This window comes from Vigna angularis, chromosome 1 (genome assembly GCF_016808095.1).
Source record: "Vigna angularis cultivar LongXiaoDou No.4 chromosome 1, ASM1680809v1, whole genome shotgun sequence".
Lineage (NCBI taxonomy): Eukaryota > Viridiplantae > Streptophyta > Magnoliopsida > Fabales > Fabaceae > Vigna > Vigna angularis.
Window position 1 is genome coordinate 45,569,674 of NC_068970.1, and position 72,089 is coordinate 45,641,762.

Here is a 72,089-nt window from a genome sequence, read left to right on the forward strand (position 1 = left end):
CCAGCTTATCCTAAAACCTTCTTCAAGAATTAACCTCTTCGACTCTGAACCTCAGAAAAACAAACCCTACCTCTGAACCTCTGAATATCATCAACTCAAAACACTAGCTCTTTGGCCTGATCTGAACCCACAAACTCACCATCTTCTATAACCCAACATCCAACTACTACTTTTCTCTTGATCAAATTCAGTCGGTCACTCAAAACCAACATAAAACCATACCTGATGAAAACCAACTTCAAATCAACCTGAAACTTCACAACTCTGAACATCTCAATTAATTACAGCTCTCTTATAATCTAAATAATCAATTTAAAAACATATATTGTAGACATTCCCTTGTTATATATTTCAAAACCTTTCCTCTCCTTTCTTCATACACTGTGCTCTTAATTCTTGATCGAGGTCGTACCCGAATCAAATTAATATGAAATTAAGTGCAGCATAGACTAGAAAGTGACTCTTAGGTCATCTCTCAAGGACCAACAATTGGTTCAGTCATTAGATCAAACACTTTGTGGTCTGAAATTGTGAATAAATTGTGTGAACTGAAATAAACTAATTAAAGCACGAATTTAAACACTAGTACAAAAACAGTGTATAATGTCACGCGTTCAACATCCAACCACTGAATAACCAACGTTAAAAATGAGCGGTGACACTTTTGTAAATAAATGCAATTATTAAACGTCGTTTAGAATTGTAATTCGACGTAAAAGAATATAAAACGTTGAATGACTTTTAAATTCGACGTCAAAAGGTTAGTGAATTCAATAAAAATTTGAGCGGGAGATTGAAAATTCTTTAAATTTATCTTAGCGCGTGAAACCCTCTTCTCTTCTCAAACTTTTCTTGAACGAAGTTTGACGAGCATCACATGTAATATTTCTTTTATTTGATACAAATGCATGTTAATTAACTACTTTATGTATATTTTTGTTTGTTTTAACCGATTATTTTCGTGCTTTTGTCCTTCATAGGCACATTCTGCTTTTTCTCTCACTGTGACGAAACTTTATTCCGACGAACCCACCTTTTGAAGGTTAGTTTACGTTTTGAAGAACTTATTTGTTGAACTTGTTTATTATTATTTTTTTTTGAACTTGTTTGTTGTTGTTGTTTGATTAAACTTGTTTGTTGTTGATACTACACTGCACGTTCATAGTTCATGCGTTATAAAATACCAAACACTAAAATTTGTTCTTTTTTTACTTTTCAGGTCTCGTAGAGTTGTAAAAAAGGATTAGAATTAATTAAAAAAACAAAAAAAAATTGATTAACGTCGAATATTGAAAAAATTCGACGTTAAGTTAACGTCGTATATTAACAAAATTCGACGTTAATTTAACGTCAAATTTTTTAAATTCGACGTAAATTTAACGTCTCCTGATATGACTTCGTTCGCGAATTCGCCGTTAAAAGCTCCAAATATTTGACGTTGTATGCGATTTTTGTACTAGTGAAAACAGGTTGTCGTTGTTTCAAAATAAATGTTTCAATCCCAAATTAACAATGATTAAACGCTGCTCTCACCCCTAATCAAACATAAATTAACCAACTAAGCGAAGGTTAATCTGGTCTTCAAAAACATGAATTAAGCAAACACAGTCTAATTAACTAAGCGAAAGTTAATCAATTCTACACACACAGTCTAATTAACTAAGAGAAAATCAAACACCAATTAAACCACTAAGCGTGTTTTAATTGCAAGTGCAAAAACAGATTAAACAACGCACAAGGCAAGGCAACAAATGGTAATTTAGAGTGCAGAAATCTCATGGAACAATTCAATCTCACAGCAACCAATCCAAAACAGATTTAAGCTATCACTAATTACCAAACGAAAAACACAATGCAGCAAGCGAAATTCATCTCCAAAAACGCAAACAGAAATCAAATCCTAACACTAAAACGCATGTGGAAAATGAAATTCGGATTGAAAGTAGAAACACTAAAGCAAAACGAAAATGAAAAAGCAACCCAAAAAGCTAAAACGAAACAGCAAGCAATGAGAGAAACGAAAGTGGAGAATGAAGCAAGAACACAAAACGTAAATACAATTGAAATTAGAAACGAGATTCATTCATTAATTGAAAAGAAAAGAGAACAAAACCTAAAACCCCCAAAAGGGGGGAAGAAAACACACCAATGCTCCAAAAACCTAAGAAAAACGTGAAATAAGGGAGAGAGAGAGAGGGGAAGTGAAATCTGATTTAGGGTTTATAGACCCCAAATTACAATTCTGCTCTTTTAATGAGCTTTTACAAAATATGACCTAAAATTGAGCGCAAAGGTGCAAATTTGTCAAAACTAAAATAATTAAAATTACAAACAAAATTAAATAATGTGGCAATCATTTTGACGTCTCAATAATAATTCCAAAATTGTTCTGCAAATAATAATTGGAATAATTAAACCCAAATAATTCAAATTAATTAAAATAAGAATTATTAGTCAAATTAAGCCCAAATAGTGAAAATGAGACAATAATTGAAAATTAAATACAATTCATTGATACAATTCGGTGCAAAAAGTTAAGTGAATAGTACAAAATAGTGATTCATCAATTCTCTTACCTTACATTTTCTTACTAAACTGACTTTCTGATGTGATTCTTCCTTTGGTGCTTGGAGTCTTCTACCTTAACCCAAAGACAAACCTCACTTCTATGCGAACTACAAATCTTGAAACATCCCTCAAAACTTGACTCGGATGCATCCATTTGTTGAGAATATCTAACCATCTTCTTCTAATTATTACTCACCTCATAACCCTTACAATACTTCAATTATCCTCAAAGACTTCATGTTCTCTCAACTTGGAAATTTCGCCTTCTACTAAGTTCTCTTTAAATCTACTTTATGTCCTACACAACTACTTCTCAAACTCTTCTTCTTCTACATCCTTTCCAGATATTGATTTCCCTTGTTCCACTTCAGAATTCCTATTATTTTCTTAACTTAAGCTTCAAACCTTCCATCACTTTTCTTCTTCAGATCTCAATCATCACTGATATAACAAACCATGTTGCCTTCTTAACCATCACTACTACATTCCTAAATAACACCTTTTTTTTCTGACAACTAACGTTTCTGACACACAAACCCAATTGATTTCCCAAATCTTGCTACAACGATGCTTACCTAAACTCCTCTTGATAACTTATGATTTCTACTCCTTTAACTCTGTTCTTGAAACAAAATCGATGCTTCATCCTCCCTAAATCTTAATCCATTCCTTGAAACTCAAAAGCTCTGATCTTCTAACTCTCTCTCTCTTTGAGGCAAGAATTTGTCTTAAAGGCTTTAATCAATTCTAATGAACGTATACAGGTTAAGTTGTCCTTGAATCTACATTCCTCTACCACTATAGAGCACAATACACTACCACAAAATGCAAGAACAAGACAAGAATCACTATAGACAACAACACTGGAATCACAACCCTTTCTTTCACCAAGCCTTCATAATTAAGAAAGGAAAAATCATCTCTGATATAGTCATGAGTGTGCACCCTCATTACTCATATTAAGACATTATGTTCTCAAAACTTCTAGTTAGATACACCAACTCTATGATTGAAACATAAAAACAAATGGAAAATCATGTCACCTAGACTCAACTTTTCTCAAGAAAGACACGACAAACCCACAACCCGCAGGTATCCTAACGACGAACTGCTCTGCTACCATTAATGTAACATCTCATTTTTAGTAGTAAAATACTACTAAAATGAAATATTACATATATGAAAATTGAACCTCTATAAGAAAACAAACCCACGAAGGATAAGGTCTACACTTGTCGAATCTTCTGACTTCCCAACTGAAAAGACCCTCACCTCTTACAAAAACAACTGAAAAGACTGTCTCCCTAAACTTACAACACACAATAGAAAACACAAGAGCAAGGGTAAGCTAGAATACAAATAATTAAAGATATATTAATACATGTTAAACATTCACCTAAGATACACACAACACATCAAACCAAGCAAACACTTTATGAATGACCACACTTTGAGTTGATCATCCAGATTAGAATAAATATTGAGCTATGACAGTTCATGAACTTGTGGTGATGAAACAGTTGGCCTACCTCAAGCTACCACACAAGGTTAGTCCGTTATCGCTCACCTTACGCCAAGGTAAAACCCCTAGACTGGGACCTCCTGTTAGTCTCACGACATGCATCACCCTTCTCTACTTGGGAATGAGTGACCATTAGAATGTTAGGATGAACTCCAAGACTGAGCTTCCCATATTCATACTTACAATACTTGAAACCACCACTAAGAAGTTTCTCCTTGGGACTCTTTTCCATACCTTTGAAACCATTGAGATCACTTCATATTCACATAGTACACAAATACATGATACTACTGGTCATACATTAAAGAAATATAAACATCCATACAAGTCATCAAAAATCACACAATAACACAATTTCTTCATGGATTCTTGATACTCATATTTAGGTAAGGAAAACAACTTTGAAACCCTCATCAATAGCTCCGAAAGGGTCCAAAACCTATGAAACGACCTAAAGAACGTTAAAAACTGATAACCGAAACCCCGAATCTGAGATCCCAGAAACTAAAGAAAAAAATAAAAGTTGCTAAGTGGCGCTCAGCACCAGACCCCTAGAACAGGGGCGCTCAATGGGTGCTCAGGCGAGTTCTTCTCGCAAAATGACGCCCAAGGGCCCTTTGGAGGGCGCCCAATGTTGCACCAGGTTCTAAAATACATTTATTTTGAAATTGGTGACCCTCTACACAGGTTTAAATGTTTCCTAAGCACTATTAGGCCCTAAGAAGCAATTAAAAGTAGACCGCTAACTTGAATTGACCACTCCAAACCCAAATTGACGTATGAAAACCCAAATTCCCTCCTATACGCTACCCAAACTCAAATCTACACTTTCTAACCCCATATCAGTTTCCCAACTGCATAACCAGCTCCAAATACACTTGCTAATACACCCAACACCTCATATTGCTCACAGTCACTCTGTTTCAAGATCTCACCATTCAAAACCTCAAACTGGGCGAAAACCCTCTTAGAACGCACCCTAAGATGACACCAACTGTTCTATACCATATTTTTTTCATTTAACAGCCTAAACAAGTCTTAATGGCTCTTATAACACACTCCCAACTGTCCAAAACAGTCAATACCTCTTACTTCCAATTCTCACTACTCAAAACCTCCCATTTTTCCACTAAAACACTTTAAAACTTCAACAATGAACCCCGATCTTTGCTTCATATCATTTTTCAACCATCTAACTCTTTTAACAAGTCTCAATTAACCAAATAACAGTGTTAAACCAATTGTCATCTTACTCCAATACTAAATTCTCAATTTCACTCACCAAAACCTCTTTTTTAAGCTTGAAACTCAAGTAATTCACTCCCAATTACTCCAACCACTTTAAGATCACCATTTAAACCACGATACAACCTCCAAAAACATAATTATAATAGTAAAACAATATAAACATATCACAAATAGAGTCCTTAGAACTCTAGATGAACCAGGAATTATTAGGAGAAACATGATACATATGCAAAGATACTAGATTCTTTTAAAAATGGATTAATAATGAAGGAGGAAAAAGGTGTAAAAATTTACTTGCTCTGTGAAAGAAATTGATCGGCTAAAATTTTAGACCTTGATGCCGTGATTGATTATACACCTCATGATCGTCAAATAGATGACTCGAGATTAAGAACTCTTACAGAAAAGGTAGAGAACTTTAGAAAAGTGGTTTCTAGAGATAATACGTTTTAAAATAATGAAACCTGCTTATAACAAAACTATTTATAATAAAACCGTTTAATATTAAAATAACCGAGTATCACTATTTTTAGACTACCGTCACTTCTAAAATACCATTTTGTGGGGTTTAACATATTACTTTGCTATGTTACTAATTCTTTTCAATAAAGAAAACTTTGATCATGATCTTTTACAATTAAAATTAAATCTTAAAATTTAAGACTTTGCCCCTTTCTTTTTAATTTTTAAGTACTAATAACAGTTGGTTAGTAATTGTAGTACATAGTTTAACTAGTTTTTATTTATAAACTAATGTAAAATTATTATATATTGTATTTTTCATTAACATACAACCACTTAATTCTGAAAATACTTTACTACATTAAAACTACTTGGACTGACTTTTTTTTATGTTTTTTGCTTTTATAACATTTTATAGTAGTTGACATATCAAAACAATTTTACACTTATTAATGGGCTAATTTAAATTATTCAAAATAGTGTTTTTATATATTTTAGGATAGATCATTATTTTGATTTATTTAATTTTTATATGTATGTAATAGTATATTTAATAAAAATAATAATAATAATAAATATTTTTTTAAAATTCTAAAATATTCAATAAAAAAGAAAAATCTTGTTTACAGAATGATATAGACAAAGAAAAAATTAAACATATATTTATAGAAAAGATGGTAAATCTATGTGGAAGATAATGAGTGTTTATTTTGAATTTCTAGGTCTTAATTAATGATGAGGGAATTCAAAATAATAAAAATAGCAAATACATATAACAATGGGTGGGACGATTGTGTATTTGACTATCATTCTTATATTCAAAAGAAAAAATCATCCTTATTCATGTTTTCACATCCAATAAATACTAAATTTTTAATTCATTTTCATTTCTTCAAGTAATTTGTATATCTTTAGTTTGCTTTCAAATATTAATTAAATATATTTTTCTATAAGAAAAATAAAAGTTACATAAAAAATATTATATTACTGCTGATTCAATATAAAAAAGAAACACGTATAGGGTAACATTTGAAATTGAAATATTTTCATGTAAAAAAGTAAAAATATTAAAAATGATATCTTTGTTCCATTCAGCTATATGATTACGAATTAAGATAACAATATTAACTGTTCTACGATATACAACTGAGTTTTACAAGTTCAGTTAGTATATATTTTTAGCGAGCACTTACCTCTGTGTAACATTTATGTCTGTAAACATGTCCAACGGTACCATTGAAACTAACAGTTACAGTTAAATGCATTTGAAAAATTTCCAAGTTCAATTCTTGAATCCATGCATTCGTTGGGAATAACAGCAGAATTTTAATTATCTCTACATTATCGTTAACTGCGTCAAAGAAAACATTAATTCCTTTGAACAGAGCTTTCCATTTTTTTCTTCTATAAATAGCTAATCAAATGAGATTGCATTTCACATTGCCGAGATATTAAAAATCTTCTCTACTCTGCTATCAGCAACTTTAGGAAGTGACCATTTGAAAGATGGGTAGTAAAGATGGTGGAGACGGTGGTGGCAAGGGAGGCGATGGTGACAAGGTAGGCGGTGGTGGAAAAGATAGCGTTGGAGGAAATTCAAGCGGCGGTGGTGGTTCAGGAGGAAATATGAAGGCCCCTGGTGGTGATGGAAGTTACATCTCAAGAGAAGCATTTGAGAGCAATCCTCAGGCATACTTCAGTGATCTGCATGGTGCATCAAAGCCAAACAAGTAGTTCTATTTTATCAAATGCTCAAGCTCTAGCTCTTGTGCTCATTATGTGTCACTTTTATCACTATAAATAAAAGCACCTATTTTATATTTCTATTTATCAATTGAGTTTTTTATTGGTTGCTTCAACTTGTTTAATTTAAACCAAATTTCAAAACCTAATAATATTATAAACATACCCACAACAATATTCAATTTTTGACAAATTAAAAATATAAATATTTTAAAATTGTGACACTATTTACTTGAAATATTTTTTTTAAAGAATAAACAAAGTATCAAAGACTGAATGCCTTCGTGTCTAATACCAGTTTATTAATTTGAGTAAATTAATAAAAATAATATTAACTAAATAATTGCATAAGCAATATTTATAAATGTATCATATGGTGTTCTGTCATAATAGAAAACTAGTAATGATTAACATAGAAGCGAATTGTTAATGATCAAAAAATTACAAGCTAAAGAAAAATTGTAAATATCTAGAAACTTGTGTATTTATTACGTGTTATGAATTAAAAAGTTTGCATTAAGGAATTTGAATCCACCTAAAACAACATTGTTGATTTAGAGTAAGCAAGTAAGTATAATTTAAGAATATAAATTAAAAAGTTAAGGTTGAATTAAATAATATAAAATAAGAATGTTCAAATATTAAAAAGTGAAGAAGATTTGAGAGATATAGAATAAAAGTGTTACATCTCTTAGGTTGAATTTTCATCATCTACATATAAGTGTTAAATAATAAAAAGAATTATTTGCCTCTTTAAAATTTAGATAAAATTCAAAAAATAATATTAATATTAAAGCTCCCTAATTTGTATATATTGTGTTGGATATTTAGAAGTTTCATATGCATATTTTCAACAAAAAGAGAAAAAGGGAAATTCATATTAAAATCAAACTAAAATCTATTACATCTTAATGAATGACAAATATTTTCCTTGCTCATCTTTGACTCTCTTCTCCCTGCTAAGCCAAAAATTATAATTCACATCTTCATATTTGGATAAGTTCATATTTAAACATGCACTTGTTTTGAGTGATTATTTATTTAAAAATAATAGATTTATTTTACCAACCTATATTTCAAATTTGTGTTTTGTAAAAAGATATCAAAATTAGAATTATATAAGTACCTTATGTTAGATTTATTGATTAGAAGTGATAAGAGTAATGGGGAAGAAATTTCAATCACATATTTAGTTATTAATTTTGATTCCACGTTGGACATTAACTTTTAGATGCTCGAGTTGAAGATAAATATCAGGATTGACCATTTATCACTTAACTAAACAATTTTAAATCTTTAATAGCCCACCAACAACAATCATAAAATTAATATAATTTATTATTCCTTTACTCTAAAATAGCATGCAACGGAAATAAATCAAAAGCCAAATACAATTATAAGTTGTAATTATTTCGGGTGTGAGGATGAGTCACTATTAACACTTGCATAATTTCTTTTGGAATGTCGTTCGGTATATGTTCTTTTAGTCTTTCTCTTTGTTTCATAGTCCGGAGGTGTACCTACCGAAGGTACTCCAATGCTTAAATCAGTAAACTGTTCGTAAGGGAGTTTAGTGCAATGATAATAAATGCACAATAAATGCTATCATCTACCTCTTATTGACCTATATTTATAGCTTTCGGCATGAGCTTGAGATTAGTGAAATCTTAATCACAGCTCAATCTCAACCCAATACCTTTAGTTAACATTTACCTTAATCTTTGTAGAGAAAGCTGATTATCGACTATGGTCAAACGCCAATACTTTGCACTGTCTAGTCTTGTCTACTGTTTCTGCCACGTTCAATCACTTCTTAATTGTTTTCTACAACCCAAGGTCGTTTGACTTGTTTGGTGTGGGAAAAGTGTATGGTCGTCTGGACCATACAGTACAATAATTATATACGAAAGTGTATACTAAATAAAGAAAGAAAATTGTAATTTACAAAACACCCGAAATAATAATAGCACTTTATGCATACCTTGTGTGTATGAGGTAATGAGCAGAAGTTGGAGCTTGTTCATATACGTATGTAGCTTTCTTATATTAGAGGGACATCATTCTCCTACAACAACATGCAAGTGAAAGCTCGCTGAAAGCAATAAGAATATAAATTTCAAGGGCTACAAAATTTTCCATAAAGCAACGCCTTAAAAGGGGAATAAAATTTTAATATGTTGAATTTTTCTTATTTTATTTATATTTATATTTAGGGTTAAATATGTTTTTAGTCTCTAAACTATCAACGATTTTGTTTTTAGTCCCTCTTTCAAACTTTGCTATATTTTGATCCTTCTCCTTAAGGAATCCATAATTTTTCGTCCTCGAAAACCAACGACATTAAAGAGAAGTTGAGCTGGCTAACAGTGAAGTGTCACACCATTTTTTTTTCTGACACTAAGTCAATCTTCCTAGTTTTTCTTCCTCCTTCATTAGCATCGTCTCGACTCCTTGCATCTTCGTCCCCGTCCACCGCCCTCGTCGACCATGGATCTATGCATAAATTTTTTAATCATTTTCTACTCCTGTGAGAACAAAGCAAGGATTCTCCCCATCTTCATTGAAATCTCTCTCATCTTTCCTTTTTCCCTTCATTAAAATCGCTCTTTTCCTCTTACCCTCGTCAAACCAAACATATGCGATTTTCTACTTTTATAGTACTTTGTTGGTAATGTTATACTTTTCGTTTTGTTCTATATTTTCTTGTGTTTAATGAATATATTTTCAAATGAAACCGCTGCTTTTTCCAAAATAGAGAAATTGTCCTTCTTCCACAACCTTCTAGAATCGATGACCTACTCTACCTGTGTGGCGTTGGTTCTCAAATTTGTCGCCATCGCCTCCATTCTCCTCTCCGACATGGCCGGAATCGTGATCCCCTTCGTCAGAAAACATTGCCGCTTCCTCCGCACTGACAGAAACCTCTTCGTGGGTGCCAAGGCCTTTGCCACCGGGGTGATTCTGGCCACGAGATTCGTCCACATGCTCTTTGATGCCACTGAAGCGCTCTAGCACCCGTGCCTTCCTTCGTTCTCGTGGTCCAAGTTCCCTTTCACCGGCTTCTTCGCCATGATGGTTGCGCTCTTCACTCTCTTCTTGGATTTCGTGGGGACACAATACTACAAGCGTCAGATTAAGGTTGTTGTTTTGGGGAATGGGAGTGGGAAGAGAGAGGGTGTTGTTGCGAGGCTCCAAGAGGAGAGGGGCGATTTTAGGGAGAAGATCGTGGGGGCCGAAGCGGTGGGAGAGGAAGTGGGAGAGAGGGGTGAAGTGAGGGTTGGCGTGGGAGGTGATCAGGATTTGGATATCGGGGGCATCGCGGAGGTCTTGGAGGAATTGCCAATAGTGGCAGCAAAGGGCGGTAGAGACTGCGAAGTAGTCGAGGTGGGTCTCGCCGTGGAGGGTCAGGTTGGTGAGGAGGAACTGCTCGGAGATCGCGAAGGAGTCGAGACGGCGTCAGTGAGAGAGGGAGAAAAGCTGGGAAGATTGACTCAGTGTCAAAAAAAAAATGGTGTGGCACCAATTATGATTTCCTTAAAGATAAGGATCAAAATGTAATAAAGTTTGAAAGAGAAACTAAAAACAAAATCGTTTGATAATTTAGAGACATAAAAACATATTTAACCATTTATATTTATTATTATCATTATTTGAATATAATAAATAATATTTTATTTGAAAAAATGTTGTGAAATAGTTGTTTAAAAGAAAAGTATCTTTAAATGATATTTTTTGCTGCTATATTATTTTCGTATAACTCACATATGTCCAACTTATATATCGGAGTAATTTTTAAAAATTTATCATTTATCCATTTTTACAAATATTTGAAAAAAAACCACCAATTTAGATGGTGATTTAGAAACCTATATGGATTTAAATAGGCCCTCAAAAAAACTAAAAGAAAAAAACGAGTAACACTATTTCGAATTTTATATCTTAATAATAACTTTCTTTTTCATGATTTTATTTTTACTGAATTATATTTTATTGTGAGAGGGATTGCATTGTGAAGTGTTGACAAAATATCTGATGAAGATGACAGATTAAACAATGAAACAAGACCACTAATCTTATCTGTTGTGTTCTGCTCTACACTCCAACCCTGCTTCCCACCGATAACATCTTCGGCATTACAAAATACACAAGCATGCATTCCTTAACATGCACACCACTTTCTTCTTCTTCTTCTTCTCATCACACCACTCTAAAGCCAAATCTCAACCCTCTGCTAGGTTCAGATGCAACTTCGAGGCCATCTTCTTTACCCTTCAAAAGAAGAACCTGCTTTACTACCAGAGCCATACTCTCTTCCACCAGAGATGATGTCTTGAAGCACTTCAACGAACGTAGAGCTCTCAAGGTAAGAAATTAAAGCAAAACCCACCCATTTCTTGCTTTCTCTTCCATCTTCTCATTTTGTTGCTTTTCTTCACCCAAATGCAGTTTTTTTGTCTCCATCTGTGTGCTGCCTTTCGTTGGTTTGTTTGATGTTCATTGAGACTAATCTTTCTGCTCAACATGCATGTATGGTGGTGGTGATGCTAAAGTTTTCATGGAACAACACATAATTTAGAATTCTGAAATAAAAATGTGATATTCCTTTTTAATGTTTTAAAATCATAGGGAGCAAAAAGGGAGTTTGGTGGTTTTGATGAGTATTTAAAGAGATTGCTGCAATATCAGTTGTCCTAGCTTATATTGCTTCGTTCATTAAAATCTTCTCTATGATGTTTTTTGGTGTATTTTTGTTTCATACATGTTAACAAACATTTGGCTTCTTTTGAAGATTATCTCAGGCTTGCAGAATTTCAATAAAGACAATGTTGCATCGGTGGTCACTGCTGCTGACAAGGTTTTTTATTTTTTTACTTCTCTCTTGTTACGTTTTCTCTGTTTCTTCAGCTTTGTAATTCATCCATGAAAAAATAAGATCAAGAATCCTTGCATCCTTAAAAATAATTACCCGAATAGAGTTTTGTATATGGTAACTTGTCATGCTTTCTCACCTGTCAAATATTCACATTTAAAGACAAACTAACATACTAATGTTAATGTGTATGAATTGTAATCCCTTGTGCTTATAGGGTGGAGCAACTCACGTGGATATAGCATGTGACCCTGAGTTGGTAAAGCTAGCTATTGGCTTAACTTCTTGTCCGGTATATTCTCACTTTTCTTTATTTTGAACATGTATACCAGTTATACTTTGCATGTATATTTTACTGGTTTAAGAATCTATTCCAAACCATTTACAAATTTATGACCATAATTTTTCCCTTAATTCTTTTGGAACTCCCTACTACATTGTAGGTCTCTTTGTTCTAGCATCTGACATTTATCAAAACAATTGATGCAAGCAATGAATACCCAAAAGTTAAATTTGCATTTGCATGAAACTTTAACACATCAATTCTGAAAAGGTGAAATCCAAAGTGAAATCACACCCTATTCAGCCATTTACCTTGTGCAATATGCATGTCTATTTTCTAGGAACATAATTCCATAAGAGTCCAAATAAATTTTTATGGTTGTACAGACAATATTTTGAATGTGCTATACAACCATATTTAATTGTAGATTAAACTTTCAACTGCTAGTGACGTAGGTAACATGAAGATGCAAGAGTAATCAGGAGATTGATTTGATGTTTTTATCTTCCTTGCAGGTTTGTGTTTCTTCTGTAGATCCTGTAACATTTCCAGCTGCAGTTGAAGCAGGAGCACTAATGGTTTGACCTTCTTGCCTAGTTCCAAAATGGTCCTTGTGAGATTTTTACTTAACATGATAAATGGCTTTGGCAGGTTGAGATTGGAAACTATGATTCATTCTATGAGAAGGGAATAATTTTCACTCCTGAAAAGGTAAAGAGTAGAGAAGCAACGAAGGGTTGTGAGGATCAGATGCTAAAATGATTGTGGAATGTACTCTTAATAGAAGCCTGCACTTGAATTCTTTATGTTGATGATCTACCTTTTGCAGATTCTTGGTCTTACAAAGGAGACAAGGAGAATACTTCCATCCATAGTCTTGTCTGTCACTGTTCCTCACACTCTAAGCCTCCCTGATCAGGTTACAAACAGCATTCTTTCGATCAGAGTGCACAATTATGCTGATAATATCAATATTTACTTGTGCATGTAAATAAAAACTCCAAATCCTTAACAGGTCAAGCTTGCAGAGTCATTGGAACTAGTAGGTGTAGATGTTATTCAAACTGAAGGAGGAAAATGTTCTAATCCCACAAAATCTGGTGTTATGGGTTTGATTGAAAAGGTAACCAGAAAAATACTTCTGATTTACTTTTGTCTTTTTCCTATTGCTTGCATCTTCATCACTGGAGATTTGAAAATGAAAATCCCAGTTGAAGAATGTTAGTGGCAATAAAAAAATGTCTGAAACACTGTACAAGACATTAACAAGATGATTGAGCACTTCATTGGCATACCACTGCATAAATCAACATTGTTAAGAGTCTGAAAAAATATTTAAGCTGCTGCATTTACTGCTCTGGCATTCACAATTGGTCGTTAATTCTTACCAACAAAATCAATTCTGAAGCAACATTTTCAGCCCAGAAAGCAATTACAACTTAAAGGGTTACTCACATTCATGCTTATTGTTTCATTGGTAAAACTATAGTTGATTATGGAAAATCCTTCGTCAAATTATCAACTTTCTTATCACTGGTGATTGTAGGCAACACCAACTTTAGCAGCAGCATATTCCATATCACGAGCTGTTAAGATCCCTGTCATGTGTTCATCAGGGCTAAGCGCTGTCACAGCACCTATGGCTATAACAGCTGGGGCAGCTGGTGTGGTAAGGAATTTTAATAAATTTCTTCCCAATCTAACTTTTGCAGCAACCATAAACTTATAAACTTCACTATACCAATGTAATGTTCTACCTTTTTGGAGGGAAGTTATTGAGCAGTGTTCCTATTCACAGGGTGTAGGGTCTGCAGTTAATAGACTTAATGATGTGGTTGCAATGATTGCGGAGGTCAGAAGCATTGCTAATTCATTGCAGACATCATTTCAGACATCCACCATTTATGAAGTGGAAACTCAGAGACAGTAGTTTGTTTAGCAAGAAACAAATGAAGGATCTGTAGGTAGTGAATAAAACATGCAAAGAAAATTTGGATCCTTATAGGTTCCATTTTTCTTTGTCCTTTATATTTCGAACTTGTTCTCTAATGAAAACTTGTTGGTCAGTTGAGTGGAACTATGTATTCTTCCTTGTTCTTTAAGAGGTTTTGCTTCCTATAAAGAAGTTTGTATTTTAAATCAGTAGTTTTTGCATTACAAGAATAGTTTCATCTTCTTGGTGCACCTTTCTGTTACATGTAATAACAAAAATAACCTCTGAAAGTCCTTACAAATTCTGAAGAATGTAATCTGAAAAATATTAAAAAAGCTTCCAAATCTATCTTCTTGGAACATCTTATAATGAAATCTTTAATTATAGATTGACACTTTTAAAACACATTCTGAAGGGCTCCTTTCAGAAACTTGAAATTTAAAACCTTTCGTACTACTTTCAGAAAATTTAAAACTCTGAATATTTTTATCGAAAAGTTTCTTAAAACCTTTCGGAAAGTCATTGAGATACCAATTTGGAATTGTCTTGGCTCCATCTGGTCCAACGGGATTATAATGCCATTTTAGAAGAAGCTTTTCGAAGATTTTGAAAAACTTTATAGATAAATATTTTGGAAGGGGTTAAATTTTTCATTAATATTCAAAATGCACTTTAAATTATTTTTAATATATTATTCCGTATTTAGAAAAGAGACGTTCTAGAATGATCGATGAGAATTGAAGTCTAGATTCTTAAATACATTTTATATGGTGTTTAGGGAAACGTGTAATTCAGAATATTTAAATATATTTTATATTAATTTTTTCAGAAAGTATAAAAATTTTAGAAAGTCGTTTTCTAATTACAAATAGCAGATAGGTTTGGAAAGCAATTATCGAGTTGCTATTTACAACGCTTTTACTCCAAAAGTCCACTTTCTTTTAGAATTATTTTAAATACACAAATTTCTTCACCTTCACCTTTTTTTCACACATTTTTTTTTCTCAACAAAACCATTGAGTCTTACCCTTTATTAAATGTTCATGCGTTATGCTTTTCAAAGTTTTTTTGCAAACAACTATTTAAACCGGCTCCAAATTCCAACTTCACACCTTTAATTTCATATTGAGTTAAAGTTAGTATATAGAAAATATTTTGATACTCAAATCAGTCAAGTGTGTCAAATGATAATAAATGTTATAATAATAAAACATAATTAATTTATCTCGTGTATTGTACTATTTATATCGTATTTATGGACTTTTACTTAGATGAGCATGATTCATGTACTTAATTACCTTGATTAACTTGTCTAATATTTGCTAATGCTTTTTAGTCTTTACCTTAATTTAATTACAATTATCCTTGTTGAGGTCTTGATCGACATGTTATCATGTTGTTTGAGTATATTTAGGCCAAGATCCGGCCAAGATGTTTTCGGGTATATATAGTAAACTAGTCCTCAAGCTTGACAAGTTATGTGCTCGAGTCTTTACATTGTTGTTAAGATGTCAGTATCGGTTTGGCTGATATATGCAAAGAAAACTTGTATATTTTTTTCCTCTCGCCTTATAGGTATAGTAGCCCTCTAGTCTCAAGAAATGCAACGATGAAGAGGCTTGATCGATGTGACGTTGGGAAGTTTAATATTTGGGACCTTTTGGTGTTAAATTTGAGCCCTTCACTCTTCAAGCCTTCCTTCTGCTACTAAAATCTTTCAAAGAATTTCCAGTATCTAGTTTCGAATAGTATCAAGTATATCTCCTAATAGTTCAAACATGTCTTCTTCATTGGGTAGACCCTCAAGTGAAACTGTATTTTTTAAGTTTAGGTAGTCATCTACCCTTATGTGGTGGCTGAATAGCGTATACACATATAATGGAGAGAGGTAGAAGATATTGTCTCCTTCAAGAGGGTATGAACCATAGACAATGTCTATCATGGCCGAGAAGGCTATGACTGAGAATTTTTCTATATGTATATGGCTTTCTTCACTAAGTTGCATATTCGACTTCCATTCAATGAGTTTACCATGGGTGTGCTACGTCTTTTAAATGTTGTCTCACCCATCTTCATTCAAATAGTTGGGGATGTCTCTAAGCATTTTGATTAATTTGTAAAGCCCTAAAATTGGAGCTTATACCTCAATGTTTTCTTCATTTTTATAATACTCGCCCTAGGTCAGACGTTAGCTGGCTTTAGTGAGTCAAGCGAGGACATGTTTGTTTATCTTTTAAGAATTTCAAGACTAAGTTCTTTAGGATTGTTGTGAACCGAGTAGGTCATTCCTACTTTTATGACGTGAACAACAATCCCAAATTCCTATTCTACTAGAGTAATAACTCATTGAGATGCAAAGACTGGCCTAGAGATCACATCACTAATGAAGATAAGAGAATTATGAGTGTCATGGACGAACTTCCACACTAACTTTCTACCATAAAAATTGTTCGAGTTTAATCAACTCAATCTTTAACTAATTTTCTTTGCTTTGTAAGTTTATCTCTTTTACTTAACTTGAACTAATATTTGGCTAATATGAATACTTCTCAATACTTGTAGAAGTAATGGCCCAACACGAACAAAAACATGGGAAAGATTATGTGTTCTGCAAGCTAAGGAACAAAAAGCTAGTTGAAAGCAAGAGAAAAGGGGTAACATCTTTGACTGTCGGCCTAGCAAATGCTATAGTTGATATTCATCCTCCCCAAGGTGCTCCCAAGAAACTTCAGCCTTCAAAGATTCATATATTAAGCAAGGAGAGAAAGAGAAAAAGACGAGGTGTCAGCTCCCACACAACTAATTCTAGGATTATGTTCGCTGGTTGGGGTGAACTAGTCGGCACCCAACTTAACATGCGCTAAAACGTTCGCTACAACCTAAATAACGAGCAAGAAAACCAATAGCCAAGAGCGACCCATATGCTCTAATGCAAGCTTTCATTGAACTACAAAGTCGCACATTCGTTTACCGCCACAAGATAACCAACCTTCTAAAGAAGGAAATTGAAGATGAAGGGAAACTGAAGACGACCAATGAGTTGGGGGCTTTAAAGAAATAATATGCCTTGAACAAAGAAGCCTGGGTGAAAGAGCGTGATGCCATGAAGAAGAAACGGGAGAAGGAAAAGGATGAAGACTTGGAAGATCTGATGCCCAGATTAAGAGAAGAAGGGCAAGGATAAGGTAGAACAACTGACAATTGCACTTGCCGTTGAAAAGAAGGCTCGGAAGATTGTAGAAGTCGAGTTGTTCAAGTACCAAAAGTTTGTAAATTCTAAGCACAGTACTGAATTCTACAAGGCATTGAGTCAGGCCAAATTCCTTTTTCAAATTCCTGTAAAGGGTGAGCGTTTTAACGTGAACAAGGACGTCTCCAATGGTGCTCTCGTAGATGTTGACAAGATAGTTGCTGCGCAAAATGATGGCGACAACACTGCCACCCTTGGAAGTGTCGATGTCAATGAAAATGCTAAAGTTGAAAACAGCGAGGCCACCGAGATGTATTATCTCACTGTTGATCTAAGCCCCATAACCAAGGAAGCCGAGAATATTGATGAGACCAACCTTGAGACTATTAAGTAGATTACTCTCTTTTTTTTTGTGTATCGCAAAGGCCGAAATGTACAAAGGCTATCTTTTTGTAACCAGGAGCTCCTTTAGGGCCTATGAATGAAATTTGTCTTCTTTCAATAGTAGTCTCTTTCCTATATACTTTCTTCACATAACTAGTATATTTTTTCAATAACATTTGCATGTCGAGTCCGATATATACATGTACTCAAGATATGAAACAACATTTAAGTCTTCCTGTAACATTCAAGTTCTTCAAGTCTTATTCACCTTGTTGGGAAATCATATTCAATGAGAACCGAGGTAACCATCCATAAGGAAATTAGAGTTTATTTTTAATGTTCAACCGAGACTGACATTGTTGTTGGCATCGAACTTTGAAGGATGTTCAACCAGGATCGACTTGGTTATCGACAGGGAACTTCAAAAGATGTTGTTCAATTAGGACCGAGGTGGTACTATATAGGAAACTTCAAGATTTTGTTCAACTAGAACCGAGATGGTTCTTGGTAGGAAACTCCAAAATGTTGTTGAACTAGGATTAACGTGGGACTCGATAGGAAACTTTGAGAGTTTGCTCAACCTAGATCAAGATAGTTCTCGATAGGGAACTTTGAGATTCTGTTCAACCAAGACCGAGGTCATACTCGGCAGGAAACTTCAAGAGTTTGTTCAACTAGGATCGAGATGGTTCTCGACTAGGAGCTTTTAGATTTGATTTAAGTCTTTGTATTTTCATTCTATTTTCATTCTATGTTGTTTTTAGATTATCATTGTGTTTAATGTTATTTGGTTAAACTTCAAAACATGAGAGTGTTTAGGCGCATAGACGATTTTGTCTTAACACTAACATCATTCCCAACTCTAAGGTCTTGGTCTTCTTCCATGATCATATTAGTCATGTTGTCTCTTTCAATGTTGTCAATGTTGAGTTGTGGGATTGGTAGTTGAAGACTTATAATTTAACATTCTTGTGTCATTTTCTGTTCTCCATGGACTGTGATGATATCATTTGATGGTGAAGGAAACTTCATGGCCGGATGGAGGGTAGATATGATTGCGCCAAATTGATTAAGTGATGGGCACCCCAAAAGCATGTTGTATAATGTGTTAGCATCAACCAAATATCGTATGCGTATAGTTTTTGTCAACTCAACTTCTCTAAAGGTGGCATATAGATCAATATAACCTCTAGTATTCACCCTTTCTCCCAAGAACTAACTATAGGTTCATTATATAGGGTCATAGCCTCTTTTGGTAGTTGTAACTTCTTATAAGTTTTCTAGTATAGGATGTTTATAGAACATCCTTGGTCCACTAAAATCTTCTTGACCGCGAAGTTTTCAATCTCTAATGTGATGACCACAGGGTCATCTTGTTAAGGATCAACTCCTTGAAAGTCAACATTTGTAAAGGTGAAAAGAGGCATTCTCCTCCTTTTAATGACTTTAGATATTGCATTGATAGATTGTCTCTTCCTGGCCAAAGCTAATGAAACCCTTAGAACAAATCCTCCTGAAATAGTGTTTATGGTCCTAAGTAGGGATTTAGCATTTGAGCATTTTTCTTCATGTTGGGTTGGTTCTTCCTTATTTCTACCATATCGATCGCGCTTTTTACGACCATCTCTCCTATCATCGGTTCTTCCGAACTCACCATGCGAGCTTCCCACTTCATCTATCTACACAAAATGTCTAAGGTGGTCAACCTGAATAAGCTCTTATATCTTGTCCTTGAGGGTCGCGCAGTCATTAATGGTGTGCCCATAACTGCGATGATACATGCAACGTTTCCTCATATATACGTTCTGAGGGGTTTTTGACTTTTTAAGTGGCGCATAAAGTCCGCCTGTAATGCCTCTTCCAAGACATAAGATCTTGGGGGCATTTAGAGGAGTATAGTGCGCAAACTGAGTAGGCATTGGCTCCCTTTGTCTGAACCCACTCTTATGCATAGGATCTCGTTCTATTGACTTCTTTTCGACTAGCATGGTCTTGGCTTATATTTTGTTCTTGAACTCTCTTAATTCCTCTAACTTGTCCAAGTTGGCAAACAGTGTCATGTATCAATCATTTGCAAAGAGTCCCAACCGTAGCGCCTTGACCATATGGTGTAGAGCTACCTCAAGATACAAGTTCTTGATGTTGAGAGTGACCTTGTCGAGCCACTTCACAAAATCACGCAAAGATTTTCCATTTTATATCCTTATGTTGACAAGTGCCAAAGAAGTGAGACGAGGATGGTGACTTGTTGAAAACTAGGTCCCAAAATGTGACACTAAAGTGCTAAAATAATCAATGGAGAAAGGAGGTAAGAGAGTAAACAAATTTAAAATTGCTCCCTTCATAGGCGTGGGGAAGATAATGCACATGACTTTTTCCTCGGTTGTATATAGACTGACGTGAGTGACATAAACATTAATGTGCTCGTTCGCTTCTGTACTACCATCATATCATATTGATCCAAGGAAAGGGACTTCCAATCGGACGAGAGAGAGAGAGAGAGAGAGAGAGAGAGAGAGAGAGAGAGAGAGGTTTCCATGATGTCGTCCGCGAAAGGATGTCTACGACTTCCTCCCACCACGAGTGATGTATTGGTTGCACCTTCAGTCTTTGGAGTGGTGTTATAACCGTTTTCCTCCTTAGTATCGGGTATAGTTCAAAGGTGGGATGCAATTTTTTATACTAAAGCAGTATTCTTCAGGATCTCCTTCTATTTCCCCTTCTACCTCTTCAGCTTGGCATTCTCTTGCCTCAATGCATCGATCTCCTCGGTTGTTCTCTTCTTGTACTCAAGAAACTCCTTTGCATTTCCACCAACATAGCCATCTCTTTCAATACCTGGTCAACCTGCTAGCTTCAATGATCTTGTTTCTTATAGACATCATATAGTTTTTCTTCACAAAATACACCTTGGCTCCACGGTGGGTATCAAAATGTTCTTACAAAACCGAATATACCCTATAAAGATCTCCGCAAACAACTCTTCAAGCATGCTCCAAACTCCAACTTCACACCTTCAAGCCGAGATATCCTAAGTTTATGCCTCCTCAAAACCGAAATATGGTGCACTTGCAGAAGACACTCTAACACTCAAGTCAACCAAATACATCAGATAGTAATCAATGTTAAAATAATGGAACGTAATTACTCTACATAATGTATTGTGTTATTTATATTGTGTTTATGAAGTTTTACCTAAATGAACCTAATCCATGTACTTAATAACCTTGGTTTACTTAGTTAATACTCTATTGATGCGTTTTAGCCATTTACCTTAATTTAATCACAATTATCCTTGTTGATGTCTTAATCGACGAATTATTATGTTGTCAGAGTACATTTAAGCCAAGATTATATAAACCAAGTGGACTAAGATGTTCTTGAATATGTATAATACATTGAATTTTTTTTTAATTTTTCACACATGAGGAAAATATGTGTTTATGGTATAATTATTTGAATAATTTTTTAAAATTAGTTAATACTATTTTTAGATCATGACTTTTCATAGATTTGGTAATCAAAATTAATATTTATAAAAGAATTTATAAAGATAGTCGATAGTTAATTAATGAGTCTAACGAGTGTCATGTTGAAAAAAAAAACTTCCTCTTACACCATCTGTTTCATACATTTTGTTCTCTCTATCACACATAAAACTGTGGGCAATATAAAATTTATGGATTTGTGTTTAAGAAATTATTTTGATTTTTACCGAGACATATTAAAGCAATTAAACATAATAATGTTTTTGCAAAATATATCTATTTTTCAAATTGTTAACTCAAGGAATAATGTTGTGCAATAACATAATTTATATTAACAGTATTTATTTTGAAAATGCATATTACAAAATATAGCTTAATTGAGTTTATATATTATACTTTAATTCTATAACATAACGTTGTAAATTTAAATTCATATAACATTAAATTGAAATTTATGTCAAACTAATTTAACACAGGTTTGTAAGCACCCCACTCCAGCATGTAAACACTACAAAGCTGTTACATAATAACATTCAAGAATATAATATTTTGAAGGTATCTCTAAATACTAGGTTGACACAAGGAAATAGTGTTACACTCATGAATCGATCAAGTGCACCAGTTATGTTTTCTCTCTGATTGACTTTTACCCAGTATTTGATATCTCAATATATATATGCCCAAATTGTCATTTTAATCATCTAAATACAACTAATATACTTTACATATGACACAGAAATGATAATTATCAACAAGGACAGACAAAAACTGAATATACAACTGTTAGTCCAGATAGTTTCAATTAATACAGGTCCAACCTTAGTAAGAAATAAAATAGTTTGTTTACTCATCAAACTCTGATTCCTCGTCAGTTTCATCAAACTCTCCACTTTCCTGTCAAGTAGTAGAAAATAAATTGTATATTCATTCATAACTGGCCAAATAAGAGTCAGCTCATACCCAAGAAAATGACAGATTGCTTACTATTTTCTTGTTATATTCTGCCATTGCCCTGTCAAACTCTGCACGTTTGTCTGTTGCTACATCGTAGTATTGAACCTTCTCCTGCAGAATACAGCCAAAATGAACTATATGTTAACTTGAAGCTCCATTTTGCCAAACTTTGCAGAACAAGTTCTATATTGATTTTTGGAATAGACATCAGCAAATGAGCATGGACGCTAATAAGAACTTTGCAGAATGAAACCAGAAAAGATAGTAGTAGTTGGAGAGCCAAGGCTTTAATAACCCCACTATCTCATCCTTCCAACAACAGCAACACAAAGCTTTGTTTCGCTTGGTGGGGTCAACTACATGGATAAAATAATTTCATTTAGCTTGGTTGAAGACCAAAGTTTTTTTATCGATGTTATTTACATGAGAGCTTTTGACTAATTCCCCCAATGTCGTTAGCCTTCAGCATAGGAGTAAAACCAGCTTGCAACAACATCCTAATAGCCATCTACTACACAGTTAATAATGAATATGTGTAAGTAATTACTTTTTCATTCTTGCAAGAAAGGGGACCCAAGGCATGTTTTACACGGTAACTCTCATATACCTTTGTAAATGTGGTCAACCTTTTAAACATAAAATAACATCAAAAAAGACACTAGTTAGAACAGGCTATTTTGATCAATTCATGAAAAAAAAATGCAGTGACCACACCTAATGTCCAAAAAAATGTCACATGATCAAGAAAACAAGAGGCCGTGTTTCTCAAGTTGAAGCTCTCCCTCTATACCATTCAAATTTCTACCCAAAACACAAAATCAAGAATAAAAGAAGGAACATAATACAAATAGTTTAGTGCCGCTTTGTCATGCACACACAGAGTATTATGTAACTAACAATTAAGTTAACACAAGCAGAAGTTTCTTCTCAACAGTTATGTTAACTCTGCACGCCTCAGTAGTCTGACTCCCCAATGTGTGGCAGCATATAAAACTGGTTCAGAATCCCTTGCCTTTTCCATTTAGATTTTCATGGGTTTAGGAAGATCTCAATGATAAACAATGCATGCTGTCAGATCTGACCAAGAACTAATTCAACGTAACAAGATACATTTCCCAATGCCACCAACACCCTAACTAGTGTTAACAAAGGTGGACAGCAAAAGGGCAGATTCTACCATATAAACACGCCATTGTGACCTATGGCACCACCATAGTGGACCTCCCTTCACAAATTGCCCATGACGGTTGGAAAATTATCTAACAAGCCATTCCTCAACTGAAGCAATGGCTCCTCTGTTTAACAACAATGTGAAGATAATTTCACAGGTTCTTTTTTGTGATCAATTCTGAGTATATTACTTTCCTAAACCTGATGCAGAGCAGTGTTGTCAAACTCAAGAATGTAAGGGGATCGGAAAGACAATAAAAGATCGCAACACGTAAGAATTACAACTGTAAAAAAAAATTATATTCATAAACAGGTGTATTCTGCGACAGCAAGTACCAACGATTCCAAGGATAGCAAGATTCCAAGGATAGCGAGTCACCAAGCAGCATGCACCTTAAAAAAGGTAAGAGCACTCATGGGTTGGGTCGATCATAGGACCAGAACAGCCTATGATCCCGGATTCAACGAGTATCCAAACTCACTCTTACGATCCACCCTCCGTGTCAACTCGCTTGGCACTCCAAACTCACAAAAACGTGCAAGTTTATGATCTTACTTGCGATTTTAACAACACTAAAACAGTGAGCTAAATATCATGTATCCAATAAGACAATTTAAGATTATAATCTATCTTGATTTAAGTTAATGCAGCCATTAATAGTCCAGAATTATGTGGAGCTGTTAGGTTCCTTTATTCAAGGAAACCAAACGGTAGCTTCTCTTCTCAATTACACACTCAACAGCAGAAAGAAACTGTGTATATGTATTTTTATTTACTCTGTAATGTGTAAAAAGAGAAATACAAGTATAGATCTCCCCCAAGGAAGCCTCCCTTCCTCCACTAGCCAAGAGGTCCAGTCTAAATCAAAACAAAATATTTCCTAACCTCTCTCTCTATTATGTTTTTTTATTTATACTCTCTCTCTTCTAACAAACTAGCCTCTCTCCTCTAACAGACTAATCCTCCCTTCCTGCCTCTAACTTTCTCTCCTTTTATTCCTCCTCACATATACCTTTAATTGTCTAACATTACCCTACTCCAACATCAACCTTGTCCTCAAGGTTGAAGTCAGGGAACTGTTGTCGAATGTAATGTTCCTCTTCCCAAGTAGCACCATCCAAACCACCCTCTTGCCATTGTATTAAAACTTGGGGTATCTCCTCCCCTTGCTGCTGTTGGTTCCTGCACTGTAACACTTTCAGAGGGGTGTACAAGGGTCTATCATCTTGCAGTTCAGTTGGTAAAGCTCCTTCCACCGGATGATCTCTTATAGCTAACTTCAACTGGGAAACATGGAATACAGGATGTATTCTTGATGTTTCTGGTTGCTGCAAGCGAAAAGCAACAGGTCCTATTTGTTTCTCCACCAAAAATGGTCCATAATACCTTACTGAAAGTTTTGGGTGTAACCTGGTGGGCATAGATGTCTGTCTATGAGGCCTGATTTTAAGGTATACCCAATCTCCTTCCCGGATCTTTGCCTCCATCCTCTTCCTATTGGCATAGTGTGTCATCTAGTCTTGAGCCCTAGCCAGATGATATCTCAGTTGCATCAAAGCCTCATCACGGGTTTGTAAGTGTTGTGCAACTGCTTCCACCACTGTTTCTCCAGGTATGAAACGTGTTAGAGTGGGAGGGGGTCTTCCATACACAGTTTCAAAGGGTGTGCATTTGGATGCTCCTTGGTAATTGGTGTTGTACCAATATTCCGCCCAAGGAAACACTAGACTCCAAATTTTGGGCTGTTCGGAACTAAAACAGCGCAAGTAAGTTCCTAGCACCCTATTTAAAACTTCAGTCTGTCCATCCGTCTCTGGATGATAAGCCGTGCTCATTCTCAATTGTGTTCTGTTGGAATATCAAATGTAATATTTATGTATCTTAGGAGGTGCCTAACTTGTCTAGGAGGTGCCTAACTTATGTCTTTGGGATGTGCCTAACTTAGGTTAGGATGTGCATAACTATTAGGTTCATAGTTCTATAAATAGGTAGTATATTGTAATAAGAAATAAGGAAGAAATATAGATTTTATGTTTTTTCACATGGTATCAGAGCTAGTTGTCTGATCCTCTTCCGGTGGTCTCTGCCGTCTGTTGGCGGCCGGCCGCCATGGCCGCCGGCAGCTCCTAAAATTCCAGTAAGCACTAGTGCACTAGTGCAGCCAGTAAATTAGTGCCACAGTAAGCACTAGTGCAGCCAGTCGTCTCTGCCGTCGATCATCGCCAGCCACTGTCTGTTGCCAGCCTTTGTCTGCGGCCGGCCACCGTTGCCGCCGCTGCCATCGCCGTCGCCGGCCACCATGGCCGCCAGCTCGGCCGCCGATAGCCCCTCCTAAAAGTCTCTTCTTCAGAATTTAGCCTCTTCTAGAATTTTTCTCAGAACGGGGTTTGAACCCATTCCCTTTCCCTTTTGGACCAATAGCTGAAACTGGTACATGTGTGAAGTCAGATAATTTTGGCATTCCCTTCATCCATTTGATGCTTCACATTGAATCTAAGAGACCGGTAGTCTCTTCTTCGAAGAACCCAAGAAAGCCACTGTCGCTGCTTACTTCGCCGTGCACCGCCACTAATGCCGCCGGTTTCCGTACGTCGCCGGCGATCGTCTGCCGCCGGCGACCATCTCAGTTTCGTCCGATGAATAGCGGATCTGGACCGTCTCCTTGAGCGACGGCCAACCCTGCCGGAGACAGGACCAGAATCCTCCGAACGCGCCGCCATGAGCGCCAAATAAGTCCGCCGTCGACCACCGTCCGCCGCCGGCCACCGTCACAGATTCGACCGGTGACCAGCGGATCTGGATCGCCTCTTCGAGCGCGACCTAACCCCGGTGGTCGCTGTCTCTGTATCCGTTCAACGCGCCTCCACGCGCCGCCTGTCTCTAGCTGAGCTCGGACGTGTATTGTTCACGCGCCGCTGTACCGCTGTCGGAATCACTCTGCGCCCTTACCGGTCGTCTCGCCGGAGCTTCCTCACTCTGATTCTGACCTTCTCCTTAACCGCCGGTGTATTGTTTTTGATTCCTCTTTCCTCACCTCTGCTTGCTGGATGTCGTTCAGCCCCCTGCTCCTTCACTTGCTTGACTCCACTTCCGCTCCAAGCTGCCGTTCTTCTGTCCGCGTGAAGGTTGAACGCTGCTGCTACTCCGTTTCTTCTTGCTGTTGGTGGCTGCTCCCTACGTGCTACTGTCATGGCCGTGACCCACTCCCTTGTGCCTGCTGCTGCCTTGCTGGACCAGTTGTTGTTTTCACCCTAAAGCTGCTGAATGGAAGTTGCTGGACTATTGGAGGTTGCTGCCCACCGTGAAGTGCTGCTGCTCCCCCTCCGTGCTCTTCCTAATCTCTCCAAGCTGCTGGACGTGATTGGCCGTGTGCTTCATAATATGTTTCATTGCTGGACCGGTGACTTCCACTTTGCTGGATGCATGTACTACTGATGTGCCGACTCCAAATACTAATCAATTTCTGTTTTGAAGAATCTGAACCAGGGTACTGTTGTTCTCAACAGTGATGTTTTTGATGTTGCTGTTCCGTTGATTCAACCTTGATGTTGTTGTTCCGTTGATTCAACCTGTGACCAAGTGTGACCAAGCCTGTTTGCCGTTCTCTGCACCGTCTGCCGCTCTCCAGGTGCTGTCTTCCGCTGTACAGGCACCGTTTGCTGCCGTACAGGCAATGTTTGCTGCTGTCCAGCCACTGTTTGCTGCTGTCCAGCCACTGTTTGCTGCTATATGGTGCCATTTGCCGCTGTCCAGGTGCTGTTTGTCGCTGTCCGGGCACCATTTGTCGCTGTTTAACATAGTTTGTGTTGTTCTTCAACAAACTCGCCGGGTTGAAATGTTCAAGGTTGGGGGATCTCATTCGACCCCAGTGGACGCCACTGCGTCACTTCTTTGGGTCTTTTTGATGCCATCATAAGTCCCAATATTTGTGTTTTTGGTTTCTGCCATGTAAAAGGATATTTGCACCGTCAGTCAATGCCTTCTTTGAGATCGACCGCTGATTTGACTCGTTCGATGTTATGGGATTTCAGATTTGTCCCTCGTACGGATCGGTTCTCACCTGTTTTTCCACCTCCGTGTGAGGGGAAGTTTCAGCCGCCACAGGGTAGTTTGTCCATGTAAGTTTGTTGCTGTTAGATATTGCAGACAGTTCAGTTTCTGCAGGTTCGTTGTTATTAGGGCAACTAAGTCCCTAAAGGTTCATTGTTGTTCAGGGTAGTTAAGACCCTGAAGATTTGTTTTGTTCAGGGTAGTTAAGACCCTGAAGATTTGTTGCTACTCAAGGCAGTGAAGTTCTTGATGGTTTATTGTTGTTTAGGGTGCTTAAGACCCTACAGGTTTGTGGCTTTTTAGCCTTTGAAGACCTCTCATGTTACCGATGTCTTCGTCTCCACCGTTTGCCTCTGTCCACCACCGTCCGCTGCCAACTACAGTCTCAGACAGATGCAACTGCGTCAGTTCTTCTTTCGATCTTCTTGTGATACACTGCTAAGTATCACCACTGGGGAGTTGTCCAACAAAGAATTTTGGACCTCCAACATGTCTTTGGATCTTTGATGCCTTTGTTTCCATTTGAGTTTATTGATGTACTTTCCATTTGAGTGTGTTTATTCCAAGCTTGACTCATACAATATGTATGATCCAGCTTGAGGGGGAGTGTTGGAATATCAAATGTAATATTTATGTATCTTAGGAGGTGCCTAACTTGTCTAGGAGGTGCCTAACTTATGTCTTTGGGATGTGCCTAACTTAGGTTAGGATGTGCCTAACTATTAGGTTCATAGTTCTATAAATAGGTAGTATATTGTAATAAGAAATAAGGAAGAAATATAGATTTTATGTTTTTTCACATGTTCCCTGCAGGCGGAAAATCTCCTTCCAAAACGCACTTAAGAACGTGGAATCTCGATCACTGACAATGGTCATAGGTATCCCATGAAGTCTAATCACTTCCTTCACAAACACTTCAGCTATTGATCTGGTCGTATAAAGGTGTTTAATTGGGATAAAATGCTCATATTTGCTGAGTCTGTCCACCACCACTAATATAGTGTCAAACCCATGAGATTTGGGTAATTTTACTATAAAATCCATGCTAATCTCCTCCCATATTGTTTTCGATATAGGTAAAGGCTACAACAATCCTTGGGGAGAGGCTGCCAAGTATTTGTGTTGTTGACATACTAGACATGCAGCCACAAAATCTGTAATTGTCTTCTTCATTCCCGTCCAATGTAAAGATTGTGCCACTCTCCTATAGGTTCTATATACCCCGGAATGTCCTCCTGTGACACTATGGAATTCAACCAACAATCGAGGTATCCAAACAGATTTAGAAGACAAGACAAGTCTCCCCTTGTAATGCAACCTCCCATGCTCCAAGGTGTATGCTGGATGAGAATTAGGATCTGCCCTTATTTCCTCCAGCACCTTCAAACTCTCATCCTTCTTCACCTCCTCCATGATTTCTTGAAAATCAGACCAGTATGGTATGGATATCATCTGTAACACCTTGTCTGCTTCCTCCCCATCTACCCCTTTTGTGGATAACCCCTCAGCCATATGATTGGATGCACCTGTCCTGTATTTGATTTCAAATTCGTACCCAAGGAGCTTAGCTAGCCAATTTTGCTTGCTTTAAGTGGTAATATGTTGTTCCAATAAGTAACGTAAGCTCTTTTGATCCGTAAAGACAACAAACTTTTGACCCAACAAATATGGTCTCCAATGTTGTATAGCAAGCACAAGCGCCATCAATTCCTTCTCATAGATGGACTTGATCAGAGAGGACTCAGATAACGCCTTACTAAAGAAGGCTATGGGTTTGTTTTTCTGTGACAGAACTGCCCCAACTCCTGTACCCGAGGCATCACACTCTATATAAAAGGTTTGATTAAAATCAAGTAGAACAAGTACTGGAGCTGTAGTCACAGCTTCTTTAAGCTTTTGCATAGCCATTCCTCCTGCTGTAGACCATTTAAACATCCCCTTCTTCAACAGACCAGTAAGGGGTCTAGATATCCTCCCATAATCTCTAATAGACCTTCTATAATACCCAGTCAGCCCAAGGAATCCTCTCAGCTCCTTGATATTTTTGGGCTCTGGCCATTCCAAAACAGCTGCAATTTTTTCTCTATCCATCTCCACCCCTGCTGCTGATATCTTATGCCCCAAATATCTTATGCCCCAAATATCTCACTTGTCTTCTTCCAAATTCACATTTCTTTTTATTGGCAAAAAGTTTATGTTCAGCCAACACGTTCAAGACTTGTATTAGGTGTTGTGAGTGCTCCCGTGTCTTGCTATAGACGAGTATATCGTCAAAAAATACTAACACAAATCTCTTCAATAAGGGTCTTAATATTGAGTTCATCATGTCTTGAAATATGGCTGGAGCATTTGTTATCCCAAAAGGCATCACCAGAAATTCATAGTGCCCTTGATGTGTCCGAAAGGCAGTTTTTGGAATATCTTCACTCTTCATTCTTAACTGATGATACCCCGCCTTCAAATCAACTTTTGAAAAATAGGATGCTCCTTGGAGTTCATCCAACAGCTCCTCAATAACAGGGATAAGGTATTTGTCAGCCACTGTTACTCTATTTAATGCCCCATAATCCATACAAAACCTCCAGCTTCCATCCTTCTTTTTCACCAGTATTACCGGACTAGAGTAAGGGTTGTTACTGGGCCTAATAATGCCCAAATTCAGCATCCTTTACCTGACGCTCTATCTCAGTTTTCATTCCATGGGGGTACCGATATGGCCTCACATTTACCGGTTCACTACCTTCTTTCAAGGGAATTTTGTGATCAACTCTCCTCTCAGGTAGTAATCCTTGGGGGTCTCTAAATACCCCTTCAAAATCATTTAGAATTAGCTTCAACTCTGCCTCCTCATTCTGAGTTAAGCTATTCTCTTCTATCTCTCCTTCCATCAATTCCGTTTGGCTCAAACTCCAAACTAAAGTCATAATTTCAATTCCTTTTTCCTTTATGAGTGCTTCTAGAGTCACCACTCTACGTGTCAAAGCTTGATCTCCCTTTATCTCCACTTCTTTCCTTTCTCCCGCCACCTTCATGATGAGTTGTCCCCTTTAATCTCTCCTAATGAAGCTAACCAAGTGATTCCCAATATCACATCCACACCATCTAACTCAAAGAGATACAATTTATCAAACCGTCTAATGTCACGGGGACTCCTATACAATACCCACTGGTTACTTTCTTTTGCCCATCCCCTAAGCACACTTTATAAGGACGTGTGTCAGTGCTTTTCAAACCCAATTCTTTCACCAATCTAGTGGATATATAAAACTATGACTAGCTCCGCTGTCAATTAACACCATAACTCTCCTCCCCTGCACCCTTGCAGCTTCATTGTATTAGATTGCATGAGTCCTCCGGTAGACAACCCTGACAGTTCCATCGTCGTTTGTTCCATCTCGGCATTCTCCTTTGTTTCGTCTTCTCCATCCTCCTCAGCCAATATCATGACACGCATGCTTCTCTCCGCACAATGATGGCCAGGACTATAAGGTCCGCCGCAGTGGAAGCAACATCCTTCTTCACATCTCTTAATATACTCTGGGTACGGCAGAGTTCTGACTCCCCTTCCTGAAGCGTTTCCTCCTCCGCTACTGCCCGTCTTCGAATTCGCGTTATTCGCACTAACGTCCTTCTTCATCCCTTGCCCTCCGCCGGCATTCACAGACCCCTCCGACGGGCCTCGATAGGTTTCCGTTCTCGCAACTGTCCCGGAACTCGCGGAGTATCTTCCCCACGACGCCCCTCCTTTTCCTCCAGCTCCACCATTCCCTCGAGGTGCCAACCCAGCTTGTTCGACGTCACGAGCTCGTTCCATTGCCGTCAACAAGTCTCGTGGGTCGTGCGGTCTCACTAAGTTGTGCAATCCCTCCTGCACTGCAGCAAAAAAATATCCCAGTAGTTGCTCTTCAGTTACTCCGGTTGCTTGCGCCACGAGTACTTCAAATTGCTGGATATACTCATCGACGCTCCCTTTCTGTCGCCCGACAGCCAACTTCTCAAAAACAGTGCCCCGGTTCAGTCCTCTGAACCTCCGCGTTAGCGCCTCTGTAAGCCGTTTCCACGTTGGGTGTTTGGTTTTCTTCCGCCAGATGCAGAACTAGTAGTTAGCGCCTCCCTCCATACATATATAAACCAACTTCATCTTCTCTTTCTCCGTCACTCCCTGGATGTCAAAGAACTTCTCAGCCTTTGCGATCCAACCCGTGGGATCAGTGCCTTCAAAAGTTGGGAGCTCAACGCGCTTCATCCAGCTGCGTTGTACTTCGCCTCGGTCATCCTCTGATTCCTCCTCCGAACTCCCCGATGATCGCTGCTCTCGATCGGCATTGACAGAATTCTGACTCCCTTCGAAGCTCCAATCTCGGTTCCCAGAGTGTCGTCCGTAAGCTCGTCGGAACTCGAGAGTCATCGCTCGCATTTTTGCCTTCAACTCTTCCACCGTCGATTCCATAGCCACCATTCGTCCCTCCACTCCTTTCCATTACAGCTCACTCTTCTTCCCTCCGAACAGATCCGGCAGGTCAGACTTAGGTTCCTTTATTCAAGGAAACCAAACGGTAGCTTCTCTTCTCAATCACACACTCAACAGCAGAAAGAAACTGTGTATATGTATTTTTATTTACTTTGTAATGTGTAAAAAGAGAAATACAAGTATAGATCTCCCCCAAGGAAGCCTCCCTTTCTCCACTGGCCAAGAGGTCCAGTCTAAACCAAAACAAAATATTTCCTAACCTCTCTCTCTATTTTGTTTGTTTATTTATACTCTCTCTCTTCTAACAAACTAGCCTCTCTCCTCTAACAGACTAATCCTCCCTTCCCGCCTCTAACTTTCTCTCCTTTTATTCCTCCTCACATATACCTTTAATTGTCTAACAGGAGCACACAGTTTTACTTCTGCATTAGAGCAATATGCTAAAATGAAGAAAGAGGAAAGACACCTGTAGGGGGACTATAGAATAGGAAATATTCATGTTGTTAAATTTATTCATAATTGCATACTAAGCAGAAACAAAATATTGGGAAGGAAATCAACTGGGACAAATGAGAATATAAAGGGAGATATGGGTAATGATGGGGGAACATGAATTGGGAGGAAAAGGAAATGGGTTGGGGGTAGATGTTAAATGCCTCTACATATGACTCTAGATTTATCTTTTATTCTCCATAATTTCTATCTTTGCCAGGATTGTTAGAAAATAAAATGCTACCTGCTGTCTAGCTTCTACAAGCTGACTGTATCTGTATCTATTCATAATTGCAATTCCCATGAATATCAATTATCTCCCACACCTTTTTATATTGAGAGTCCTAATTCTTGAAATTTGTAGCTATTTTCTCTATCCATAGCTTCACAAGATACACGGCATGACAGGTTTTGAGTCTCCATCTATAAGCCTTAATACTTTCACAAGTAAAGCTACACACATCAAACAATATTGGATGAATTTTCAAAATCTATCATTACATATAACAATGTTTACCTCTTGTTTACCTTCAATTTTACTAGCATGTTACTAGTTGTCCATTCATGTGAAACAAACATAGATCGAAGAGCACTATTTTGTTGTGCTGCTATACATTTGCAACTATTGGTTGAGATAAATCTTTTTCTTAAGAATACTTTCTATACAAGTTTAGGACTCATGTTCCTACAAATGAAAGTTGTGACTTTTTTGGCATTTGCAATAATATTGCAAGTTGACCAATGTCTTCAAGAATTAAATCCCGGCAGAGACTTGCACAAGGAGATCAAAATAGTTTTGTTCTCATCTCCTTTAACATCTTTCCTGCTGACAAAAAATATCAAAAATCTCTCTGCATGATAGATGGTGCTTCTAATTTTGTTCCAACAAGAGAAATGTTAGAGAAGAGAACAAAATTATTTTGGTCTCCTTGTGCAACTCACTACCTTGATTTAATCCCTGAAGACATTGGTCAGTATTTTATAATACCATTGCAAATGCCAAAACAGTCAAAACTTTCATTTATTGGCACATGAGTCCTAAACTTATGAAGAACAACAAAATGCTTTGCTATCTAAATGGACAGCTAGTAATCATGCTAGTAAAAATGAAGGTAAACAAGTGGTGAACATTGTTTAATGATATGATAAATTTTAAAAATCCATCCAATATTGCTTGGAGTGTGTGACTCAACATGTGAAAGTATTAAGACTTGTAGATGGAGACTCAAACGTGACATGCCATACATTTATGAAGCTATGGGTAGAGCTAAAGAGCAAATAACTACAAATTTCAAGAACTATAACTATCAATATAAAAAGATGTGGAAGATAATTGATACATGTTACTACTTACTATCTTGATCATAAGTAACTATAACACTATACTTTCTTATATTACAATTTCATGATGATCTTTAATACGTATTTTCAAATTTCTTTTATCAAATTTCTGACAAATACTTTGTTGAAATGTCAAATGTAATATTTATTTATGTTAGGAGGTGCCTAACTTGTCTAGGAGGTGCCTAACTTGTGTCTTTAGGATGTGCCTAACTTAGGTTAGGATGTGCCTAACTATTAGGTTCATAGTTCTATAAATAGGTAGTATCTTGTAATAAGTTTTATGGAAGAAATATAGATTACATTGTATTTCATGTTTTACAACATGGTATCAGAGCTTTAGTCTCTTCCATCACTATCTTTGCTGTCTGCCGGCGGCCGGCCGCCGTGCCGCCGGCGGGTCCCTAAAAGTCTCTTCTTCAAACATGTGCCTTTGTGCGTTATTGGCCTGCAATTGCCCCAGTGAAGCTGTTAGACTTATGTCTCTTTCAGCCTTTGTGATTCAGTGGGCAGCTCTCTAAAATTAGGCCAAATTCAGTACGTCTTTATGTGCTGGCCTCACCTAGCCTTTCTCCAATGTCACCAACACTTTCTTATTCTGGAATTCAATTCACCTGCATCCAGAAACTAAGTGACTAAAAATCTCAAAATGGGATTCGAACCCATTTCAGACCAGTAGCTGAAACTGGTATTTTAAATGATGCTGAGTTATTTTTGGCATTATCATGTTGCTGCCAATCAATGACCAAGACCGAGAGAACTAGGCCACTGCCTTGAGGTGCACTGCTGCTCTCCACCGTCACCGCTGCTCTCCACCGTCGACCGCCGAGTCGACCGCCGCCGGCCACCGTCGCAGTTCCGTCCGATGACCAGCGGATCTGGACCGCCTCCTTCAGCGACGGTCAACCCCGCCGGAGTCAGGTACAGAATCCGCTCAACGCGCCTCCACGCGCCTCTTCTCTTAGTCTGATCTCGGATGCGTGTTTGCCACGCGCCGCCTTCTCGCTGGCCACCGTCAAGGTTCCGACTGTCGACCAGTGGATCTGACTCATTTCTTCGAGCGTGACCTATCCTTGGTGGTCACCGTCTCCGTCTCGTCCGCCTGCGCCGTCACGCGCCTCCTCTTTCCGGTAGTTCTCGGACAAGTGTTTTTCACGCGCCGCCTTCCTGACGTCGGAATCCAACCGCGACGCTGCCGGTCGTCTCGCCGGAGCATTCTCTCTCTGTTCATACCCTCGAGAGCAGCCATTGCTGTAAGCTCCAATGGGTTTCTTCTTCCGCATCGTCGGACCTCTCTCTCGTCGCATCCTTCCGCTGTTGTCTCCATTTCGAAGCATTCCGTCTTCGTTCTCAGTTTGGTTTCTCGAACAACCGCCGCTGTGCACTTCTTTCTTCTCCATTCTGGAAAGTTCTTCTCTGTCACACCTTGCTGAAACACTTAAAAGCACTTCTCAGTTTGGTTTGCCTTGTTCTTCCCAGAAGTGGTTGCAACTTGCCCGTCGTCTCCGCCTGTGCCGCTGAATGCACCGGCACCTGTGACCAAGTCCGCTTCCATCATCTCCTTCTCCATTGAGAAGGGCTCTTTGCCTTCACCAATGTGAAGGGCTTCCTGTCTCTACATTCCCTCTTGTTCTCCAGTTTGGTTTCTGCGTTTTGTGCGTTGTCTCCGCCGCTTTGATGCCACACAGTCGACGCTGGTGCAGTTAGCCGCCGCTGCCTCAGTCGTTGCCGCAACTGTCAGTTCTTCTTTGGGCTCCAATTTAGCCCGTGCTTATTGTGATACACAGCTAAGTATCACCATATGGAGAAGTCCAACAGACAATATTTGGACCTCCAACATCTCTCTGGCTCTTTGATGCCATCTGTCACTGTCAATCTCTCTGCAACCTTTGCACTGTCAATCTTGGAGGAGTTGGAATCCATACACGCTCCTTCAGACCAACCAAGCGCTCCTTATTTTCCTTGCTGCTCCGCTGATTCAACTTGTGAGCCAAGCCTGTTCAAATTCTTGAGGACCACAAACGACGCCACTGCTGCGTCAGTTCTTTCCGCCATGTGAAGGGATTTTTACACCGCCAATGCCTTGTTGAAACAGCTTATTGAGAGTTGTTCTTTGAGATCGACCGCTGATTTGACTCGTTTGATGCTATGGGATTGAGTTTGTCCCTCGTACGGATCGGTTTTCACCCGTTCTTTCACCTCCGTGAGAGGGGAAGTCTCAGCCGCTGTAGGGTGATTAAGTCCCTACAGGTTTGTTGCTAGTTATTGCTATTTAGGGCAGTTAAGACCCTAAAGGTTCATTGGTGTTCAAGATAGTGAAGTCCCTGAAGGTTTGTTGCTACACAGGGCACTGAAGTCCCTGAAGGTTCATTGTGAAGGTTCATTGTGAAGGTTCATTGTTTAGAGTCCCTGAAGGTTCATTGTTTAGGGTGGTTAAGTCCCTACAAGTTTGTGGTTGTTAGCCTTTGAAGGCCTCTCAAGTAACTGATGGAGATCTCTTGCGTTTGAAGACTTTCTGAGTTGAAGTTTCATGGTGCTAGTTCACCCTCGTCCATTGCTGTCCAAGTTGAAGTTTCTTGGGCTACACTTGTTTGTGTGTGCAATTTGGATTATTGATGTTATTTCCATTTGAGTTTTGTCTAGTCCAAGCTTGATTCATACAATCTTGTATGATCCAGCTTGAGGGGGAGTGTTGAAATGTCAAATGTAATATTTATTTATGTTAGGAGGTGCCTAACTTGTCTAGGAGGTGCCTAACTTGTGTCTTTAGGATGTGCCTAACTTAGGTTAGGATGTGCCTAACTATTAGGTTCATAGTTCTATAAATAGGTAGTATCTTGTAATAAGTTTTATGGAAGAAATATAGATTACATTGTATTTCATGTTTTACAACATACTTCAATGCAAATGTGAAGTTTTATATATTTGTATGAGAAAAGTGAAAAATAATCCCAAATACAAGGATTTTATTTCAACTTGATAGATTTAAGAAAACCTAAGGGTTGTTTGGAAGAAGTATGGCAATAGACACGAGGGATAAGAAGCAACCTGGTATTTAATTATTTTTAAAGATTTAATTAAAAGCATAATTTCACAATTATAAATATTTTCTTTTTATTTGAAATTGCATCTCTTTGGTGGGAAAGTTATGGTGGAGATGGTAAAGAATTAGAAAATCTAGCAATGAGGATTTTGAGTCTCACTTGTAGAACTACTGGATGCAAAAGAAATTGGAGCATATTTGATTAAGTGCATACTAAAAGAAGAAATTGCTTAGAGCAGCAAGGATTAAATGCTTGTCTTTGTTAAGTATAATCTTCAACTTGAGATGAAGCAATAGGTTAGAGAAGATTAAGGGGATACTTATGATCCTTGTTAGATATATATGGAGCAATGGAGATTGGCTTCATATAAATGCTTTCCTCCATGGAGATTTCCAAGAAGAAATTTAAATGAAGCAACCTCCCATATTTGTTGCTTAGAGGGAGTCTTCTGGATTAGTATGTTGTCTTTGCAAATTTTTATATAACCTAAAACAGTCTCTGGTTTGACAAATTTAGCAGTGTGGTTCAACAATTTGGTATGACTCGAAGTGAGGCAGATCATTCAATCTTTTACCATCACTCAAGTGCTGGATGTATCTATTTGATAGTATATGTTAATGATATTATTCTTACAGGCAGTGACTACCATGTCATCTCCCAGATGAAACAACACCTTTATCATCATTTTCAAACCAAAGATTTTGGCGAACTCAGATACTTCTTGGGTATTGAAGTAGCACAATCCAACAATGGTATTGTTATATCTCAAAGGAAGTATGCAATATTTTAGAGGAAACTAGGTAGATGAATTCAAAACCTATTGACACACCCATGGATCCTAATACCAAACTCCTACGAAATCAGGGAGAACCTAATTTAGATCCTAAGCAGTATAGAAGATTGGTTGGAAAAATAAATTACCTTATAATTACTTGTCCTAACAATGCCTTTGCAATCAATGTGGTGGGCTAATTTCTCAATTCCCCATGTGAAGATCATTGGAATGCAGTCATTTGTATATTAAAATATACTAAAGGATCTCCTAGAAAAGGTTTTCTATATGATTCCAATAACCATACAAAAGTTGTTTGCTATTTAGATGCTAATTAGACAGAATCTCCTTTCGATAGAAGATCTACCATTAGGTATTGTGTCTTCATTGGTGGTAACTTGACTTTTTGGAAGAGCAAGAAAGTGTTGTTGTAAGATCTCATGCAAAAGTAGAATATAGAGTTATGGCCTCAGCCACTTGTGATCTTGTTTGGCTTAAGCAATTGTTTAAAGAGTTACAATTTGGAGATGTCACTCAAATGACACTGATATAGGACAATTAGGCGGCTCTTCATACTCAGTTCTAATCTTCTCTTTCATGAAAGGACCAAACATATTGAGATTGACTATCATTTCATCCGAGAGAAAATTGTATTTAGAGACATCAAGACTGAGTTCGTTAACTCAAATGATCAGTTAATAGATATTTTCATTAAGTCTTTAAGAGAACCAAGAATGGATTATATTTGTAACAAGTTTAGTGCATACGATTTATATGCACTAGCTTAAGGGGGAGTTTTAGATATATTGTATTATGTTACTTAGGGAACTGTAGACTTTTGATATTGGTAGATATTTTTTTTAACAATATCTTCTATTTACCATATTTATGTTTGGTTGCCATTGCATCATTCTTCATTATAAATATATTACCCTATGTATTTTAAACACAAAGGAGATTAATCCTATACCTAGTTTTACTATATTCAATAATCCTATATATGTATTTGATATTGAATCAATGATGTGTGGATTACTGAAAAGGATGATCCTTGCCTACCAAACAGTGTTTCATGGATGGATATACATGAAACACTGTTTATAAATATATTTTTTTTAACAATATCTTCTATTTACCATATTTATGTTTGGTTGCCATTGCATCATTCTTCATTATAAATATATGACCCTATGTATTTTAAGCACAAAGGAGATTAATCCTATACCTAGTTTTACTATATTCAATAATCCTATATATCTATTTGATATTGAATCAATGATGTGTGGATTACTGAAAAGGATGATCCTTGCCTACCAAACAGTGTTTCATGGATGGATATACATGAATCTTTTACTCTTGAAGAGGGAGCTCCAAGCAAGAAAAGGAAGAGGGATATTTGTTTGTGCAATTATCATAAATGGTTATAATACTTATAAAGTTTTTTGTTTTCTTAAAAGGTCTAAGAAATTTAATCACTAAGGTTGAAGAAAGAGAAAATCTACCATAACAAAAACTGATAATAAAATTAAAGAAATAGTCAAAAATAGATTGAGGAAGAGGACGGAGATGAGCTGCAAGAAAATGTATTAGAGGAGGAAGATGATCTAAGTGACATGATCTCGAAGATGATCTAAGTGACACTCGAAGATGATGAATGAAAGGATAAGATTAAGATGTAGGATTTAAATATAAGAAATAGCATCACGCATTTTATTATTATGTTTTGGTTTTATGTGTTAGATATATTATATCTTTTATCTTTTAGTTAGTTTGTTATTATTTTTCATTTGTATTTTGGGCTTATCCCATATTTCTTCTATTATAAATAGAGAACCCTATGTGCGTATTTAACATAAGGGAGATATTAATCCCAAATATAGTTTTTCACTATATTCAACATGGTATCAAAGCAAGTTCTCTGATCCTCTTCTGGTGGTTTCTGCTGTTTGCCGGCGGCCGGCCGCCATGGCCGCCGGCAGCCCTAAAATTTCAGTGGGCAGTCTACTTCTTCTCTTTGTTCTTAAATCACAGCACCCAGAATCAAAGAGACCTAAAGCCTCCTGGGAACAGCCGTCGCGAGCCGCAAGCCAGACCCAGTGTGCCACTGCTGTCGCCGCCACTTTCCGCCGCCGCTGCCGCCGCCGGCCAGCATCACAGTTTTGACGGGTGACCTGCGGATCTGAAGCGTCTCCTCGAGCGACGGCCAACCTCGCCGGAGACAAGACCAGACTCCTCTTCACGCGCCTCCACGCACCTCCTCTTTCCGGCAGATCTCGAACGCGTGTTGCACGCGCCGCCTTGTCGCCGGCCACCGTCAAAGTCCCGTCCGGCGACCACTGGATCTGGTTCGCCTCTTCACGCGACGACCAACCCCACCGGTGCCGGCGTCTGATTCTTCCCCACGCTCCGCCACGCGCCGCTTCTATGTGCGCTGCAAACAGGCGCGTACAGCCCACAAGCCGTTGTCTGGACCTCCTCTCTCTGTTCAGACCCTCCAGAGCAGCCATTGCTGCCATCTTCGTCTGTCTTCTTCTCCGCCGTTTGCCGCTGTCCAGGTGCCGTTTGCCGCTGTCCAGGCGCCGTTTGCCGCTGTCCAGGCGTCGTTTGCCGCTGTCCAGGCGCCGTTTGCCGCTGTCCAGGCGCCGTTTGCCGTTGTCCAAGCGCAGTTTGCCGCTGTCTAGGCGATGTTTGTCGCTGTTTGACATCATTCATCATTGTCTGCCGCTATCCGTTGTTTCCCACCGTCCGCAGCTGTCCGTTGCCGACCACCTTCCGCTGCCAACTACCGTCTCAGACAGACGCAACTGCGTCAGTTCTTCTTGGGCTAGAGTTTAGCCCAATCTTCTTGTGATACACTGCTAAGTATCACCGCTTGGGAGTTGTCCAGCAAAGAATTTTGGACCTCCAACATGTCTTTGGATCTTTGATGCCTTTTGTTGAATATAGTGAAAAACTATATTTAGATTAATCTCCCTTGTGTTAAATACACACGTAGGGTTCTCTATTTATAATAGAAGAAATATGGGCTAAGCCCAAAATACAAATGAGAAATAATAACAAACTAACTAAAAGATAAAAGATATAATATATCTAACACTCCCCCTCAAGCTGGAGCATACAAATTGTATGAACTAAGCTTGGAATAGATGAACTCAGTGTTGAACTAGATGATTTGTCTTCAAGAGTGTGAGGCAAACATAGATGGACTAACAGCAACTTGTGAAATTTCAACTTCAAAAGTGGATGAAGGAAAGCAGTGGTGGACAATGACAATCTGCAAGGACTGATTCCCAATCAATGATGGATGAGTGACGGGATCAACAGTGGTAGCTGAAAGCTAAGAGCTACAAAACTGCAGGGACTACACTAAATTCTCATCAATGATGGATGGGTGAAGGGATCAACAGTAGTAGCTGAAATCTACAAAACTGCAGGGACTACACCCATATATATGTGACTTGACTTGCAGTGTCTTGGAAACGTACTCCCCCTCAGTGTGAACGGCGGAAATGTGGAATATCACAGTTGCTGGACCACTAAAACAAAACAAAATATTAAGCTATAATGCTGAAATAAAGGCAACAAAGATCCAAAGATACGTTGGAGGTCCAAAATTCTTTGCTGGACAACTCCCAAGTGGTGATACTTAGTCGTGTATCACAAGAAGATTGAGCTAACTCTAGCCCTTGCGTCTGTCTGAGGCGGTAGCGACTACGCTATAAACCTGTAGGGACTAAATTGCCATCACTGACTGATGGGGCCTGTAGTGGCTGGAAGCGACAAAACTACAGGGACTGTCATCACTAATTGACGAGGTGATGGGGGCCTACAGTGGTTGGAAGCATATGGTGCCTGGACAGCGGCAAACGACGCGGGACAACGGCAAACGGCGCGGACAGCGGCAAACGGCGCGGGACAGCGGCAAACGGCGCGGGACAGAGGCAAACGGCGCGGGACAGAGGCAAACGGCGCGGGACAGAGGCAAACAACGCCGGACAGCGGCAAACGGTGCCTGTACAGCGGAAAACAGTGCTGGAACGGCATCAGCAGCTGAGACGAAGCACACAACGCAGAAAGGAAGGTCCGACAATGCGGAACGTGCGGCGAGATGAAGATGCTTTGAAGACAGACGAAGATGGCAGCAATGGCTGCTCTGGAAGGTCTGAACAGAGAGAGGGAGGTCCGGCGAGACAACCGGAAGCATCGCGGTTTGATGCCAATGCTGGGAAGGCGGCGCGTGACAAGCACGCACCCGAGATCTAACAGAGAAGAAGCGGCACGTGGCGGAGCGTGGGAAAGAGTCAGACGCCGGCACCGGTGGGGTTGGTCGTCGCGTGAAGAGGCGAACCAGATCCAGTGGTCGCCGGACGGAACTGTGACGGTGGCCGGCGACAAGGCGGCGGCGGAATGGCCGGAAAGAAGCGCCGCGTGGCGGCGCGTGACTGAGAGGTGGCTCTCGAAACCGGCGTGGTTGGCCGTCGCTCGAAGAGACGGTCCAGATCCGCAGGTTACCCGTCGAATCTGTGACGGTGGCCGGCGGCGGCAGCGGCGGCGACGGTGGCCGGAGTTAGCAGTGACGGCAGCGGAAAGTGGCGGCGACAGCAATGGCACACTGGGTCTGGACTGGTGCTGACTGTGGCAGAGATTTAAGAAGAAAAATGGACTGCCCACTGAAATTTTAGGGGCTGCCGGCGGCCGGCCGCCGGCAGACAGCAGAGACCACTAAAAGAGGATCAGAGAACTTGCTCTGATACCATGTTGAATATAGTGAAAAACTATATTTAGATTAATCTCCCTTGTGTTAAATACACACGTAGGGTTCTCTATTTATAATAGAAGAAATATGGGCTAAGCCCAAAATACAAATGAGAAATAATAACAAACTAACTAAAAGATAAAAGATATAATATATCTAACACCTTTGTTTCAGCATTGTAGCTTAATATTTTGTTTTGTTTTAGTGGTCCAGCAACTGTGATATTTCACATTTCCGCCCTTCACACTAAGGGGGAGTACGTTTCCAAGACACTGCAAGTCACATAAATATGGGTGTAGTCCCTGCAGTTTTGTAGATTTCAGCTACTACTGTTGATCCCGTCACCCATCCATCATTGATGAGGATTTAGTGTAGTCCCTGCAGTTTTGTAGCTCTTAGCTTTCAGCTACTACTGTTGATCCCATCACTCATCCATCATTGATTGGGAATCAGTCCTTGCAGTTTGTCATTGTCCACCACTGCTCTCCTTCATCCACTTTTGAAGTAAGTTTCACAAGGTGTTGTTAGTCCATCTATGTTTGTCTCACACTCTTGAAGACAAATCATCTAGTTCAACACTGAGTTCATCTATTGAGAGAGAGTGTTAGATATATTATATCTTTTATCTTTTAGTTAGTTTGTTATTATTTCTCATTTGTATTTTGGGCTTAGCCCATATTTCTTCTATTATAAATAGATAACCCTATGTGCGTATTTAACATAAGGAAGATTAATCCCAAATATAGTTTTTTACTATATTCAACATGGATTGAACATTTTCACTTCATTTTAATATATGATATTTTTAATGTTTTTTTCATATCACCGTTTACTTAAAAGTATCATATTTTATTTATTTGTATCTTACTATTAGTAATAAGATTCAATTCACAATTCAAAAAAATTGAAAAACAATTCACAATTTGAACCTCAATTCGATAACCATGCTTCTAGGCAATAGGTGTACTCATTGTAACTTCTTTTTTCGCTTTCTTAACATCATTTATACATAAACACACAAATCATTGCCAATTGAGTGAATATACACACTCAAGCTTTAACCTAAATTATCCTTGACTTTCAACTAGGATCTAGACTCTGTTTTTATCAGCAAATATATCAGCCCTGTTACTAATCAGCCTAAATATACAAATGTAGTTACAATTAATTTCAAATTTGAACAAAACTGTTGTCCTTCTTTACATGCTTAGTTTACTCAGTGTTTAGCCATCCAACATCACAACCATAATAATGCAATTCAAGTCAATAGAAAGGAGAGGCTACAAAAGAAAACTAACCTCATAAGTCATTGTTTTCCATTTCTCTCCACATGCCTTGCCAATCTGAATGACCACAGGAAAGAATAAAAAAAATTATATTAATTTTCCAAAGATAATAATAGAATCGCTAAGTATAAAAACTTCCCACTAATCCTCAAAACAACAGGAAAATATTAAAAAGAGATGCTCAAATTTTACATAGCATTGACCTTAAAGAAATTGAAAATTTGTAAATAATCAACTTTGCAACAATCTTGCTTCTGGAGAAATTAAAAATATAAACTAAATTAGAAGAAATACTAATAGAATGAATTCTACACATACATCACGCATTGACTTTACATCCGGATTCTTCTCTTGAAATTCTTTACGAAAATCCTCCCTTAAGAATGAAACAGAACTTCCAATAAACATAATAGTGTTGAAGATAGGACATTCCATATAAGAAAGAAGCAGTTGGTTGTTAAATATGGCCACTGTGCAAAGTTCAGTGCAATATATAAAGCAAATAGTAGTATACTAAAGTTGAACATAGAATAATAAACTAAACTAGGAGTAAGTGAAAAAGTATCACAAGAAAACCATATTTAAATGTCACAAAAATCATGGTTAAAAATGAATGGTCTTTTTAACTCTTGAACATAAAGTGGTGATGCATTCAAAACTGATTAACGTATGTGCTAACATCACACAATGACCCTCCTCAATATTAATCCTCTAAAATTAAATATATCCTACTTGCAAATCCTGCATACACTAAAACATTAAGATGCATGAAATAGAATAAATCTCATCTTCTTTAGATATAACATTACCTACAAAGGTAATATACAAGGATCAACACAGGAAAAAAAAATATAAGAATATAACACCAATCATACTCTGCTCACTCTAATAATGAACCACTACCTTTCAAGAGAGCTTAATATTTCAGAAACTCAAAACATATTAACAAAGCTATGGAAATGCCAGATATCTAGAAAATACATACAAGAAACTGGCCAAGTTTTGATAAGATTAATGTTTTCCACAAAACAATTATAACACATAAGAAATACAAAGAATAGCTAACAAAAGTAACTGTACAAGAAGTAGAAGAAAGCTGTAGGAGGTTTCTTCGGCTTCATAGCATCAAACTTCCGCTTGTTCTTCTTTAGTTTTGCTTTGAGTTTCTTTCTTGAATTAGTCTGCCGCACGGATCTCTTGATTCCCTCATTTGATTTAATCCTCAAAACTAGTTTACTGAAAAATCCATTGTAACATAACATTTAGCTATGGAACAATTTCGGAAATACATATTTATCTGCAATTATCAATCCCCCCTTCCCAATAAACAACACCTGAAGCCATCATTGTATTCAGATTCTGGTCCAAAGTCTGAAGTCATTACATAAAAAGCAACAGCATAATCTCACACATTGTGACATAAATTATGGAACTATTTCCCCCAAACATTATCAACCGCCCCCTCCCACTTCCTACAAACCAACACCTGAAGTCAGAGGAGTAACCATATATAGAGCCAGTACAACTTCACAACGGCATCAATGTATTCAGATTCTGGTTTAGTCTGAAGACATCACAAAAAAATCAACAACACAATCCCACCCAACTTGTACTGTCTATTTACCCTTTCTTTCCTCAACTTTCGAACAATTATATAACTGAATTCCAGTCTTAAAAGGGATGAAAAACTTTAACCAAAGAAATAAAGAGCATAATCAAACGACCACCTTCACTTGCAAAATGCAACACATGAAAAGTGACGACCAAATCCCACCCAATATTTATAATTTATAGTCTCTTTCTTCACAGAAAGTCACCCCCTCAACAACTTCATGTTGAATAGCCAAGGGAAAAAAATTATGCAAAGTATAGTATTAGAAAAATTCAAGTGACTACAGTTACATGAAATGAGAAAAACATTAACCCAACTGAGAGAAACCACCAGTAGATGAAATTTTATTCAAATAAAATACAAAAGTAAAAACTTTATCCTGATACTTGACTGTTCCTTCTTCTGGGTTGCAGTGGGACCGCAGAAAAAGTGAATGGAACCGTAAAACAGTGAGAAGAACAGAGGACGGAATGGAGATTGAGAAAGGGAAAGGAAAAATGTTTACCCAGAAGCGGAAGAGGCAGAGGCCGAAGAAGTAGAGTGAGACCCTTTTGCCTTTTTCGCCATGCTTGTTCGGAGACAACAGAGTCTTGCAATTTCACCCAAACTGCAGAAGTAAAATTGCATTTATAAATAAATAAAGGTTTAATGGAATTTTGGTATTTATATTTTACAAAATCTCTAAACTTTTGTTTATATAGATTTACTCTCTTAATTTTTAATCATTTTAATTGTATATTTTTATTTATTATACAGTTTTATTTGTTTAGTTTTAACTATTAATAATTTTGTTTGAATTTTAGTTTCAAAAAAGTTACTATCTTTAATTTTACATTTATTAACATATAAAAACGTTACAAATATCATGCGTTTATTTTCCAATCTCATTTGTCACGTTTAATCCAAAGTAATAAAAACTATTTTTCTCCATAATTAATATTTGAAACGATAACATTTCAAAATAAGCTTTTAAAACATTAAATAAGTCTATAAACTAACCATATGATATCACTTTAATTTTTAACATAAGTTAATGTTATCATTTAAAAACAATATAATTTTGTTTTTGTTTTTTACGGAAGTGGTTGATAATTGTCTTTCAGAGACTCTTTATTAATTTACTTAACAATTTTATATTGTTTTAGGGATAAAAGGGATTCGTTATCTTATATTTAAATATTTTAAAGAAGTACTAAATAATCAAAGTTGATTTGTAAATTATTTAAAAATCTTCAATTAGCTTAATGAGAATGATGAAAAGGCCTTCAATATCCAATTGAAAAAGATTTAAAACTGATTCGGTACTCGATAGGGTTTTGCTAATAAGAGGTTGTGTTCGATTTAGAAGATAGATACGGGAAAGTAAGTAGATGGGTTTAAGGAGAATCAAGGGTAAATTAATTGTTAGTTTCTTTTAGTGGATTTGGAGTTGAGTGAAAATAGATTTAGAAGTAAAGTGTATGAAAATTAGAATAGAATTTGATGTCATGTCAGAATCATTAAATTTAGTGTTTTAGTGGAGTCCAGGTGTTAGTGTGAGGGTTTAGGAAATTCAGAAAGTGGAAGACAGGTGTATGCATCCGGTTGGCCGATCGATTTTGACGGTAGTATATAAACAAAATTTTCAAACGTTGAGTCATTTTTGCATGCACCTATCCTTTCTAGAATTCTGAGTTTTCTCTTCCTTCTCTCTAAAAGCTCTCACTTTCTACTTATTCTTATCATTATCTAGGGAGTGTTTGATCTCTTTCTTGGAGGCAAGAGTTTTCTTTCCATCAAACCAGCTGTGGTGTGAAGTTGGTACGTTAAAACCACTCAATCTTTGTAGTTCTGTGTTTTCTGATACATGCAAGCATTATTCAGCTCGCATGTGTTCTTCCTTCATCTTTCTCTGAATCTGTTTTTGTATTTTATTTTTTGGTTGGTCCCTGTTCACCGATCAGAATTTTAGAAGTGGTTGTTGGTCAGTCAAACGATGAAAGCTTAAGAATTGTTGAGAGTATTCAAGGTAAGGGGAGCTAGTAATTTAATTATTCTTTCTCTATTGAAATTTCTATTTGAATGCTTGCATGTACGAATGATGATGTGTTTGATTGAATTGTATGTAAATTCTATGTTTGGCCGAGACCTGTGAACTAGGTTAGGAGTTTCCTGATGTAGATTGTTCGGTCTTTGCTGGTTCATATATGAGAGGATGTGAAATGTGAGAGATAGTCAAATAGGTTCACTGGGTTAGATTTAGATTAAATTTATACATCAAACTTAGAGTTTTAGAAGTTCAGAAAATATATTATTTAAGTATAGAGTGTGATATTCAGTATTCAATTGAAGTTTTACAAAATCATGTATATAACCGAACAGTCGTTGTTGACCGATCGGTCGTTGTTGACCGATCGGTCGTGTTCCTTACTCAGTCTTTAACTGGGTTTAGTCTAGTAGAGGTATTAGCTATTTCTAACGGTTCGGTCTAGTCGCAGTTTTTGATAATAAACTAATACTCAATATAATCAAGTGCTCGGTCTAAGTTTTTAGAGTTCAGTTTGAGCTATGAGTGTTCGGTATAAGGTTTTCGGGTTTGGGCATTAAGTTTTTAGTAGTCAGTTTTTCTATAGCGTTCGGTCGTTTCTTCTAGTATTTCTTATAGACCGTTCGGTTTTTCTCTCGGTTGGGTAGTGTGAAAGTGTTAGGTCTCCAATGTTCATAGGATTTCTCTTTATTATGATTGGCAATATAATTGATGTATGAATTGTATGTTGAGTATTGAAAATCTATACTTTAAAATATTGTGGAAGAGAATTCCAAGGAGGAATGTCTCGTGTATGGTTGTGGAATTGTAAAGTATGAATATGGATATGCTAAGCTTATGTTCATCCTGATATTCTGTGATTACTCATTCTCAAATAGAGAGGAGTAACTCATGTGTGAGAATGGTAGAAGGTCATATCGCCTCAGGGTGTCGAGGTAGGTATTATGGGATTAACCTTGGGTAGTAGCTTGATTGGTGTTAGCTATTTCACTACCACAATGGCAAGAACGTCTGTAGCTACATATTCATACAATTCGGATGGTCAAGTCATATAGTTCAGTTTATATATATATATATATATATATATATATATATATATATATATATATATATATATGTTATAATTAAATTACTTTAGCTTAGCCTACTCTTTTCTTTTGTCTTGTTTTGTATGTTCGATTTTTCTTTTCTTTACGATGATCATCCTGTGGACGTAAGCAGAAGGTGACGAGTGCTCGGTGGAGCAAGTATTGGAAGGAGAAGACCCAGATGTGTAAGGTTATGATCGTTCGGTCATATGTGTAACTCATTTTAGATGGATCGTTCGATCCGTAGGTTGCTAATGTTCTTTGTAAAACCGATCGATTTATATATATATATATATATATATATATATATATATTTCATATTACCGTTTGGTCTATTTCTTTAAGTCTGTATCAAACTTATGCTACTCTGTAAAGTGTTAAATTTTATAGTTATTTTGGATAAATGTAATGATCAATACTTTACCAAATTCTCTATGAACTGATTTAGTATATGATTATATGTGATTAAACTATTATATAGTGTTATACTATATTTTGGGATGTTACATGTAACAATGAAAAAAATCTTTTAATTAAAAGAAATTAAAGATTATCAAAATACTTATAGTTATAAAAATAATATAAAATGGTAATTGTTAATGTTATATATAATTGTAAAAATGTTTATAAAAAGAAAAAAAATAAAATTTAATTTTTAAAATGTAAAAAAATAGTAATTTAGTAAATTAAAATAATAATAATAATAATAATTATTATTATTATTATTATTATTGTTATTATTATTAATTCATCTTGAATTAATCCATTACATAAAATGTATAAGGATACATTGCTGCAAATTTGAGAATGGATGATAACAATAATAATAAAATTTGAGAATGGATACATAAAATGTATAAAATTGAGAATGGATGATACATTGCTGCAAATTTGCACAAATAAAGGAAGATTGGAAAAATCTTTTCCCCGGCAAATCAATGTTCCAATTGATCATTTAAAGTGAAGATGCAATTAATCCCAAATCCATTTGAGGTAATCAACTATAACAATATATTCATTCAAAACGATGAACTTTTATTTTTTTAGAAAATAGGATGAATATAACTATTGAAGGAAAATATATTGAAAAACAATTAGTAAAGAAAATGATTGTAAAACCCTTATTTTATCATGTGATGGAAATGTGCGAATTTACTATTGATAAGGAAAGTGTGGAAACCAAAAATAATTTACATGCAAATCGAGATAAAATTTGCATATGAACTTTCTTCGCTCCATATTATCTTCTTAAAATATATTTTTATATATTAAAAATTTATAATAATTTATAATCTATCAAATTACATCATTCAATAACTTTTATTAAAATTTTATCTCAATTTTTTTCATTTTTTATATATTATTGTTAATACATACATTTTTTTTTTCATCAAATTCACTCCCACAAATCCATCTTTCCAAACAAACATACCCTAAGAGAGACTTTGTAAGTTAAAGAAGAAAAGTGTAAGCTCAAATCAAAGAGGAAGTGAATTCAATAGACGGAAAGCCAATCCGGTGGAACGCAAGAGAAACAGAAATTATTAAAATGATTTTTAATTTGATATATATATCTCATGATATGGTAGAATAAGTTATTACTTTTCGTTCCATTTTCAACAATTTTAAGCATATAATACAAAGATGAATGAATTTCGGTGACAAAAATCCCCTAAAACTATAAATTACTGGTTGGTGTTTGATTTTATTTTCTTTCGTTGATACTTGATTTAGTTTTCATATTTATCTATTATGTACTTATAATAGGGATAAACATTTAGTTAAAGGTAAGATGCAAATCATTGTAAACTTTCTTAATAGAATACTTAAGATTAAGGCATAATTTTAATTTGAATTAAGTGGGTTAACTCTTTTTAAGAGAGTTGGTAATTATGTTAAGGAAATAATCAATATAACATTTATGTTAATTAGTCAATTTTGTTAAGTAAATGGTTCATAAAGTATATTTTAGGTTTTTAACTCTTTTTTTCTTTACAAATAGTGGTTATTGTTGTTTAGGAAGGGTTAATATGATTTGTTGTGCTACTTGGTTAACTATGTTAGTTAGGATATGGTTTTGGTAAGATGTATAAGTCATGTTTTGATTTCTTGAATGTCTCTTCTCATTTCAAGGAATTAAATTAAACAATATTATATATCATAATTAAAAATAATAATTTATTTTTGTTTTTAAGTTGAATGTATTTCTTGAATAAAATCGTTCAATTTAAATTAGTAAATCAAATCAGTCTTAGCAAATCCAGAGATTTCTTAGATCATGTATGTAAACTCTACTCTAATATACAAAATAAACTATGTTTTGTAACTTTACTTATTCATTAGCTACATATAACACATCACACAAGTTAGAATATTGGCTTAATACCCTATTTTGTTCTAGTTTCACTCAAAAATGTCAAATATAAAATTTAAATATTATAAAAATTTTCAAAACAGAGATAATCATAGGATCATCTAATGAAATTAAACAAACCAGAGCCTCCGGTAAGATTGTCTGATTTGATCATCTAGCATCTGTTAAGGCTTAAATATTGATTTTTACCACTAATTTCGGCTGAAACTTGGATAATATTAATTAGACAAATTTTAGTTAATATTCAGTTCTCATTCAAAGCGTTGTGATTGCCATTTTCCACCATTTTTGACAGGTCCATATGATATGACTTAAAGAAAACAAACATTATCTATTTTTAGCAGTCACAACATACAACTTTGAAACCAAAAATGTTTCTGGTTTGATAAGAGTTTAAATATAGAAGCTTGCATTTTCTTCTCCTACCTTCGAATTATAAATATTAAAACAATGAAAATATATTTCATAAAATACATTTGATTACTTTTGATTTCATGTTACCGACATTCTTTATTGATTTCAAGATCAAATGATATCTTAAGAAGCTTTGTTAATATTAGTGGAATCATATATTTTCTTATTTATAAAACAACACATTAAACACTAATTGTTATATTTTAAGTTTAGTTTGAGTAACCTCAATCTTACCAAATTTTTAAATACATGTCAAAATATACTATTGTGTGGATTATACTTTAGTTAACATTTAATGATTTAAATAATTAATTGATTGATGAAAGACCAAATCACAAATAAGATTTTCATACACAAAAATATATTTTTTATTTTTTATTTGTTTTGGTGTCAATGTTTTAAGTTTTGATTTGTTTTGGTCTCAATGTTTTAAGTTTTGATTTATTTTTTCTCTCAATATTTGTTTTTGGTTGAGTTTCGATTCAATTTGTTCATTTCCATTGTATTTGTATAAACCATGTTAAAAAAGTGGTGAGTTAGTTATTTGTAACAAACACATGCTTATATATTAAATTTTTTAATATTCTTTTTGTTTTTTTATTTCTCTCTCCCTCTTTCTTCTCTCTTTTCTTCTCCAAATCATCGAGCAACACTATGTATGGGTGGCAGTAGTACTAGGACCATATGTGGCGCCACTTCCACTAGCCAAAACCACCAACAACTACACTGCTCACTACCAAAGGTCTCCTTAATGTCGTACCACACCTACTTTCTCTTTATCATTTTCTTCTCAAAATCTTACGATTTGGACAAAATCTTATGATTTGGAGAAGCAGGGTAAACATCAGTGGTGAGCAAGTGACATACCATTACTGCAGTTATGTTTCCAATGGAGTATGGTGGTTTCAAATTTGGGTTTTGAAAGAGAAAGATGAAGGAGAAGGTAGTGCGTAACAATGTCAATAAGGCCTTTAGTAGTGACTAACGTCGTCGACAACTTTAGCTAATAAAGGTGATGCCAAGGCTGATCTTGGTGTTGCTCCCATGACCTACATATGGTACTACTATGGAGAAGAAGAAGCATGAGAGAAAAAAAAAATCTAAAAGTATTCAAGAAAACAAAAACAGAGTGTTTCGGTAACTAGGTCCGAGACTGATGTTCTTCCTTCCTCCTTACTCTGCCGATGAGATTTCCCACTATGTAAAAGTTCCTCTCCACGATACCGATTGGTTGTCACCTGCAAGAAATACTCCGACGATTAAGTCAGATTAGTTTCAAGGAGATCAAGGTGATAATTATTCAGAAAAAGGTGTCATTACTTGGACTTAAATCTCATATTTATAGACCCGATTCCTAATAATAACTATTAACTGCTAATCAATACCATATCAATGTCGTATATTTTATTTCCTATTGCTTGTTATTTGGTCATTAAAGCCATACGTTTTGTTCCTGATAGCATTAATTGACCTTTAATGCTTATCAGCAATCAGTAAACTGCACCATGCCTGACCCCTCTGTCTTCGTCGATCGGTCCAACTCATCGTCAGGCCATGCCTCTTTTAGTGGCTACCGGGTATATTACATAAGCCCCCCAAGCCCCGAGCGGCAGCTTACGCGAAGGGGTTTCACTATTCTGGTGTCAAAGTCGAATCAGAGTGACTGTTGGTGGGCTGACACATGACATATCGGTTGGAGCTGAAAGGTCGCGCCTTTCTGCCACTCGATTAATTCGAAATGAAGGGTTAGGATTTTCCTCTAAAAACACTATCGTTGGACGCGAAGGGTCAGATATTCTCCATCGTTGGATTTACCAACCATGAAGGGTGGTGATTTGTCCTTGAAATCGCTTTTGTATGCTATAAATAGGGAGAGGGTCCACCTGTTTTCGTCGCATTCCTCTCTTCCTTTTTTGTACCGAACTTCGCTAAAAAAGGTGATTATGTCTTCTTCCACCTGGTCTACTAATGAGCTTGCCGACGAAAGTCGGGGGTACGCTGATGATGCAGTAGAGTCGTCGTTGTCGGTGGGGTCCTCTATTATGGGGTCAGAAGGCGATAGTGGTCGTCTAGAAAACACTTTCGACGAAATAGTGTTGAATGTTGATAACTCACTTGAATGGTCCGAAGTCAACCCACCTCCTCCGGTAAAGGGATACCAATGGGCTCCTCATGAGGTTTGCGGTTACTTTCCATATTTCACCACTAGTGATTCCATAACGTTATTAGTTGAGCGAGTAGATTTGTTGGTCGACCTTAGGGATGCGGAATGCATTTCTTTAGTAGTGTGTAGACCAAATGAGCGGGCCTGTCATGGTCGTGAGGGTTATAGTTTAGACTTCTTCTGTGTTTACGTTACCTTGTTTCGCGATTTAGGGGTACAAATTCCTTTTTCTGAGTTTCAGATGGGCGTCTTGCGGGAGTTAAATGTTTGCCCTACATAACTTCATCCCAACGGGTGGGCTTTCATGCAAGCCTTTAGTGTCCTCTATACTGCCCTTATCTTGATCCCTACACCGGCTTCCTTCCTCTATTTCTTTCGCGCTCTTCCTCATCCAAATAAATCTTGGATATCACTAACCCCTATAAAGGACAAACAACTATTTACTTTGTTCAATACTTCGTAAAAAGATTTCAAAACTAACTTTTTCAAAGTTGCCATAAGAGATTCTGGTTGATCAAAGTTTTATTTCGACGACGGCCAACCAAAATTCCCATTCTACTGGACTGAGAATCCTAGAAAAGTGATTTCCTAGGCCAAGGCTAATATGACTCAGAGGATCTAGATATCGTCAGTCAGATCGATCAGCTACCCCGACAGACCTCGTCTCGCAAGCTCATCGGTCTACTCGGGTCTGACACTCTACGTGCTAGAGTATTCTGTAAGCTCTCCTTCACTTCCTATTTGTTGATCGGTCATTATTGACTTGTCTAAATTTTTCTTATTATTTCAAATATATTTGGCGGGATGAAGAAACATCAAGCTTTTTTGCGCATTATGGCTCGTAAGAAAGATCTCGAGAAGTCAAGCGAAGGTACCTCATCTCCTTCGAAGATCGTTACACAAAAGGCTCCCCTTTCACACGTGAATCCCGCGTTGAAACTTTCAGAAAACGAAAAGCCTTCGCTCGTTCCAGCTAAGCCTTCGAGTGCTGGTGTTCCGAAAGATGACACGAAGAGGAAGTTATCCCGTGACAAACCAGTTTCGTTCAACAAGAAGAGGAAGATCACTAGTCCTCTCCTTTCCGGTCCTCTTGATCCGCTCGTGCATGTTGCCAAGTGGCTACAGTATAACCTTACTCCCAAAGAGAAGATACCTTTCAAATGGATGTCCACAGGCAAAGCTCTGGACATGGCCTACGAGCTCAACGCCCGGGCTAGTATCTGCATGAATTATGCTGCTGGTTCCACCAAGTCTTTGCTATCGGAGGAATTGGACATCGTGCGTCAGGAGCTGGAAACTTCCCAAAAGGAAAATGCCGAGCTTTCTCGTTGTCTTGAAGAGGCCTTGAAAGCTTTTGAGGAAAGTCGAGAGAAAGCTGCCACCGCTTTAACTCAAGCTCAGGATGATCTCCGCCAGCTTAAGCGAACCAATGATGATTTGAAATTGAATCTTCATAAAGCTACTTCTCAATATCAAACTTTAGTTAAAGAAAGGGATTCTCTTGTTTTTGCTCGGGATAAGTTAACTGCTGAAAATTTATCACTAGAAGACGAGATCTACAATGAGCGCCTTACCGGTTTTGAGCAGGGCATTGCCCAATGTCACTACTTCTTTAATACTCCCCATAATCGTGCTGGATTTGACATCATGAAGGTTTTGGTGGACGGCCAGCTAGTGACCTTGTCGATCTCGGAAGCAACTAATATCGAGGCCACTGCTGAAGCCGTACCTTCAACCGGTCTAGCTACTACTGAAGGAACTTTGAATGTCGCTTTTGGTGTTGAAATTACTGCTACTTAGTTTTCGTTCTCCTTTAAACTTGTAACTTCACGCTCTTAATTTGTTCCATCTTAGTTTATATTCGCTTTCTGTAGAAGCTTTTGGTTATGATCGAAGGGTTGTTTTGCTATATAACTACATGTACTGACTGTTCTACATAATGCTTACCTTCTTTTTCAGCCCCAATTTCTATTACTACGATGAGCAATATATCTTATAACCGATCGTTGATGCATTTTAATCTTCGTCTCTCTAACTTCGAACTTTCTACGTTGAGTGGGGATTTCTGCAGTCATTTTTCGGACTTCCCCCCGAGCGGGTTGCGGTAGGAATCATTTTTCTAACTTTCTGCGTTGAGCGGGGATTTCTGAAGTCATTTTTCTTACTTCCCCCCGAGTAGCTTGCGGCAAGAGTCATTTTTCTGACTTCCTGCGTTGAGCGGGGATTTCTGAAGTCATTTTTCTGACTTCTACTCGAGCGGCTTGAGGTAGGAGTCATTTTTCTGACTTTCTGGGTTGAGCGAGGATTTTTGAAGTCATTTTTCTAACTTCCTACGTTGCATGTAAACTTTTCGTCAAACAAGAAAATATGGTGGAACATTTGATATTATTCATTGCTTTAGCCTTACAATAATCACTTAACTAAAATAAAATTTCAAATGGGAAGCATTCCCTGTATTAGGTATGACCTTCCCGGTCGGATGTTCCAGTCGATATGCACCATTGTTTAAACTTTCTCGGACTCTGAACAGTCCTTCCCAATTGGCTGCCAATTTTTCATGTGCTGCCTTTTTCCGGGCGTCAGCTGTTTTGCGCCATACTAAGTCGCCTTTAGCAAATTGTCTTGGCCGAACTTTAGTGTTATATCTTCGTGCTACCAACCTTTTTTGAGCTTTTGTCCGCACGACCGCCACATATCTTCTTTCTTGTAGCACATCTAAGTTGGCCCTTAGTTGTTCTTCATTCAAAGTCATATCCCCCAATTGCCTCCTCACGGTCGGCTCTCCTACTTCCACTGGAAACATTGCATCTGTCCCATAAGTTAGATTAAAAGGTGACTCTCCGGTTGTGCCGTCCCCACAGTACCTGCTGAAGCTCATCCACCCACGCCCCTTTTGCCTCCCCGAGTCGCTTCTTCAACTCCTGAACAATGATTTTGTTTGTTGCTTCGGCCTTCCCGTTCGTTTGGGAATGCTCCACCGAGCTCGTAACAAGAGTGATTCCCAAGCCTTTATAAAAAGCAATAAGTTTTTTATCCACAAACTGTTTACCATTGTCAGTGACAATTGTTTTTGGCAGGCCAAAACGACAAATCAGCCTCCAAACGAACTTTTAAACCTGTGCAGCAGAAATGTTTGCAAGAGATTCAGCTTCCACCCACTTAGTAAAGTAATCTACTGCCACCAACAAATATTTCTTTTGCGCTCTACCGATGGGGAAGGGTCCCACAATATCCATTTCCCACTAGGCAAACGGCCAAGGAGACACGATGCCATGTAACTCTGTTGCGGGGGCGTTGAAAACATTACCATGCTTTTGGCAACTTATACATTTTTGCGTGAAATCAACTCAGAGTCTTTCTCCATTGTTGTCCAAAAAAATTTGGCCCTCAATATTCGAGCTCTGAGTGCTCGACTGCCCGTATGCCTGCCGCAAATCCCTTCGTGCAGCTCCCTCATAACATACTCGGTCTCCTCCACGGACAAACACTTCATCATTGGCGTGGTGTGGCCCCTTCTGTACAAATCTCCTCCCACAATGAGATATCTAGCAATCCTCTTTGCATCTTTAACTTGAAGGAATTTCCCTTCCTCTTGCTCGTTAATCAGCTGGATAACCTCCTTCCTCCAATCGGCTTGCCCGACCATGTTACACACGTGGAGGCATTCGCTTGTTGGTCTCATTAGAACTTGTCTAATAACTGAGGACAATTGCCCCTTCTCTTTTTTGCTGGCCAACTTGGAAAACCTATCTGCTCGAACATTTTCCTCCCAAGGAATATGCTTCAACTCTACCGACTTAAACTAAGCTTCCAACTGTTTTGGCTTTGTGAAAGTATTGCAATAATTGATCGTCCTTGACCTGAAAATTGCCACTCATATGCCACTCAACCAATTGAGAGTCCGTCCGACATTCTAGAAATTCGGCTCTTAGGTCATGCGCCAACTCCATGCCAGCTAACAGAGCCTCATACTCGCCTGATTATTGCTGACTTTAAACCCAAAAAGTAACGACTTCTGGACCAGCAAGTCGTCCGGTCCTTCGAGGACAATTCCTGCTCCTCCACCATGTTTATTGGATGATCCATCAACAAAGAACTTCCAGCATCTTACGACACCCTCCTCTACAGGCAACTCAACCGCGAAGTCAGCCAAATGTTGACCTCGTACCGACTCACATGGCTCATAACGCAAACCAAACTCTAAGAGCTCTACTGACCATCCCACCATTCCACCCGCCAGGTCGGGTTTTCGTAAGATTTTAGCTACCAGGTGGTCAGTTCTAACTACCACCTGGTGTCCCTGAAAATAGGGTTTAAGGCGCCCGAGCGACATTGAGCAAGGACAGAGCCACCTTCTCCACTTGCTGTTAACGAGTTTCAGCATCCTTGACACTCCTACTTACAAAGTATATTAATTTGAACTCCAGGGTTTCTTGCACCAATGCAGCACTAACTGCCTCATTTGTTGTCGCCAAGAAGAGTTGCAATTCATGCCCTGGCTTTGGCCGCCCCATGACAGGTGGTTCGGTAAGAATCTTTTTAACCTCTTTAAAGGCCTCCTCACACTGATCACTGCAGCATCCCTGGGCATCCTTCTTCATTACCTTCAGTATAGGTCGTATACGCTCGGCAAGTCTAGGTATAAACCGAGATAAAGATGTTAGATGCCCCACTAGCCTTTGAACTTCTTTGATATTTTGTGGGCTGCTCATCTCCAGCACCGCTCTGCATTTATCAGGGTTGGCCTCGATTCCCCGAGCGGTTAGCATAAAACCCATAAACTTTCCCGCTAAGACGCCAAACATACACTTTGTCGGGTTTAACCGCATCCCAAACCGTCGTACTTGCTCAAACACTTCTTCTAAATCTTTCACATGTTCCTTTACCGGCCGACTTCTTACAACCATGTCATCCACATACACCTTCATGCATTTCCCAATCTGTTGCTGGAAAACCTTGTCCATTAGCCGCTGATATGTGGCCCCCGCATGCTTCAAATCGAAGGGCATTACATCATAACAATAATTAGATCGTTCAGTTATGAAGGTCGTTTCCTCGCGGTCCGGGTGGTACATGGGAATTTGGTTATACCAAGAATACGCATCCAAAAAGCTAAGCACCTGATACCCCGAAGCTCCATCTACCAGTCCATTAATACTAGGAAGAGGATACACATCTTTCGGACATGCTCTGTTCAAATCAGTAAAATTCGTGCACATCCTCCATTGTCCGTTGGATTTCTTCACCATTACCACGTTAGCCAACCACGTAGTATACTTCACCTCGTGAATAAAGCCTACTTCCATAAACTTTCGAACCTCTTCATCCACCGCTCTTCTTTTTTCCGCTCCCAACCTCCTCTTCTTATGCGCAACCTGGCGTGCATCCTTGAACAGTGATAACTTGTGGGAAATTATGTCAGGATGAATTCCCGGCATGTCAGCTGTAGTCCACACAAATAGATCTTTGTTCGTAGTTAAAACCCGGCCAACCTCTCGAGTTTGAATTTCAATAAGACTTCGCCCAATGGTAGTACTCTGCTCTTCCGTCCTTCCCAGTACGAAAGGATGTACCTCACCCAATGGCTCCATCCGGTCCTCTAGATTAACTCTGGGATCTAGCTCCGCCATGGCGACCTCTGAACGCTATACCTGCTTAGTTGAAACCCATGGTTTTACTTTTAACCCCGCGACATAGCACTCTCGAGCCACCTTCTAATCTCCTCAGATAACACAGATTTTTCCATTGTCGGGTGGGTACTTTAACGTCAGATGAGGCGTGGATACAATGGCCTCGAAGGCATTCAAACATGGACGACCCAACAAGACATTGTATGAGGTATTAGCTTCCACCAGCAAAAACCTGATCTTCAGTTCCTTGGCCTTTTTCTCAGTCCCCAAGCACATTCTTAGGTCGACGTAACCCCTCGTATCTACCCTCTCACCTGCAAATCCTAAAATTTGCTCATGGAACAACATGATCATGTCCTCTGATATATCCATCTGTTGAAAAGTCTTCCAATATAAGATATTGGCCGAACTTCCTTGGTCGACCAGAACCTTTCCCACACTATACCGAGCGATCACTGCCGTTATGACTGATGAGTCAATATTTTATTGACTTCACTTAGCTTAGTGTACCGGGTTTAATCAAGAAATTGTGCCTGAATGTACAATATTATCCTATTTTTCCTTATTGTGCTAAATTTGATCGGAAATTCTTATTTTAACTAATTTGAATTATCTGAGCTAATTATTTTGCAAGGAAAATTTGGAAATAGAAATTAGGACATTTGGTAGGATACTCATTCACACACTGTGTTATTTAATTGAAAGAAGCTATATTGTATTGATTTATTTTGTGTTGAATAAAAGAAAGATGTATAGATCCTGGAGACTTCAAGAAAAATTGCAGTTTGGTTTGGTTAAAACAAAACACCTTCAATTCATTTTCTTTGGAAGAAAACAACTTAATTCTTTGTTGATCTCTTAATTTCTCACGGGTGCAACATGATTTAAATTTTAGAACTCTTGATAGTTGCAAAGACATGAACATTTGGGTTGAAATTGAATTGGAAACATAAGCACATGGCTTGGACATCTCACGACATGTACAAATGGAAAGCAAGTGGAAAGTAACATCATGTAAAGTAACAATGTCACGGCTGGAATGTTAACACTTAAAAAAATGTATGAGAATGAAATTCAAAAATAAAAGTGTGCATGGTCGGCTGAATGGAAAAATGGAAATGCAGAAATGATGGATAGTATTCAGCAGCAAACAAGTGACATGCCGCACATCATTGAGAGGAATCTTCAAAGTTTTTGGTTTTATTATTTTATATGGAGAAGGTGACAATGTCTCGGCTGCACATAAGAAGAGGAGACCCTTTCTTGCTTTTATTTAATGCCTCATGGAACCACAAAATTCTGAAAGTGCTCTCCACTAATACACACATCATTCACGTAAATCCAAAGGAAGTTGGAAACTCACACATTACACGGCCCACTCATTTTGGAGACATCCACATAAGCACATGGTTTCCACGTAAATTATCCATTAGCATTCAAAAGGGAACAACAAGATTTTTGGTTTTCTCACGACACTTGATGGAAGGAGGAGGTGCAGCCCCTGAGAGACCAACACAAGAAGCACACAGCTGGTTGGAAGGAGTTCACGTGAATCTTAGCTGGAATAGAGCAGCTGCCACGGTTCAAGGCACACAGCACTTTGATGCAGGAAGCCTTGGAGAAGATGGCAGCAGGATGTGCACGGAAAGATGAAGTTCACAGCCAAGAGGAAAGCAACACTCATTTTGAAGAAACACTCACAAGTCTAGTGCATGGAGGCAGCAGCTTTTGCACTCCAGCATGCACACACAAACAAAGAGAGCATAAGGAGGGCTGGTCCATCTTTACAGCAGCAGTCACGTGAAGATGGAGGAGAAATGGTATGCTTGATGAACAAAAAAAAATGGAGTAGTGGAAAGATGTCCCCGCATGTAAATCACACCTTTTGCTTTGGACTATGTCGGTAATGTGTGGGAATACTGCACATGGTACTTCACATGAATGAATAGGCTTAATTAAAATAAAAAAAAAGAGAGTGATATCCAAGAAAGTAGTGCACGGAGTGGTGATTAAATTGAAGGAAGTCAAGAAATTGCTAGTGGACAAAACTCCATGAAGAAATGACCAACACCATCACACGGCACTCAAAAGTGGAGGTCCCTTGCTTCCATTTTGCACCACCCAGCAGCAGACGTGAATTGGCTATAAAAGAGAATTAGCAGCCAGAGATTTTGGAGGGAGATTTTAGGATTGTATTAGGAGTAGTCTAGGAACTCACGGTCCTGGAAGAGGCTCTTGCCTCTTCCTTCTTCAATAGCTCTCTGAATTTGATTTTCAACAGTGAAAGATGTAGTGTTTTATTTTTGAAGTGTATCAGTGTTTGGAATAGTTTGTTAATTTTATTTTCACGACATTTTATTTCAAGTCTTGTGTCTTTGCTAATTTTGATTTCCAATTAAGTGCTTTTAATTTTACTGTCTCTTTTATTTTATTGTCTATTGTTTTCTGCATCGTTAAATTTTACCATTTCTGCATATTTACTGTTCCGTTTTTACCATCTTTTACCGTTCAGTTTTTACAGTCTTTAAAATTTACTTCAGTGTTTTTAATTTTGTGTTATTTAATTTCTAGTCAACTTTAATTTTACCACAACAAACACAATCACAAACCCCCCCCCCCCCCATTCGTGTAAAAAAATCTGAGACTGAACCCAAATTGGTCCTTGAGAAACGACATAGGAGTGACTTCCTAGTACTGTACTGCATTATTTTATTGCAATATTTTTGTGTGCGGTGCGACCCGCTCATCAATGACCATAGGATCGTCTTTATTAGGGTCAGGAGCGTGAAAATCTTAATCGAAAATGTAATTTTTGGCATTGACCTTCTTGTTACCTCTACACGATTAACACTATGCAAACTTCTCAAGTGTCGCTTTCGCGCCGATGCCGAAGGTCCTCCGCCAGCAAATCCTCCCGAAATAGTGTTGATGACGCCTCGCAAAGGTCGTTCCCTACTCCTGCTTCGACTACTCCGATTCTTCTTCGGCCAATTGTCCATCCTGGAGTAGTTATTCCTCTTGGGTGGACGTTTGGCATCTCCTAGAGGGCTTCGTCTCTTATCATGTACATATCTTCGCAAATGTCCTGCCTGTATCAAAATTTCCAACTTATCCTTCAAAGTTATACAATCCTCCGTGGTATACCCCAAGTTCTGATGATATTGACAGTGCTTTCGCCCATCAGCTCTTTTGGGGGTTGGCGAATGAGTTAAGGTTAGCAGGTCGGCTCTCAACGCTTCTTCCATCACCCTTGCCCTAGGTGCATTTAGGGGCGTATAATGAACATACTAAGGCAACCTAGGGAAGTCTCTATGCCTCTGGTCGCCTACTCCCTCATTTCTTCCAAGCATCCTTCTTCCATCCCCCCTCTCTCGGTTAGGCCTGGCTAGCGGAAGTGCCTCTTCTCTCTGCCCTTGCTGGAAGGCGCGCCCCTCTTCAATCCGAATAAACCTCGTTGCCCTGTTTTGCAACTCAGCCAACATCTGGGGCTCCTCAGCATAGAGGAAAACAACAAAAGGTCCCGATCTTAGAGCAGTCGTCAGGGCGCCTATTATCAACTTTTGATCTACGTTTCTTACCTGACGCGTGGTTTGATTAAAGTGGTCCATAAACATCTTGAGTGTCTCTTCTCTCCCCTGCCTCATCCGAAAAGAGCGAGATACGTTAACCCCTATGTTCTGCTAGATGCATACTGTTGACTGAACAAATACCTTAACGTCGCAAACCCATCCACAGTCCCAGGTTGCAGTGAGTGAAACCAATCCAAAGCCTCGTCTTTTAAGGACAACGAGAAGACCCTACACCAAACCAGGTCATCCGAGGAATAAACCGCCATGGCGTCCACTAAGGATCTAATATGCTTCTCAGGATCTGTCAATCCTCCATACTTTTCCATTACTGGGAGCACCTTATTTTCAGGCATGGGTGCCCTCATCACGGCTGCGGTAAAAGGGTGAACCCCCTCGGCCTGATCAGGGCGTTCAATAAGCGTTAAATGATTCTCCCAGACCAGATTATTCGGGACTTGATTCTCCACATTGTGACCAGCCCGATTCTCTGCATTTTGCCCAGCTTGATTCTCTACGTTTTGTCCAGCTTGATTCTCTGTGTTTCGCCCCCCATCCTGGGTATTACGCCTTGAAACATTGGTTACTTCCCTCGTTCCATTATCATGCACTACGTGACTACTCTCCCCCCGTTCTCCAAATTAATAGCTTCATTATTCACTGACTGCGCCGATTGTCCTCTCAGCCCGTTGCCCCGATCAGCTCTTATCGCCACCATCTCAGCCCTCAATTCCTGCATCTGCCTATGCATTTCCTATAGAACCTGCAACTGAAGCTCCTCTGCCATCATGGTCTCACTTGGGTTTCTTCTGCACTCTCGACCCCACGGTGGGCGCCAAAATGTTTCGGTAACTAGGTCCGAGACTACTGTTCTTCCTTCGTCCTTACTCTGCCGATGCAATTTCCCACTACGTAAAAGTTCCTCTCCACGATACCGATTGGTTGTCACCTACAAGAAACACTCTGATGCTGAAGTCAGATTAGTTTCAAGGAGATCAAGGTGATAATTATTCAGAAAAAGGTGTCATTACCTGGACTTAAATCTCATATTTATAGACCTGATTCCTAATAATAACTATTAACTGCTAATCAATACCATATCAATGTCGTATATTTTATTTCATATTGCTTGTTATTTGGTCATTAAAGCCATACGTTCTGTTCTTGATAGCATTAATTGACCTTTAATGCTTATTAGCAATCAGCCAACCGCACCATGCCTGACCCCTCCGTCTTCACCGATCGGTCCAACTCCTTGTCAGGCCATGCCTCTTTTAGTGGCTATCGGGTATATTACAGAGAGTATAAAACTAATTAATATATTGACATGCGTTCTTTATAAAAGATAACTCAACACTCTTAATACCACTTATATAAATCTAACTAAAAAAATGAAATTGAATCCATTTAACATAATGGAAAGAATTAAACAAAAAACAAATATTTAGACAAAATCAAATCAAAGTCCAAAATATAAAAATTAACATAATAATTAAACCTAAATAAAAAAAGAAGGCTTTAATTTCTTATTAGCATAAAAAAATTTAAATATATCAATAAATAATTTAATATTTTGTCAGAATTCAAAAACTTAATTATCGACCGTTCGGTCTCCATCATACTCACTACCGCTCGGTCTCATTCATTCTTCCGTCTTTAACCACTCAGCTCTTCATTCCCACCGCTCGGTTTCATCTTCCACCACTCAGTTCTTCATCACCGTTCGGTTTCATCTTCCACCACTCGGTTCTTCATCACCACTCGGTTTCATCTTTCACCACTTGGCTCTTCATCATCCCCACCGCTTGGTTCCATCTTCCACCACTCGGTTCTTCATTCCACCGCTCGGTTTCCTGACCATTATCACTTCTCTGACCAACTACTTATTGTTATGTGTAACTGCTTATTATTTTCTGTTATTCTCTTTTCCTCTGTATAAATAGGCATTAACGTTTATCTCTTTGTAACGTTTTTTTCACATTAATCAAAATACTTTTCATCTATCTTCTCAAAGCGTGTCTCTGTTCTTCTCAATTTGTAAGTTTGCTTTCTCCTTTCTGCCATAATGCCTGTAAAAGCAAAAGTAACCGGTGCCATTTCCTCTTAGTGCACTGGTGAGCATAGCTACATCGATAAAAGAACTGATAATTGTAGTGCTTGTCATACTGCTATACAGAAAAGGCTTCCTTTTCCTCATAGCACATCTCATACTTTAAATGCTTTTGACCTCATTCATATTGATATTTGGGGACCTTGTTCCAATCCTTCACTACATTCTCATAGATATTTTCTAACCATAGTGGATGATCATACTAGATATACATGGATTCATTTAATGAAAACCAAATCTAAAACTCGCCAACATATTATTCATTTTATTGCATATGTTAAAAACCAATTTAAAGCCAGCATCAAGACCGTTCGGTCTGATAATGGCAGCAAGTTTTCCATGATAGATTTGTTCAATTCTGAAGGTATCATACATCAAACATCTTGCATTGAAACCCCTCAACAAAATAGTATAGTCGAGAGGAAACATCAACATCTTTTAAATGTTACTAGAGCTTTACTTTTTCACTCTAAAACTCCTCTGCATTTCTGGACTTATGTTAACTATGTTGCTCTCCTCATTAATATTATGCCTACTCCTTTTCTCAATAATAACTCTCCACATGAAATGTTATATCAAATAGTTTTTGATTTTTCCAGATTAAAGGTTTTTGGTTGCCTTTGTTATGTTAGCACCCTTCAGCCAATTGTTCCCTATCATAATCTGCCTATACTTGATAACCATGCCCAGGATAATGCAGAAAACGAATCTCACACCCCTAGACGAACCACTAGAGTTAGAAAAATCCTTGCGTACCTAAAAGATTTCCAAATATCTTCATACAACACCACAAACACTAAATATCCTATTGATAATGTTTTGACTTTTGATAGATTATCTCTTGCCTATAAGTCCTTCATTTTTTCCACAGATAGTCTTGTTGATCCCCACGATTACAAAGAAGACACGCAACATGCTCATTGGCGGAAAGTGATGCAGGAAGCTCTCACTGCACTCGCTCAGAACAAAACTTGGACTCTCACCACTCTTCCTTCTCACAAGAAAGCCATCGACTGTAAGTAGGTATATAAAACCAAGCACAAAACCGACGACACAATTGAAAGATTCAAGGCTCATCTCGTCGCAAAAGGGTATACACAATTAGAAGGTATTGATTATTTTGACACTTTCTCACCAGTTGTTAAACTTACTACCGTTCGATTAGTTCTATCTCTAGCGGCTGCAAAGATTTGGTATCTAAGACAACTAGACGTCAACCATGCCTTCTTGCACGACGAATTAAACGAGGAAGTCTACATGCAACCCCCACCAGATATCACTCTTTCCGCTCCAAATCAAGTGTGTCTCTTACACAAATCTCTCTATGGCTTGAAGCAAGCCAGTAAACAATGGTATGATAAGCTGTCTTCTTTCCTTCTCTCTCATAAATTTACTCAAACATCTGGTGACCACTCTTTATTTACTCATCACAATGGTGATACAATCACTATCTTATTAATCTATGTTGATGATATTATCCTTATTGGCAATAACATGCATACAATTGATAATATTACTGCTCTGCTAAATGACAATTTCATAATAAAAAATATGGGTAACTTGTCTTACTTCTTGGGTTTCGAGGTTGCTCGTAACTCTACAGGAATTCATTTATCGCAACGCAAATATGCAGTAGATCTTCTCAACGAAACTATGATGCTCGCTGCTGCCCTTGTTAGCACGCCTATGAATTTCTCCACAAAAATATCTTCTGAAGGAGAGCTGCTTGACGACCCTACTGTCTTTCGTCAATTGATTGGGCGCCTTATTTACCTCACCAACACCTGTCCGGACATCACATATGTCATTCACCGTCTTAGCTAGTATGTTGCATCACCAACGCAAGTTCACTACCAAGCTACCTTCCGCATTCTTAGATACATCAAAAGTACTCCTGGTCAAGGTATATTTCTTAAAGCCACCAACAATGTTACCTCAAAGGCCTTGCACAAACCGTTTGCGAAATTCAATGGCTTAGCCACCTCATGAGTGACCTTCACCTCCCTTTCTCCCAACTTGCCACCATCTTCTGCGATAATCAATCCGCGCATCAAGATTGCTACTAATCGAGTCTTTCACGAACGGACAAAACATATTGAGATAGATTGCCACTTAATCCATGAGAAAGTTCAGCAAGGAATCGTTAAACTTCTCCCTGTTCATTCCACTCTCCAACTTGCTGATATTCTTACAAAACCGCTTCCTCCTTCTCCATTCCACAACATTAATTCCAAGCTTGGCACTATAGACATCTATGCCCAGCTTGAGGGGAGCTGTCAGAATTCAAAAACTTAATTATCGACCGTTCGGTCTCCATCATACTCACTACTGCTTGATCTCATTCATGCTTTCGTCTTTCATCACTCGGTCTCATTCATGCTTCCGTCTTTCACCACTCGGCTCTTCATTCCCACCGCTCGGTTCATCTTCCACCACTCGATTCTTCATCACTGCTCGATTTCAGCTTCCACCACTCGGTTTTTCATCACCACTCGGCTCTTCATCCCCACCGCTCGGTTTCCTGACCATTATCGCTTCTCTGACCAACTACTTATTGTTATGTGCAACTGCTTATTGTTTTCTGTTATTTTCTTTTCCTCTATATAAATAAGCATTAACGCGTATCTCTTTGTAACCTTTTTTTCACATTAATCAAAATACTTTTCATCTATCTTCTCAAAGTGCTATCTCTGTTCTTCTTCTCTTTAAATCTCAGTTTGTAAGTTTGCTTTCTCCTTTTTGCCATAATGCCTGTAAAATGTACAACAACTTTGTCTGCAATTTTTCTCTTGATATTTCTATACATATATTAGATGACGTGGGTCTCCTCAACATTTCTTAAAAATTAACCTCGTTTGCAATTGAACACTAATTATTATATATTAAGTTTAATTCGAATAACTTCGATCGTATCACATAATGTTGTTTTTAAATATATCTACATGTTGGACTAGATTATAGTCAAGATTTAACTATTTAACGGCTAATTAACCGATTAATGAAAGGCAAGAATACATACAAGATTTTCATATATACAATTGCAATTCTACTCAACAAAACATATGTTAAAAGAGTGGTTCAATTACTTATTCATATTTCTTATTTGTACCAGGAGACGCCGGGCGCCATACAGAGGACGCCCATGAGGCAATCGGTGCCGCCCAAAGGACGCCCATGTCACATCCGCCTCGGACAAATGCTCGACCGCCCAAGTCTTGGCCGCCCAAGTAAGTACGGATTGAACCTAGACTCCGTTTTAAACCCTCCCACACCAGCAGGTATCCGGCGTCGCACGTATGGACGCCCGCTAATGAGGCCGTCCAACCATCTTGGTGCATACGCCGACCACAAGCCTAAGAGAAACTTTGAAGAACTCACAAGGAATCCCATCACTACGAGATAGCGTCGCACTCTCCATGCTCACAAAAAGTGTTCTACAGAATAATGGATATCACGAAATGCCGGGCGACCGCATAAGGGATCGTCCACCCAACGAAAGGCCGGGCGACCGCATAAGGGATCGTCCGCCCAACGAAGTGTCGGACGTCCGCGTAAGGATCGTCCGCCCAACGAAGTGCCGGACATCCGCGTAAGGATCGTCCGCCCAACGAAGTGCCGAACATCCGCGTAAGGGATCGTCCGCCCCAACAAGGTGCCGGACGACCACACAGAGGATCGTCCGCCCAATTTAGTGCCCGAGTCGTCCATAGGAAAGACGAACGCCCATATTCCACTGACCGGCCAAATCATTAATCATTATGGCTCAAGTAAACTGACCTGGTTTAGAGGTAAGTAGAAATTAAGAGCTATTGGGCTGATTGGGCCATGATTGAAATCAGGAGCTATTGGGCTGATTGGGCCGTGATTAACTTTTCACTAATCCCAAGCCCATAGCGAAAACTATAAATACAGGTTCATGGTGAGTGGTAGAGAGGTTAGATTGCATGCACATTTATTGCTGCCCCTTAAGAAAAGCCATTGCTCTGAAACTGACTTTGGCATCGGAGAATCTTTTGTAGGTCTCCACTCCTCCAGATCAAGAGGAAAGTCAAGGCTTGGGAAGAAGATCCGCCGCTGAGATCAGATCGCAGGAGAGCTGGAAGGATTAGAACCGCACGGCCCTACACATCCGAAACATTTGGCGCCCACCGTGGGGCCGTGTGACTTTAAAAACCCAATGGTGACCACGAGAAACATGAGCATGGACGATCCCGCTGAGACGATGCGCGTGTTACAACAGAAAATGGACGAGATGCAGCAACGTCACGAGGAAGAGATGGCGGCCGTAAGGGCCGACTGCGAAGCTCGGATAGCCCGGGAGATCGGACGGATGGACGGGGGGGAGCGAGTGAAGGATAAAGGAAAGGGTGTGGAAGAACGCTCACCCCCAAATACTGAGGGCGATAGGACTTGGAGGCCCTCCGGGTCGGAGGCCGAAGAAAGCCAAGCTAAATCGGTGCATGCGGAGAGCGTTGCCGAGGACGGGCGGATGGTAGTTAAGTCCGAACCTTCATCCGCCCTGTTACTTCCATTCACCCAGAGCATAATGAATGTCCAAATCTCGGAGCAATTCATGGCTCCGCAATTCAAAATGTATAACGGAACGACAGATCCGGCGTTCCATATCCAGACATTCTCGAACGCCATGGCGTTCCGGACGGGCAATGACTCCATTTGGTGCCGAGCGTTCTCGCTCTCGCTTGAGGAAGAAGCTTTAGAATGGTTTAACACCCTCCCCCCCAATTCAATAGGAAACTTTACCGGATTAAAGCAGCTATTCATTAAACAATTCGCGGCCAGTAGCACCCAAGACCTGACCGTATTCGAATTGATGACTCTCAAACAGGGGAAGGACGAAGCGCTGCGATCGTTCATGGACCGGTATCAGAAGACCGTCCGGCGCGTGAAAAGCCTGACCCCAGAGCTCGCCCTTCACTACATCCTGCCGGCTCTAAAGCCGGGACCATTCAAGGATAGCGTCTGTAGGCGAGCGCCCAAAACGATGGAGGAGTTGAGGGAGAGAGCGGCAGACGAGATAAGGGTGGAAGAAATGAAACTCTCTTACAAAAAAGAGAACCAGGAGTCCAGAGGAGAAAGGACGGATGTTAATAAGCCCGGTCGGTTGACGGAAAAAACGTCCGGTCCTAGGCCCAGGGAACAGAATAAGGGACCTCGTTTCCAACAGTATACACCTTTGAACGCCTCAAGGGAAAAAATCCTGCGAGAGGCCCTAAACGCAGAATTGATACCGGAACCAGAGGGGTTCCCGACAACGAAGAACGCTGACCGAAGCAAGCACTGTGCATACCACAAAAATATGGGTCATGCCACTGAGGAGTGTTGGACCCTCAGAGACAAGATAGAGGAGCTCATCCGGGGAGGAAAGCTCAAAAAATACGTCCGTGATGAGCACCCGCCGCAATCAACCAGTCGGCCTACTCAGAGGCCGGCCTATCGAAAAGATAAGCCAAGGAGCGCGAAGGCAGAGCAACCCCGCTCAGAGAGGCGACCAAACCGAAGCCGAAGCCATAGCAGGGAACGCCCCTTGAGAGGGCATATTAACACCATTTCTGGAGGATTCGCGGGGGGAGGGTCGTCCTCCTCCGCTCGAAAACGCCATGTCCGATCCCTCCAGTTCGTGCAGTTAGCGGACAAACCTCGCCGCTCCATGCCACCCATCACCTTTTCAGATGAAGACTTCCACGCTCCTGATCCTGACCAGGATGACCCAATGGTCATCACTGCAGAGATAGCGCGGTATGGAATCAGCAAAGTTCTGGTTGACCAGGGAAGTTCGGTCAACATCCTCTACTGGAAGACCTTCTTGCAGATGGATATCTCCGAGGACCTCATCGTTCCTTATGATGGGCAGATAGTAGGCTTTGCGGGGGAAAGGGTGGATACAAGGGGGTACGTGGAGTTGAGAACAAGGTTAGGAACCGGACGCTCTAGCGAAGAGAAGAGGGTCCGGTACCTGCTAATAGAGGCAAACACATCGTACAACGCGCTGCTCGGAAGACCATGCCTCAACGCGTTTGGGGCAATTATCTCTACCCCTCACCTCACGATGAAGTACCCCTCCAAAAAGGGAACTATTTGCACGGTCCAGGCGGACCAGAAGACGGCCCGGGAATGCTACGCGGCAGGTTTGAAGCTGCACGTTCGACCTATGAAAAGAAGAGCGGCCGGCTCCGAGGTTTCTATGGCAGACCTCGATCCGAGGACGAATACCGAGGACCGTCTGGAGCCCATTGGAGAAACCCAACCTATTTCGATAGGGAGGGAACCTGCTCAGACCACCCTCATCGCCAGGGAGATGAACCCTGAAATGGAAAAGGAGCTAAGGGCACTACTATGGAAGAACCGGGATCTATTTGCGTGGACGGCAGCAGACATGCCGGGCATCCATCCCGCGGTAATGTGCCACAAGCTCTCCCTTTTCCAGAACGCCCGCCCAGTAGCACAGAAAAAGAGAAGAATGGGCGGGGAAAAATGGCAAGCTGTTGAGGAGGAAGTTGGAAAGCTGAAGAAAGCTGGTTTTGTTCGGGAAGTCACGTACACCACGTGGCTGGCTAACGTGGTCATGGTGAAAAAGGCCAATGGAAAATGGCGCATGTGCACTGACTATACGGACCTGAACAAAGCCTGTCCGAAAGATTCACACGCCCTACCCAGTATAGACGCCCTGGTAGACGGCGCTTCTGGGCATCGGGTACTAAGTTTTCTTGATGCATATTCCGGGTATAACCAGATCCCCATGTATGGGCCGGACGTCGAGAAGACAGCGTTCATAACGGAGAAGTCCAACTTCTGTTATGAGGTCATGCCGTTCGGTCTGAAGAATGCCGGGGCGACTTACCAACGCTTAATGGATAGGATTTTCCGGGACCAGATAGGCCGGTGCATGGACGTATACGTCGACGACATGGTCGTTCGGTCCGCCGATGGAGACGGACACCTCAAAGATTTGGAGGAGGTGTTTCGACAAGTAAGGAAGTTCGGCATGCGCCTAAACCCCGCCAAATGTACATTTGGTGTAGCTGCTGGAAAGTTCTTAGGCTTCATGTTAACATCTCG

The 72,089-nt window shown here is 38.7% G+C and overlaps 3 protein-coding genes across 3 annotated transcripts; 1 reads left to right on the top strand and 2 right to left on the bottom strand.

Annotated features, from left to right (window-relative positions):
• The first annotated feature begins 11,582 nt into the window (after positions 1 to 11,582).
• On the top strand, positions 11,583 to 14,838 carry LOC108319381 (uncharacterized protein ycf23). Its single transcript, XM_017550493.2, has 9 exons — positions 11,583 to 11,906; positions 12,333 to 12,398; positions 12,631 to 12,705; positions 13,212 to 13,274; positions 13,348 to 13,407; positions 13,526 to 13,615; positions 13,712 to 13,819; positions 14,243 to 14,365; positions 14,495 to 14,838. The coding sequence occupies exons 1-9, from the start codon at positions 11,694 to 11,696 to the stop codon at positions 14,624 to 14,626; spliced, it is 930 nt and encodes a 309-aa protein (XP_017405982.1). The 5' UTR covers positions 11,583 to 11,693; the 3' UTR covers positions 14,627 to 14,838.
• A 7,492-nt stretch (positions 14,839 to 22,330) lies between these two features.
• LOC108319402 (high mobility group B protein 14) lies at positions 22,331 to 46,278 on the bottom strand. Its single transcript, XM_017550516.2, has 6 exons — positions 46,146 to 46,278; positions 45,109 to 45,264; positions 44,347 to 44,404; positions 44,041 to 44,085; positions 22,676 to 22,756; positions 22,331 to 22,585 (listed from the first exon to the last, which is right to left on the bottom strand). Exons 1-6 carry the CDS (start codon positions 46,265 to 46,267, stop codon positions 22,535 to 22,537), a joined length of 513 nt encoding a protein of 170 aa, XP_017406005.2. The 5' UTR covers positions 46,268 to 46,278; the 3' UTR covers positions 22,331 to 22,534.
• Positions 46,279 to 59,429: 13,151 nt separating this feature from the next.
• Positions 59,430 to 62,581, bottom strand: LOC108319367 (uncharacterized). Its single transcript, XM_017550475.1, has 2 exons — positions 62,171 to 62,581; positions 59,430 to 59,708 (listed from the first exon to the last, which is right to left on the bottom strand). The coding sequence occupies exons 1-2, from the start codon at positions 62,579 to 62,581 to the stop codon at positions 59,430 to 59,432; spliced, it is 690 nt and encodes a 229-aa protein (XP_017405964.1).
• Positions 62,582 to 72,089: the final 9,508 nt, after the last annotated feature.

Coding starts and splice junctions, on each gene's coding strand:
- LOC108319381 (XM_017550493.2), top strand. CDS start 11,694: ATGCATTCCTTAACATGCACACCACTTTCTTCTTCTTCTTCTTCTCAT. Junction 12,706..13,211: donor TTGGCTTAACTTCTTGTCCG/GTATATTCTCAC, acceptor TCTTCCTTGCAG/GTTTGTGTTTCTTCTGTAGA. Junction 13,820..14,242: donor TTATGGGTTTGATTGAAAAG/GTAACCAGAAAA, acceptor TGGTGATTGTAG/GCAACACCAACTTTAGCAGC.
- LOC108319402 (XM_017550516.2), bottom strand. CDS start 46,267: ATGCAATTTTACTTCTGCAGTTTGGGTGAAATTGCAAGACTCTGTTGT. Junction 22,757..44,040: donor GGAAAACAATGACTTATGAG/GTTAGTTTTCTT, acceptor TGTATTCTGCAG/GAGAAGGTTCAATACTACGA. Junction 22,586..22,675: donor CAGAATATAACAAGAAAATA/GTAAGCAATCTG, acceptor ACTACTTGACAG/GAAAGTGGAGAGTTTGATGA.
- LOC108319367 (XM_017550475.1), bottom strand. CDS start 62,581: ATGGAAGAAGCGTTGAGAGCCGACCTGCTAACCTTAACTCATTCGCCA. Junction 59,709..62,170: donor ATAGTGTTAATCGTGTAGAG/GTAACAAGAAGG, acceptor ACTTTTCAACAG/ATGGATATATCAGAGGACAT.